Below are 72089 nucleotides of genomic sequence, written 5' to 3' on the forward strand. Positions count from 1 at the left end.
GGTTTCAAAAGGGAATACAAAGACGAACGCAACATTATACATCAAAGAATGTCCGGGACTAGGTTTGTCGTGTCTAGACCTAATATAAGCGACCATTTATGAAGTCGCGTGAAAACTGACGAACCAGTGGAGAATGACCTGATAAACGCTCTTTAAGAGATAAATTGGCAAGTGCCCACGGAGGAATTGAGGTAATGTAAGGAGGCGAAAACACCACTAATCCCAAAACTCGTAGCCACATCAGGTTCTAGACCCACCAGTACCCCTCAACTTTATCGGAAGACTTATTTGCAAAAGTGAATGAAAGGAAGGACTCTACAAAATCGGATTGATTGGGAGCTTACTCACAGATTCCAGTGGCTGAAGAATGTAAGCATTGACTGACTATAAACGCGCACAAATGTTTGTTCCGGTATAACAGACTTCCTGTTGGAGCGAAAACCTCGCCGTTATTCTTCCAAGAAGTTGTGGACACTATGTTGCAATATATACCTGGTACTAGAGCCTATCTTGATGATATACTAATCATGAGTACGGACCATGCTGACTTACAGACGAGAGTGGATAAGGCTTTCAGACGCATGGCAGAATATGGTTTCATACTGCGCGCTGACAAATGTGTTTCACACAGGATGATAGAATAACGAATACACAAATTGGACTCCGTTTCCATTGTTTGAGAAATGCTGCTACAAAAGGCCTAAGGAGAACGAATTTGGAAGCTAAAAACGTCGAATGAGGGAGAATAGACAACATTCAAGAAAAAAAGTGCTTGAAACCACTGCATGCACATTAGATGGATTTAATGATACATTTATTCATACTAGATAATATAAATACTTGAGTGTCTTGTGCCATATATCACACTGTTTGGAATAAGATTTCTTCCCACCTGTCTTCTGTCTACAGACTTGCGGCTTGGAGGTTTCAAGTGTTTGAGTGCTGAATTTGTACGCGGAATAGCAAGAATCTAAATTCTAGATGTAACTCTGCAAAATATCGTCTCCAGTTTGCATTCATTACAACTACACAGGAGTCGCATTTGAAAGACTAACTTAGTGTGTCAAGCAATCGCAAGATTTATAGAGGGATTTTCATTCCATCCAAATTCAAACCAGCAAAATGCCATCGCGAATATCCTACATTTACACCATGTCACTCGCTCTACTATTCCGCCACTTCTGAGAACATGCGAAACCGAAATAATGGAAATCTGTTCTACCCTTTCGATGATAGACTGGTTTCCTTTGAATCATCTTACTGAGTTGTGTGTCGAAACATTTCTCAATATTTGTTCAACGTCAATTCATAGTGGGGTTTCACATAATAACAAACGGCATACATTTTCATTAGTATGGAAATCACATTGAGAATAGAGCTGAAGTTAGCTGAGAAATTCATTGGTAGAAATATTGAATTGGAGATAGGTAACGATAGCAAATCACAGGACTGATTTCAACAACTAACTTGGTTGACCAAGTCACAAAAATTGCAACCGTTTAACAACACAACATTGTCTTACTACAAGTCGACTCACAAAACGCTTTATTTCCGGATTGTAATATACACTATTGTTTCCCGCAACTAGGATAATTTTCCTGCTTCGATACTGTTATGCTTGTTGTCACACCAGTGATTATTTATTTCACTATATTATCCGGGTTGTTCAAACAATACATTTTTCATAGATGTCGTTGTCAACATTCTTTTCGAAACTCTAATCAATCTGATAGTTTACGTTTGCATTATTTCCCCTTGTTAAATAGTTTAGACAAAATATATCTCATTCACTGAGCTGTCGAATGCATCACGACTGCTTTGGGTGTTGTCAAACTCTACTCTCTGTCCTCATGTTTCTCTCTCCATAGTCGTAGATTATTAGAAGTACTGTAAAATGGAATGGCTTCGAGTGGCATTATTTACCTTCCATAACGTTGTCTTACTGCACCTGCTGAGCGAATGCTCGTTTCAAGTTACGGCTTTCACTGTTATATTCGGTGTGAAAAAATCCATATTGCGCCAGTCCATTGAACACATATCTCCAAACAATTAACGTTGACGTCTTTATCTATGGCATGTGACATTGCTTTCTGCATCGAAATGTGTTCGTTTATCAAACACCATGATTTCAGCACCACCATTCTAGTACCACGTTCTTCATCTTCTCAAGCACGGTCAAAGTCAAAAGAAGTAGGATTTCTGGCCTACCAGGCTCTATCTGATTTCAATACATAAGCGAACAACGACAGTATGCAAAAGGCAGATGAGAATGCAGTTCATTGAACGGGGACAAAACAACACGAATAGCATGCTCAACAGCAATTAGGGGACAGGAAACATCAGTCAACATAGATTATTGTCGTTTGTGGTAAATAGGAAGGGTTGTGATCGGTGATGACGGTTGTGGCCTAATATGTGTGCATTGTATTGCAAACGGCACCTCTGACCAAAAGCGTTGTAAACTGAATTCGTGTGTATTTGCACTTCAAACACGGTCGGAATTCTAACAGGTGAGCCGAGGAAATTAAACTTGATCTTCCTGAAGAATATCAATCAGGCTTTAACGAAGGACGATTAGTCGATTCACATTTATTTGAGTGAGAATATTTCAGAATGGAACTCGAATAAAATCGACTATATGCTAAACAGTACCTCTGCGCAATGATGCAAGGATTTCGCTATTGTTTGTTTCAATCGTTGGGCTAAACCAACTTGTTTGTAGTCCATCATCGATTATGCCGATAATTGATCACACATGTTTACGAGGGCTGGCAATCCGGTCGAAATTCTGTACACACGAGTTGCAAACATTCATTTTTATATGCGAATTAGACTCTGAACAATTCGACGTATGCTTCACAATACTCAAACGAGTAATTCGAAATACACAGTCATTGTCACCTGCACAACAACCATCACACGTTTCGCTGTTCAACAAAACCGTTCAACGCCATTATCTACCCACATGTGACCTGATCAACTGACAGTAAAGCCTATCGATTCTTGAATAATCCTCACTGTGAACTAGTTTCACCTCGCCACATCAGGCCACGATCCTCATATCACAATAACAATTTTGATGAGGACACAGCAGAGCGAGTCCGCAACACACAGCAACCTTAATCTCGATTGACTTGAATAGAAATTTGTGAAGTGTGTTGACCTGATTCATGTGAATCACTCAAACAGAATTACTAATCCTAGGAATCGATTGCATGACATTTACCAATCCGTTTCTCTGAGCAGTTGCGACTGTGTGTCAACCAAAAACAACTGGCTAACTCACAGGTTTGTGAGTATAAATAGCTCAAAGTGGAGTCCTAAAACAAACCACACGAACACGAAATAGTCACTGAAAAATGAGCATCAAGGTTTCACTCCTACTTGCATTGGTCGTTTCGTGTGAGATTGTGTTCGCCCATAAACTCCATGGTAAGTGTAGTTGTTTGCTCTTAATGTCAATGTTTTCATCGTGATTGTGTTGTGATTGCGGTTGAACTGTCCGTATGTCCATCAAAATTCGAAAAACATGATGTGCAATCTTCCAAGAGTCCGTCGACTGATATCGATGGAAGTTCCGAACGAACTCTGTTTATGACAAACAGAACGCCATTCCATATGTCGAAGTATATGTTTGGTCCGTGAGAGCACATTTGTTCTTCCATCACTGGAGGTTGTGATTTGCTTTACAAAGGTTTCGGAACACATATCTGAAGGCGGGCAAAAACCATGATTTGTGAGCGCATCACTCACTAGTGACATCTCTCTTTGCCCGATGCACGTGCCTGTGCATCTAGTTCGTTTAATCAGAGACTTGATTCCGTGTTTATGGTGCCCATTGATTGTTTTGTGTTTTGCCATTTTCAAACAGGAGAATGCATGAGGCCGGTCGATGCTGGAGAAGGAGACAAGGAAGTACACGTGTTCTACTACAATAAGCAGGAGAAGAAATGTATGCCATTTATCTACAAAGGTGAAGGAGGCAATAGAAACAGGTTCTCGACAATGCAAAAATGTGAAGAGAGATGTGTGAAGAAGAGAGGAAAAGGGAAACCAAAACGCAAACCACATACGCCATCATCACGAGGTATGGCGCAAACCGATAAAGGAATATAGACATTTGAACCACATAATCCAATCCACAGACAAATAAACATTCGTTTCCAAATCTCTTATTATCTTGTTCTAATACGCTTCAATTGAACAGGAAAATAGGCTACAGACATCTGATGAAGAGAGTACGTGGTAAACGAGCGGACACACACGCTCCGGAAATACGATCTGGGATACAAACGAATAACTGGCAGAATAAACTACACTTGTTGATAGTGACTGAATAATGAATGATCTGTGCAAAACCTAGAACGATTGACGTAGGCGAAAGATGATATGGAGTGTTTGCTTCACTCGAAAGTTGCGTTTGTTTGTACTAGCTGTATTCTCCAACACGGCTTGATGTTTTGTTGGTTGATTTTGTGTATCCGGGTAGAACGGCTAACACAATGACGGCATTTCGTTGTAGGGTGACAGATCAACACCGACTGACACTGACACTGACACTACTCACTTAGAACCAGCATCCGTATATGAGTAGTTCTTAGATGTTGTTAGGAAATAAAAGGCATAATCGACTTCAGTAAGGTAACGTGTGACATGATTCATAAGCTTGTGAACATCTACAACGACTGTAATCTTATAAAACTGAAGCTGATTCTTTAGTTGAAGCCAATGACAACTGTCATTTTAATTGTCAGCAATCTGTCTACTATAGAGCATTGGGTAAGCCGTACCAACGATAGTGCGTGCAAAGTTGAATTTATTGTAGAATGAACATTGACAGAAAATAAGTTCGTCATGAATTTGTGGTAGTAGTCAGCAAATTCTCTTCAAATCCAACAAGCTATCAAGCTATTCTTCACACCTTCCGATTATTTCAGCGATATCAATGTAAATAACCGGGTTGCTTGCCACAATATTATACAGCCACAGTGATTCACACTCAGCAAACGAAGACGACAATATCACCATTACAGTTTACATTCGGTTGGTCTACAAGTATACAGTTCGTCTCTTCTATATGGTTTGGGGAAATCGAGCGTAGTACTCAGGTTGTCTGCGAGAAATATACGAATATATATATGCGTGGTATTTACGAAAAAATCTACTGACATATCGAAGCATATATATGAGTGAATAAGTATAATGTGCGAATATGAAATAGGTTTGCACATACAAAGCACCACAACCACACTAGTATTCAGGATTCTGCCCACATCTTCGTTAGTGTTGCTCATTACTACCGTGTCTTCAGTGCTCATAGATGATCTTGGTTAGTAATACATTTTGGCGTTCATTTTATTTATGTGGTGAATATTCTATAATGATCCACTCTTTTTAAGAAATTTCTCCAGCAGCTCATTCAGAGTCACTGGAAGTCCCGAACCCCGGTGAAGGGATTGTTACGCTTGTGTTTAGTAAACCTATCCCGTAAAAACACCCTTGAAAAGAAAAGCTTGTCAGAAAAATCATCTTAAACCGTTGAAATCCTGTGTGAAGTGTTGAAGAATGCATGCTGAACAGAAAACATTGGCTTCGATAGGAATTCTGTTGTATTCTGGTCATGAGGGATAAAATGCTGCGCACACGCAGAGAGTTGCATTGGTCCTGTCGAGAGGAACATGAAAAGCACTTATACGATTGGAATCTTAGAGATCCACTGACGTAAAATCGTTCTACACTCACACCGAGTATTTGCAGTTCGGTCGTTACAAAGTAAATTCACATGAATCAAACAAACACGATTGAATGCGTCATTGAAACAAGAAGATATTGTGAATAATTATTCCAGAATGACACATCAATTCATCTCCTCAACTCACAACAACGTTTAATGCGATTCTGTTGTAATAACTTTCAACAAATTTAGAAAACTCATGTATTTTTATGCGGATTTATTTTAATGTTCAGGAATGTCAAGTTCGTTATTTAAGCTTGTAACATTCCTCCTGACAAGGTTGTTCATTGGTTTACGCTAATTCTGTTTCTTTATCACACACGCCCTTTCACACTTCTGTTTTGTTTTGAAATTGTTTCTATTGCCTCTACGTCCTTTGTAGATGAAGCGTAGACATTGATTCTTGGACTTGTCATAGTAGAACCTCGTCAGATTGAAGGTGCCTTGTCCCACTCGCAGCGGCTGAAGACATTTCTCTACAGTATAATTTGAAACAACAAAAGCAATCAATGAAAATCATAGTAAAATAATGCGGCAACACACAAAATTTGACATGGATGAACAGTTGTGTTGAAACACCTAGAATGACGATTATTTTCTCTCGTATGGTATTTCTTCCTAAGATTACATATCAGTTGGCAGACTGACCGCTATCCAGACTATAAGTGAGGCATATTGAATGAGGTGCCCTGTGATTCACGTTTTCGTTTTCTGCATTCACCGAAATTTGTCCACATGAAATTTGGTTGAACCGCATAATTATACGTTGCAATTTGATGTGGATATACATGAAATACGCTGTGATTTATGTTTAAGGATGATCTGACAAATCGAGTAGCTTGAATACTACTTCTTTTTGGGTGGATGGTTTCACTATGTTGTTTGAAACGGTCGCATTACTCTTATACATCCTATATATGGGTTAACCTGCTTTTGTCACCTCGTTCAGTTGATGTGTCCCTGTGTTCAGCTGTTTAGCAATAATGCATTATAATCTGCCCTTCTGATTCAATGGGTAAATGTGTGGTTGATGACGAAATAATTAATTGTTTAACTATGAGAAATTCAACTGTCCACACTTGACTGACACGTGGCTGAAAAAGGGCTGGTAGAAAAAAAATCGGGAATTATGCGATGTTTGCACCTAATCGCAAGGTGAGGTGGAATGTCACAACCGCCAGTTAGTCATGCGTTTTCCAGAACAACTAAAGCAGTCATTGATTATTCAAAATGTTTAGTCATACACACAAAATTTGTTGCTTGGTGTAGAACAAGGTTAGGCTAGAGAAGGAATAATATATTTAATATGAGTAGAAGATATAAGATAACATTCAGCAGGGACCACGCATGCATGGCCGAGCCAAGCCGTTCGATCAACTCTAATCCATTCAACTCATTGTTCGCGACTTCTCCATCGTTAGGTATTTCTCCGTGTTAAATATTGAATATCTATTTTCTGAGTTGTCTCATGTTCAGCTTTAAGGATTGTGTGGTTATGGTCCAATGCCACTACACTACTCCCCCACCAGAATCAACGTGGTGTTGATTCGATACCAAATTGGATGGGATCGTCGCGCGCCGGAGGTTACCAAGACTAGTAAGAATTCCCCGGGTAATGATAAGCTGAAAGATAAATAAAAAAGAAGGCAGCAGCACCTGGTCGAGAAATACATGTAATAATTTTAAAATATCTGCCTTCATGCTTAACATACTTGAAATGAAAATTTGGGTGAGCTATAAAAAATGGGATTACAATAATAATATTAAAACGATGCGTTTTAATAGCCGTTGGTTAATAACTTAACTCATAGGTAGTATGTATTTTGTGTTTAGAAATATTAAAAGTAATGAATATTGTAGAAATGTTAATATTGGTATTAGTTTTGGTTTAAATTATGAAATCAAATAACGATCATGCCGGTAAGTTGTCCATATGAGTTGAATTCCAATTGCATCTGTATTAGTATGCTAACTGAAGGAACAAAAGTATTACCGTGGAGAAGAATTCCAACTGGTGTTCCTGTTAGTTTGATACGGTTTATTTAGTTACGGGGAGATTTTCTCAACCTCATTTTTACTTGACCGTGGTAGAATTTAGTAATACTACTAATACACATGAATGGTTATCAAAATAAAATTTAAATACATGAGTGATAATTATATGGATTTTGGACAGATAGCTAGGGAAAAATCGTTAAACATGAGTGTGTTCGTAAGAGACATGCTCTAGACTCAATGTTCTGATCTGTGGCAGACTACTTATTTATATTTATACTTGCCAGCTGATTGGGTATACAAGTTAGTTGCAAGTATGCAGTTTATCATAAGGCGGAACACGATTTAATTGAGATATAGTGGTTATAAGTTATTGAAATCAGTTAAGCCTATGTGTCATATTACTAAGTGATGTGGTGCTGCAAGATGGATTTGGCTAAATAAGTTTTTACAAGATGATTAATAGTGAGTGATGCTCATGTGATTATCAGGTAGTACATAAGTTGTAACCAAGGGCAGTACACTCCCAACTCACGTCTATGATAATGGCTTGAACCTTAGTCAGTGTTGGGGTAAATCCGACATTGATGTTTTCAGTTTGCAGGAGATTTGCTCGACTGCTTATACTGATTATTTGCATGCATGATTGTGTCGCTAAACCATCAATTAGACTGACAAGGTTTTGAGATATTTACTGAATGAACAACTTATAGAGAAACATACTGTAATCATCTGTAGCGAATGAAGACAAAAGAAAAACAACACTAGTGATAATTATAAGTCAATTAGCTGACCGATTTTGTTAATAATTCCATTAATTTCATCAATCATATTACGTGATTGTCAAGTTGTGACAATGCTTTATGACGAAATCCTGAAACCATTACGTTTAACTAGTTATAGTGTTGATTAAAGATTAGTCAGTGGAAAAGTAGGTATTGTTGCTTTAGATGATTTGAAATTATCAGAAATTTATAACGTTAAAGAATCCGAGACGCCTAATTTATTTATAAATTCCAATTCCGAAATATTCGTTTAGTGTTAATTCTAGTAGGCTACGGAGTTTTGATTTGAAACGTTTGTTTAGCCAACAGCTACCTAGGGATTTAGTTACTTTACTAGTGCAGTTGATAGTACCTAAATTTTTAACCTTATCATCTAAACTATGTTCGCATTTTAGGCTGCTAGTACGATAAACCAATCCATAAACCCAAATACGATTAGCAACAACGACTATGATGGGTTTATTAATAAATGTTAAAGGCGATCCAGATGATTTCTAAATTTAGAAGACATGGAGATATAGTGTAACGTATGTACGGGCCAGGTTAACAAGCAGGTTGTTGACGTACATGACAATTTAAAAATAATGAACATGACCAGAAAAATACTTTTAAAGTTGAGACTGCTTATGAAACTTCAGGCAGGAATATGATGCGTTATAAACATTCCATAAGAAGTTACTGCATTTAGCCTAGGGACACTTACAAATATATGGCAAAAGCAACTGGAAAACATATACATGTTAAGTAAAAAAAAATCATTAATAAAATAGTTGAACTCGCCTGGGTTATTTTTGAAAATTAGATTATTCAGTGGACGACATATATAACGCCATTCGTGAGGAGTAGTAATGATCCAAAAGTATCCAGAATAAAACATGCAGTATGGCAATTAATTCCAGTGTGCTTGATGCTGTTGAGGTTTTTGGGACTCGCTCTGATCAGAACAACTGAATGAATCTAGATAATTGTGTGCCATTGAATGAGCCATCTAAAATGACCTTATGATTGCAGAAAACTTATAGCTGAACCTCACCGTATGTTTTTGGAGAAGTGTCTTCCTTGTTGTTTGGCAATGGAACTCGAAAATATGAAATTAGGCAGGCAGTGGTCGAAAGAAAAGATATTACAGGATAGTGCATCGTTTAAAACAGGATGAGGTGTTAAGTGAAGGAACACTGAGAATTGGATCCAGATAACTATTTAGTCCTTGATTGCATTGTTAGTCAATGTATATTTGCGTTATTTACAGATCATATTTGCTAGAGCTTGGTGTTTAAACAAGACTATGTCGCTGAAGCATGTAAATGCTATTAAAGCTTGTTGATAAACCATCAAAGCTAATTAGTTAATATAGACGACCAGTTTTTTATTATCGATTGAGCTAGTATATCATGAGAACTAATCAATATAACATTACGATAATGCATGTGAGCATTAATCAGGGGACTATTAGAATACAGGGTTAGCATAAATAAAAACCGATTGAGAAGGTTAAGGTGGAATTAAGGATTAACAATAATAGGTTGCGTTTCTTTAGTTGGGCTCACCAATGTATTGGTAATTGATACGATACAGTGAGTTGGCGTAGTCGATGGTGTGACTTCCACGTAAGATCTTATAGATTAGGCAGTTATATCATGACAAATCTACAAATGTAGAATTATGGTCTACTATGATATAATGGCTGCTCTAATAATAGACCTAATCCTAAATTTGTAGATTTGTCATGATATAACTGCCTAATCTATAAGATCTTACGTGGAAGTCACACCATCGACTACGCCAACTCACTGTATCGTATTGATGATGTCACAGGTATTCAGTGTTTGACAACGCTTCTACCAGTAACACCTTCTAATATATTTCGTTCCCACCAAGAGAAATCAAAAGACAGAGTCGAGGAGATCGGAAGAGTATATTTGGCGATGACCAATATATCGGAATTCTCTGATCTAATCTGGCTAGCGATTGCGGTTGATGTTGAGCAGGGCGTTACCACACGTGATCTGGTACGGATGCCTGACCGAGCGCCTTCAGCTAGATGAGTCCACTAAAACATATGGTCAGCATCCAATGTCGAAAACTTACAGGGCTATTTATTTTGGGGACTTATTTACCGCTACAGATCACTCCCCCTCTAGTGGGGCAGTGACGACCCTAAGACGTGGCCAGCCAGAAGTTTAAACCCAACGAGTTTGTCGTTGGTAAACACTCTTCTGATAGCTTACTAAGTGTAGCAGCGTCTGGTCGTCTTTCCTTATTATATGGGACCGAGGTACAACATAGTAAAAAAAGAAGTTACAACGAAAATTTCGACTCCTCGTAAACTGCGTCGTTCTTTTCCAGCCGTCCTGGAAAAGAAAAAAGAATATGTAAGTGCATGTCGAAATACACTCGTATGTGCGTAAAAACACAATGTCGGCGAAAAAATGGAAAATAAACTCAAGCACACGTAATAGCGTTAAAAATTATTTTGTTTTTTTTTGTTTTTTTTTTAAATAAAAATATAAACATATAGGCATATTAAAATTTTTTTTAATATTATATATTGTCAAAAGAAAAATCGAGATAATATGAAATGTCGAGTAGTGTCCTACGTGCAGTAGTCGTTTAAATGTTCTGGAAATCTAACTCTTCTTCCAGAACTCGTCGTTTGCTTTCAGATACATTCGGAGTATCATCGCCAGTGTTGGTTGTCGGTTGAGGAATTATGAGTGGAGTCGTGTCGTTCGATTGTACCGAAGGAAAATCGATGTGAATAGGATTTCCTTCTAAATACGCTGCTTTTAAGTGATCGATGCTGATGCTATCGTTGGTTCCGTTCTTATCGACTATATAGTACTTAGATTCACGTTGAAGAACTTTGAAAGGTCCTTCGTATGCTGATTCGAATGGTCGTCGATGCGAGTCTCGACGAACGAAAACGTGTGTACTATATCGTAGGTCAGGTTGAACGAATACATCAGTTGATTGAGGTCGAGTGGAAGCAGGTTTAACTGAACGCATTGCGTTTGTAAGCCTGTTCGTGTAGGAGGTTAGATCCATGTTCATCGAAGAGCACGAAGGATCCACGAATTCTCCTGGAAGTCGAAGTGTCGTTCCATAAACGAGTTGAGCCGCAGTGTATCCAATGTCAGCTTTCACTGCATTGCGAATAGCTAGTAAGACGAGTGGAAGAGCGTCGGTCCACTGTGAAACGTTTGCAGCTGATAGTGAAGCTTTTAGTTGTCGGTGAAAACGTTCTACCAACCCGTTTGCTTGTGGATGGTAGGCGGTCGTTCGGAAGCGAGTGATTCCTAAAAGTGTTGTCAGACGACGGAAAAGATCAGATTCAAACTGACGTCCGCGATCTGTAGTGATGGTTGAAGGGCAGCCGAAGTTTGCTACCCATCGTTCGACGAAGGCGCGGGCCACTGTTTCAGCAGTGATGTCCTTGATAGGTACTGCTTCTGGCCATCGAGTGAACCGGTCTACGCAGGTTAAGAGGTAAGCGTATCCATTTGAATCTGGTAAAGGTCCTACCAAATCCAGATGAACATGGTAGAAACGAGCATCGGGAGTTTTAAACGAGCCTAAGGGACATTTATTGTGTCTGATAACCTTAGATTTTTGGCAGCTTACACAGGAGCGTGCCCACTCCCTCACGTCTTTATTCATGCCAGGCCAGCAAAATCGTTCTGCTATAAGCTTGATGGTTGCACGAACGCCTGGATGAGAAAGTTTGTGCAATGTATTGAAGACATTGCGTCGATAATGTTTCGGCACGATTGGGCGATCCCTACCTGTAGATGTGTCACAAAGTAAGGTTTCCTTACCTGTTCCCATGTGTTTGATGCGTAGTTTAAGTGTTGTGGACGATAACTCATGCTGAAGATCAGTGTCTTCTTTTTGAAGCTCGGCGAGTTTAAGAAGGTCGATTCCTTGGAAACTGTTCAAGGAAGTTATGCGAGATAAGGCGTCTGCAACTACATTGTTTGCTCCAGAGATGTGTTGAATATCTGAAGTAAACTGCGAAATGTAGTCCAGTTGTCGAGACTCACGGGGAGAGTACTTGTCTGAAGGAGAGCTTAACGAGAAAGTGAGCGGTTTATGGTCTGTGAAAAGAGTGAATTCACGGCCTTCGATATAGTGTTGGAAATGCCGTACAACACAATACATAGCTAGGAGTTCCCTACCGAATGTGCTGTACCTTGATTCGATGTCTAGCAACCGTCTAGAGAAAAATGCCAAGGGTTGCCAGGAGTTCTTAACCCATTGTTGTAAGACGCCACCGATTGCCGAGTCCGATGCGTCTACTGCGATACTAATGGGTGCTTCGGTGTCCTGATGTGCGAGCATTGTCGCTTTAGCGATCAGTTCCTTAACTGTGGAGAATGCTATTCGTGCGGTGTCGTCCAAATTGATGGATTTCGCATTTCCACGAAGTTGGTCGGTTAGCGGTTTCATAAGTAATGCGCATTTGGGTATGAAACGTCTATAGAAACTTACCAGGCCGTTAAACGTGCGTAATTGCTTGACGGTGGTCGGTTCTGGGTAATCCAGAATGGCCGCCACTTTGGTTCTAAGGGGTCGGATACTTTGAGCATCGATAATGTGTCCCAGAAAGTCTGATGAGTCGGTTCCAATTTGGCATTTCTGAACGTTTACAGTAATGCCATGTTTTTGTAATCGTTCGGAAACAAGATCCAGATGCTTGAGATGTGATTCTCTGTCCAGACTTGCGATTAGACAGTCGTCAACATACGCGTGTACGAAGTTGAGACCTCGAAAAACGTCGTCTATGAATCTTTGGAATGTTTGAGCAGCGTTCCTTAGACCGAAAGGCATTCGCAAAAAATTCATAGAGTCCGAACAGAGTTATGATAGCTGTTTTCGGTATGTCGTCAGTAGCCATAGGGATTTGGTTATACGCTTTAACCAAGTCGATTTTCGAAAAGATAGTTGTACCTTTCAAGGTGGCTGTCAAATCGTGAATGTGAGGCAACGGGTAACGATCGGGAATGGTTTTCGCGTTCAATCGCCGATAGTCACCAGTTGGACGCCAATCGTTGCTGTCCTTTTTAGGGACCATGTGCAACGGAGATGCATATGGGCTACTTGACGGTCGTATGATTCCTAAGTCCATCATGTGTTCGAATTCGTTTTTCGCTAACCTTAGCTTTTCAGGAGCTAGTCGTCGTGCTTTAGAGAATACAGGTGGTCCTGTAGTCGTGATGTGATGTGTAACTTTGCTGGTTACACACGGTAGTTTCGGTTGAGTTTGTTGTATCCCAGGGTACTTATCGAGTAGTGGTTGATAGAGTGGGTCTATCATATGCTTAACTGTGACTGGGGATACTCTGCAACCAGAGAAGGAAGTTACGCAAACGGATAAATTAGTGTTTCCGTCTACTAGCCTCCGTTTGCGCGTGTCGATGATCAGATTATGGTGTTGTAGAAGATCCATACCAATGATTGGCATAGATACATCTGCAACGACGAAAATCCAGTGGATGGGTTTGCGTAAACCCACGTTAAGGTAAACGTACCTTTTGCCATACGTAGCGATCGGTTTTCTATTTGCCGCCTGTAAGTTTAGGGTCGATTCGTGAAGTCGGTCGTTGGAATTCGCTGGGAGAACGCTAACTTCTGCGCCAGTGTCGACGAGGTAGCGAACTCTCGTTGTCACATCTGTGACGTATAACAGGCGGCTATGTTCGCCGGCTACGGTTGCCGTTAACGCGTGCCGGCTTGGAAGTTTCCCGAATTGTTTTTCGAATCAGTCGGTTTCGTGTTGGGAAAATTGCAGGGTTTTCTGCAATTTCTGGAAAACTTTCCATTCTGGTTATGATACCAGCACCAGTCGGGGTTATCTGTCTCTCGTGGTCTAGAGACAGATTGCTTACGAGAAATGCTTCTACGTGGTGTGCGCGATCTCTTACGGTCGGTACGAAAACTAAGATAACGCGTGAGTGTGTGACATAAGTCGTTTATATCATTCTGAGTCGTTTGAGGTTTTTCTTTGACTGAAAATACCTCGGTAGTAGAAGGTTTCGTAATTTCTAAAATGCGGTCGGCAGATGCAGCTAGCTCGTCTAAGGCGTTGTTCTGGAACGAGACCAGAACTGCTTGCACCTGTTGGGGAAGTTTTGACAAGAGTTGTTTGAATAGACCTTCGTCGAAAGTTCTTGGGCCTTTTACCTCTCTCATTCTTTGCAACATGTCTGTCGCAGAACCGTGTTGCAGGTCGATGTTATTGAAGAGTTGATCTAACCTTCGTCGATCGGTTAGGTCTCCTCGTTTGAGAATCGAGCGTTTTAAGATTTCGTAAGGTTCGGAAACATCACTAGTAAACATACTAGGTGTTACGTACCTGTTGAATTCGCGCGGTAGTACCTTGACTACTGCGAGGAATTGTGCACGTGTGTCGATCACGCCGTGCTCGGAGAAGTCGGCTTCTGTGTAGCAAAACCAGGCTTCGATGTTGTCGGGCCAGAAAGGCATCAGTTGAAACGAAGGTGGGGACAAAGTCTTAAGCTTGAGTACTTTAGGTGTCTGTTCAGTCATGATGAAATATGAAGTACGATAATGAACGAGGGGAAAAAATATATATATCCAAGAAAAAATCCCAAAAAGGAACACACTCACAGTTGCAATAAGGTGTACCAGATCACGTCGGTCTCACCAATGATGATGTCACAGGTATTCAGTGTTTGACAACGCTTCTACCAGTAACACCTTCTAATATATTTCGTTCCCACCAAGAGAAATCAAAAGACAGAGTCGAGGAGATCGGAAGAGTATATTTGGCGATGACCAATATATCGGAATTCTCTGATCTAATCTGGCTAGCGATTGCGGTTGATGTTGAGCAGGGCGTTACCACACGTGATCTGGTACGGATGCCTGACCGAGCGCCTTCAGCTAGATGAGTCCACTAAAACATATGGTCAGCATCCAATGTCGAAAACTTACAGGGCTATTTATTTTGGGGATTTATTTACCGCTACAGTATCAATTACCAATACATCGTGTAGAACAAGGTTAGGCTAGAGAAAGAACAATATATTTAATATGAATAGAAGATATAAGATAACATTCAGCAGGGACCACGCATGCATGGCCGAGCCAAGCCGTTCGATCAACTCTAATCAATTCAACTCATTGTTCGCGACTTCTCCATCGTTAGGTATTTCTCCGTGTTAAATACTGAATATCTATTTTCTGAGTTGTCTCATGTTCAGCTTTAAGGATTGTGTGGTTATGCTCCAATGCCTATATATATATATATATATATATATATATATATATATATATATATATACAGGAGAATTGAAGACATTTGACAGATTAAAACCTTTTATTGTTTAATAATAATTTACTGTGTTCTTCGATGCATTTGTTTTACTTAACTTTTTAACTTGTCTGTTTATATCATTATTTCGTACATTTTGGTTTCCCTTTGTCGTTGGTTTGGTATTTGGTAGTTTTGCTCCGGGAACCTTCAAACTTGAAGGTCTTATTTTTAATTGTTATAATTATTGTTGTTAGAACGTTATTTTGTCAACTATTTGTGAATTGCCACTAAACTTGGAATCTAAATTGGAGTTTGATTCTGTTGTTAATTTGGGTTTGTAATTTGCAAGTAGACCGATAGTCCGTACTTCAATAACTGGAACGAACAAAACTTGGACGTAACATAAAGTTCTTCAATATTGTGGGTTCTGTGTTCATACTTTGGATTAGTTTGGACAGTAGTTTGGGTCTTAATTCTGGTTCTACTGAACGAAGGCGTACTATGGAAACTCGAAGCAAAAGACAGAGAGAAAACGACGAATTGGACGGTAAGATTTTCTTAGCTGTTTGTGGTATGTATGACGTTAATGATGATAAATGGGATAATGTTAATAATAATAGTATGTCCTCCAGTCAGCTTAGTTACTCTAGATTAAAGTTAGATAGAGCATTACTGAGGAAAAGAAATTTAGAAAAGAGGCTTAAATTAGAAATACAGCTCAAGATGTTAGATGTTCAAGACGAGGTTGATATTGCTAAGTTAGAATGTAAGGTTATAGAGTACAACCGGCTTACCGTATATAAAGGTGATATGAATGCAAAGAGGAAAGGTATTTGGATCGTAATACTGATTATAATAATCGTTCCAAGGAGACATTCTATATTTCGAAAGGTGGATGGGTTGATGAGTTGAATGGTACAGACACGTATCGTAATGGATATTCTGTCGAGGATAAAAGCGCTCTAGAAATAGTTGGTAGTTCCTTTAAACTGGAAGGTGGCCTTTTCCAAGTTGGTCTGCCGTGGAAGTATGATAGGCCAAGTCTACCGAATAATTTGGAACTAGCTGAACGCAGACTAGAGTGTTCAAGGAAAAGGTTTACGAAAGATAATAGTCTTCTGGAGAAATATCAAGCTGTGATGAATAAACGTTTAAGTAAGAGCTACATCATTAAAGCTAGTAAGGAGGATTTGACCGTTATACTCTATGTTGGTATATTCCTCATCATCCCGTTATCAACCCTAAAAAGCCTGGAAAACTGAGAATTATTTTTGATTGTGCAGCTGTCTATCGAGGTTATTCTCTTTATTATCAGCTTTTGAGAGGACCAAATACTGTAAATAGTTTGATTGGTGTACTTCTACGGTTCGGGCTAGGTAACGTAGCATTAGCCGCTGACAACGAAGAGATGTTTCTTCAAGTAAAGATCCCGAGACGGAAGCCTAAGGAATGTTGGTTAACAGTTCATCCGTTTGAAGCCGTGTCCTCCCCTTTTTGGGCTAATTTCGCTCTTAAGAAGACGGTAGATACATTCGGTAAGGAATTTAATAAAGACGTCCAGGAAGTAGTAGATAAGAGTTTCTATGTCGACGACTATTTAGCCTCCATTGATAATGTGCAGGATGCAACTGAGATAGCAAAAACCCTTGGTTTACTCCTCAGAAAAGGTGGGTTCAGACTTACCAAGTGGATAAATAATTGTTTACAAGTTCTCGAATCAATTCATCCAGAAGAGAGCAGAAGCCGTAAGAGAGTTTGACTTTGAAAGACTTCCTACGGAACGCACATTGGGATTATTTTGGAATACTATCGTTGATTCGTTTGGATTTTAAGTTCACATACCTAAACGCCCCCTCACTAGGCGAGGTATATTGTCGAGTGTAGCCTCACTTTACGATCTCTTGGGATTGTTGGCACCCTTTATACTTCCCATGAAGCAGTTACTTCAACGTTTGGGTAAATTGAGACTAGGATGGGACGAAGAAATTTCAAATGAGGAGAGCAAACGCTGGTTAGAGAATTTAAGTGAACTTCAGAGGGTTTAGAACTTTAGTTTCCCACGTTGTGTATTGTCTCCGCAATCACACCTCTCGCTCCTGGAACTCCACATTTTCAGTGATGCCTCGGAAACTGGATATGGTGCAGTGGCATACGTCCGCTCTTATATCACTGACACTGAAATATATTCTCGTCTTATTACGGCTAGGGCAAGGGTAACCCCCTTGAAGGTTCAAACTATGCCGTGCTTGGAACTTACGGCAGCAGTGTTAGCAGCTCGCATGGGGTCCCAGATGCAGTCCGAGTTAGATATTAGGTTTGCAGAAGTTAGATTTTGGATGGATTCCATGATTGTCTTACATTATATTAAAAACGAGAAAAGCCAGTTTAAAACTTTGATAGCAAACCGGATTTCGACTATTCATAGTCTTACTAAGGTGGGCCAATGGAGATTCGTACCTTCTAAAGAAAACATAGCAGACTTTGCATCCAGAGGGGTCAAGTTCGACATCGATAATGTCAAGGTATGGAAGGAGGGTCCCTATCTTTTGAAGAAGCCAAAGGAGTGTTGGCCTGCTGCTGGTAAACAAGGTCCTGAATCCCATCTCTTGGAATTAAAGAAAGTAATGTCCACCCATGTAATGGTTGAAGAATCCACCGTTGATTTACTAATTAATTTTTATTCAGATTGGACTAGATTACTTGAGGATGTTGCATGGCTATCCCGATTTAAGCGATATTTATTGATAATGCGTCCTGGTAGAACTGATCTGTCTTTACAGGCGAGTATGCTCAGATTTGATGAGTTAAATTCAGCTTGCTTAGATTTAATTCGATATGTCCAACGCATAGTATTTCGGAAAGAGACTGAAATGTTGTCGTCTGATACCATTAGCAATGTGAAAATAACAAATTCACTGTTACGAATCTTAAATCTAATGATGATAAACGAATTATTATGTATCGGTGGCCGACTTCAAATTAGTTCCTGGCCCGAGTCGAGGAAGCATCCTATAATATTACCATCAAAGCATACAATTACATATTTGATTCTACAGTATTACCATATTTTGGAGGAACATGTTGGAGCTACACAGGTAATGGCGACGATCCGAGAAAGATTTTGGGTGCTGAGAGGTGGTGTGGCCATGAGGAGGGTGATAAAGGATCGTGTTTATTGTAAAAGGAGGAACGCCCGTCCCATTCAGCAACTAATGTCATCATTACCTCCGACTAGAATAGAAGGTGATGACTATCCATTCTTATCAGTTGAGATAGATTATTTTGGTCCCATTATGGTTAAACATGGTAGAAGTACTGATAAGCGATGTGGTTGTGTATTCACTTGTTTAAGGTTGAGAGCTGTGCATCTGGAGGCGGCATATAGTTTTAGCACAGACTCGTTCATCATGGCACTAATGAGGTTTGTTAGTAGGAGAGGCTATCCGAAAGAAATATACAATGATGATGGATCAAATCTGGTGATGGCTAAATGTGAACTAAGAAAATGTCTTAGGGGTTGGGTGGAGGAGCGTATGCACTCTTATCTACTAAGAAAAGGGATTGACTGGCATTTCAATCCTCCGACTGCTAGTCATTGGGAGGGAATATGGGAGCTCGTGATTTGCTCTGTACGTAGGGTGTTGGTTGCTCTTGTAAAGGAACAATCTTTAACAGATGAATGCCTTGAAACTTCATAACAGAGGCTGAGCGTATAATTAACAATCGATCTTTGGTTCCCGTTACAGACGACTCGAATTATCTCGATGCAATAACACCAGAAAAACTATTACTATTGAGAGAAAACGTCGTAGAATTGACTAACACTCTATCTAATGACAGGTATTCTAAGAGATGGAAGCAAGTGAATTACTTGGCACAAGTATGTTGGAGATGTTGGTCTAAGGAATATGTTTCGCTGTTGCAGCGTAGATACAAGTGGACCCGACCAGAGAGGAACATACGGGAGGGTGACCTAGTTATGATATGTTCTGACTTCTCCGAGAAAAACAAGTGGCCCTTTTGTCTAATACAGAGAGAGATACCAAGTAAGGATAGATTAGTGAAACAGGTAGAAATGAGGACAAGAAGGGGGATCCTAGTGAGAGATATTCGAAAACTGTGTCTTCTTGAAGCTGTAGATGGTAGGTAGTTATTCGGATCCCTAGGCGTACTGGTGTAAGTCCTATGGACCACGAGGTTGTTGGTGCGGTGAATGCCTGTTATTGACTGCTTGTGATGCATATACTTGGATTCCTACCACCTATTTACTTGTCTGTGAAAACAACCAAGGTTCTTTTGTTCGGGAGTTTTACAGGAGAATTGAAGACATTTGACAGATTAAAACCTTTTTATTGTTTAATAATAATTTACTGTGTTCTTCGATGCATTTGTTTTACTTAACTTTTTAACTTGTCTGTTTATATCATTATTTCGTACATTTTGGTTTCCCTTTGTCGTTGGTTTGGTATTTGGTAGTTTTGCTCCGGGAACCTTCAAACTTGAAGGTCTTATTTTTTAATTGTTATAATTATTGTTGTTAGAACGTTATTTTGTCAACTATTTGTGAATTGCCACTAAACTTGGAATCTAAATTGGAGTTTGATTCTGTTGTTAATTTGGGTTTGTAATTTGCAAGTAGACCGATAGTCCGTACTTCAATAACTGGAACGAACAAAACTTGGACGCAACAATATATATGAGTGAATAAGTATAATGTGCGAATATGAAATAGGTTTGCACATACAAAGCACCACAACCACACTAGTATTCAGGATTCTGCCCACATCTTCGTTAGTGTTGCTCATTACTACCGTGTCTTCAGTGCTCATAGATGATCTTGGTTAGTAATACATTTTGGCGTTCATTTTATTTATGTGGTGAATATTCTATAATGATCCACTCTTTTTAAGAAATTTCTCCAGCAGCTCATTCAGAGTCACTGGAAGTCCCGAACCCCGGTGAAGGGATTGTTACGCTTGTGTTTAGTAAACCTATCCCGTAAAAACACCCTTGAAAAGAAAAGCTTGTCAGAAAAATCATCTTAAACCGTTGAAATCCTGTGTGAAGTGTTGAAGAATGCATGCTGAACAGAAAACATTGGCTTCGATAGGAATTCTGTTGTATTCTGGTCATGAGGGATAAAATGCTGCGCACACGCAGAGAGTTGCATTGGTCCTGTCGAGAGGAACATGAAAAGCACTTATACGATTGGAATCTTAGAGATCCACTGACGTAAAATCGTTCTACACTCACACCGAGTATTTGCAGTTCGGTCGTTACAAAGTAAATTCACATGAATCAAACAAACACGATTGAATGCGTCATTGAAACAAGAAGATATTGTGAATAATTATTCCAGAATGACACATCAATTCATCTCCTCAACTCACAACAACGTTCAATGCGATTCTGTTGTAATAACTTTCAACAAATTTAGAAAACTCATGTATTTTTATGCGGATTTATTTTAATGTTCAGGAATGTCAAGTTCGTTATTTAAGCTTGTAACATTCCTCCTGACAAGGTTGTTCATTGGTTTACGCTAATTCTGTTTCTTTATCACACACGCCCTTTCACACTTCTGTTTTGTTTTGAAATTGTTTCTATTGCCTCTACGTCCTTTGTAGATGAAGCGTAGACATTGATTCTTGGACTTGTCATAGTAGAACCTCGTCAGATTGAAGGTGCCTTGTCCCACTCGCAGCGGCTGAAGACATTTCTCTACAGTATAATTTGAAACAACAAAAGCAATCAATGAAAATCATAGTAAAATAATGCGGCAACACACAAAATTTGACATGGATGAACAGTTGTGTTGAAACACCTAGAATGACGATTATTTTCTCTCGTATGGTATTTCTTCCTAAGATTACATATCAGTTGGCAGACTGACCGCTATCCAGACTATAAGTGAGGCATATTGAACGATGTGCCCTGTGATTCACGAGTAGCTTGAATATTACTTCTTTTTGGGGGATGGTTTCATTATGCTGTTTGAAACGGTCGTATTACTCTTATACATCCTATATATGGGTTAGCCTGTTTTTGTCATCTCAGTCAGTTTTTCACAACACTCTTTCCCTAAAATACTTCAAATGCGTCAAATTCACGGATTTTCACAAATATATTCAACACAACACATTACGAAATACAATGGGTAATTGAAAAACGATGGAAGGAATATGTAAGACATTCACTTACTACTGATTTTTATACACAGTACATCGTCATAAACAACAAATAGAACAAGTACAAACAAAAGCTTGACTTCCATTCTTCAGATTACTTTGTGATCTTGTATCGAATGTGTTTTCATTTCGTCCTGAGCCATTTATACTCACAGAAATTTACACTCACCAACCGTTGTTAGTTCAGAGTTCATCGATTTATTTAAGGTCAACAAACTTCTAATTCCCTTACAATCGTTCGATATAACTAGGACCTACACTTGAACTCACCTGAGCAACCTATGTATACACGTGACAAATGATTTCAGGCAGCGCGGATTAGGATCACACTGTGTGCACAACTCTTTCTCATATGTCCTGAAAAGTAGTCATTGTGATGCATGACTTACAATGCATATAGGTTAACGGAATGAAATGCTCATACGAACCTACTGAAAAATAAATAAGCATAAGCGTCAGTTGATAGGTTCCGTTGTTCAGCTGTTTAGCAATAATACATTATAATCTTCCCTTCTCATTCAATGGGTAAATGTGTGGTTGATGACGAAATGATTAATTATTTAGCTATGAGAAATTCAACTGTTCACACTTGACTGACACATGGCTGAAAAAGTGCTGATAGGGAAATTCGGGAAGTATGCGATGCTTAACCTAAGATCATTGCTTGGACCTGATCACAAGGTGAGATGGAATGACAAAACCGCCAGTTAGTCATGCGTTTTCCAGAAAAACTGAAGCAGTTTAGTCACTGACTGGATACCACCAGCAACAACTTACTGTGGGAGAGAATAAATCATCTGCCGACTAAAGAGGAAATAAGGAAGCGTCTCTGGAATTGGATAGGCCGTACATTGATTCGTGCTTTGGAGGTCGACATCAAGGGATGAATAATAATAATGTATTTTCAGATAACAATATATTACATGGGACATGCCAGTTCATATGCACGTTCAAGCTGCTACAAATGCCACAGGTTTTACTTTCGTAAGCCACTCAACCATATTGATATTTTAAAGCGCATGTGAGTAATATCAACAGAAAACAAGTTTCCGTACGTCAGTATATCAATGTTAGTGCGACTATGATGTACAGTGTGAGATTTGTCGCGCTCTGTTTGATTGCGTTGGGACGAGCAGTTGATGTTCGAAAATGAATGAGATTAAAGTTCGTAGCAGTCAATGGATGGCGTTTACCTGAACTTTTCAGTTTGTTCTCTTCGATAGTGGTCCCAGACGAAGTCCGTAGGCATAAATAATGACTCAGGTCAAAGCCGTACGTTCAACGATTGTTTCCGGTTGTCTACCATGAGGGTGCTGAAAAAAGAAGAGAAAAACGGATTGGCGTGAACTAAAACAATCAGTATTCATTTGTGATGAAACAATTAAGGTATGATTACAACGATTCATTCTCCCTGATCAGATCGATTTCCAAGCAAGTATATTTCATCAAGTTGAAGAAACCAAGCTAGAGTATAGTGTTGGATGAGTAAAGGAACGTGTAAATGGAAGGGATTTGAAAGAGCTGGAGGCTTTGAATTATGTTCGTTTTTGAAATTCAATGAGGGAAATACAGTGTTCGAATACCAACCTGGTTTTATCGTCAAAATTATTATTACCGGTTTTCACTTTTTTAACTTTTGCAGAATCATCGGTTGAATCATATTTGTCGTAATTTTCCAGTCTTTCTTCCCTCAAGAAACACAGTTATTTAGTAGTTGTCAAAATGAATATGAAGCAACTAACAAATGGTGTAACGGAAAGAGAACGGTGAAAATCCCTCTGCAGCTTCTTTTTTGAACAGTATTGTCATTTATTTGTTCCTTCTACCCTTCTGTGTATTTTAACATTTGTTCCGATTTCGCTTAACCATGTCTTTTGTTCTTCAGTCTTCCCCGTTTCAGCCTTTGTTATGTGATTTCGATTAAAGACTTATTTCTTGTTACCTAATTTTCAATTGCATGTTGCCGGACCATTGACAGTAATGTCGTGTTTGACTAAGCTCAAGGTCACGGCGTGGTTCAGTTTGTGACTGTTAGCCTTCTGACTGTCTGCTTGGGAGAATTGCTGCAATCCCTGCAGAGAGATATTTGATCCCATCTTATTGGGAATATTTGTATTGATTCTCAGGTATCGAACCCTTTAGTATTAACTGCCTCTTTCGTTGTTTAGCGCGCTACTTTGTGTTAGAGAAACTTCTGATTGTATAGCACAGGCTGTACCGTTTGAGGTATTTTGTATTTTTGATGTAATTTGTTCTGTTTTCTTAATTAGAAACGTTTATATTGAGCACAGAGTTTGTGTTTTGATATAATATAATACGAGTATCTCAAAGACGCGTTGTGAGCTATACAGAGGAACTTGGTCTGGTCTAATCGAATAAATTTTGGGTTTGTCAGTCCGTTGTTCCATCCGAATATTGGTTGTTCGGTCGCTACAAATGGTGCATGCTGTGTTCTATCGGAGAATCTTGCTTTTCCCTTTGTGTATATTGAGACCTACTGCTCAATTATTAATATGTTATAAATATTTAAGGACGAAATGTCCTTACAAAGCACCAATTATAATTTCCATTCTTTAGTCTCACTCACAAGTGACCGACAAAATACTCATGAAGGTAACCATAGGTTAGTAAAATTCTGAATTTTATTAGACAAAGAATTAGTTATAATAACTAGTGATGTTCGAAATTTCCTGCATCACAAAAAATGCGGTAACTGATTGTTTTACTATTGTGATCTTAATCAAGAAACAAATGCATACTTCAAGTACTACGAATATAATGGGTAGAAGAAAACGGTGAATAGAGCAAAATAAATGTGAGAAAATAGATGTGATGACAAAAAGTGATTGTTTGACTATCCATTTCTATTCATCTAGCATACGAACACCACGTGTAGCTTCCTGATTGTACAAATGCTTGAAACCACTGCATGCACATTAGATGGATTTAATGATACATTTATTCATACTAGATAATATAAATACTTGAGTGTCTTGTGCCATATATCACACTGTTTGGAATAAGATTTCTTCCCACCTGTCTTCTGTCTACAGACTTGCGGCTTGGAGGGTTCAAGTGTTTGAGTGCTGAATTTGTACGCGGAATAGCAAGAATCTAAATTCTAGATGTAACTCTGCAAAATATCGTCTCCAGTTTGCATTCATTACAACTACACAGGAGTCGCATTTGAAAGACTAACTTAGTGTGTCAAGCAATCGCAAGATTTATAGAGGGATTTTCATTCCATCCAAATTCAAACCAGCAAAATGCCATCGCGAATATCCTACATTTACACCATGTCACTCGCTCTACTATTCCGCCACTTCTGAGAACATGCGAAACCGAAATAATGGAAATCTGTTCTACCCTTTCGATGATAGACTGGTTTCCTTTGAATCATTTTACTGAGTTGTGTGTCGAAACATTTCTCAATATTTGTTCAACGTCAATTCATAGTGGGGTTTCACATAATAACAAACGGCATACATTTTCATTAGTATGGAAATCACATTGAGAATAGAGCTGAAGTTAGCTGAGAAATTCATTGGTAGAAATATTGAATTGGAGATAGGTAACGATAGCAAATCACAGGACTGATTTCAACAACTAACTTGGTTGACCAAGTCACAAAAATTGCAACCGTTTAACAACACAACATTGTCTTACTACAAGTCGACTCACAAAACGCTTTATTTCCGGATTGTAATATACACTATTGTTTCCCGCAACTAGGATAATTTTCCTGCTTCGATACTGTTATGCTTGTTGTCACACCAGTGATTATTTATTTCACTATATTATCCGGGTTGTTCAAACAATACATTTTTCATAGATGTCGTTGTCAACATTCTTTTCGAAACTCTAATCAATCTGATAGTTTACGTTTGCATTATTTCCCCTTGTTAAATAGTTTAGACAAAATATATCTCATTCACTGAGCTGTCGAATGCATCACGACTGCTTTGGGTGTTGTCAAACTCTACTCTCTGTCCTCATGTTTCTCTCTCCATAGTCGTAGATTATTAGAAGTACTGTAAAATGGAATGGCTTCGAGTGGCATTATTTACCTTCCATAACGTTGTCTTACTGCACCTGCTGAGCGAATGCTCGTTTCAAGTCACGGCTTTCACTGTTATATTCGGTGTGAAAAAAATCCATATTGCGCCAGTCCATTGAACACATATCTCCAAACAATTAACGTTGACGTCTTTATCTATGGCATGTGACATTGCTTTCTGCATCGAAATGTGTTCGTTTATCAAACACCATGATTTCAGCACCACCATTCTAGTACCACGTTCTTCATCTTCTCAAGCACGGTCAAAGTCAAAAGAAGTAGGATTTCTGGCCTACCAGGCTCTATCTGATTTCAATACATAAGCGAACAACGACAGTATGCAAAAGGCAGATGAGAATGCAGTTCATTGAACGGGGACAAAACAACACGAATAGCATGCTCAACAGCAATTAGGGGACAGGAAACATCAGTCAACATAGATTATTGTCGTTTGTGGTAAATAGGAAGGGTTGTGATCGGTGATGACGGTTGTGGCCTAATATGTGTGCATTGTATTGCAAACGGCACCTCTGACCAAAAGCGTTGTAAACTGAATTCGTGTGTATTTGCACTTCAAACACGGTCGGAATTTTAACAGGTGAGTCGAGGAAATTAAACTTGATCTTCCTGAAGAATATCAATCAGGCTTTAACGAAGGACGATTAGTCGATTCACATTTATTTGAGTGAGAATATTTCAGAATGGAACTCGAATAAAATCGACTATATGCTAAACAGTACCTCTGCGCAATGATGCAAGGATTTCGCTATTGTTTGTTTCAATCGTTGGGCTAAACCAACTTGTTTGTAGTCCATCATCGATTATGCCGATAATTGATCACACATGTTTACGAGGGCTGGCAATCCGGTCGAAATTCTGTACACACGAGTTGCAAACATTCATTTTTATATGCGAATTAGACTCTGAATAATTCGACGTATGCTTCACAATACTCAAACGAGTAATTCGAAATACACAGTCATTGTCACCTGCACAACAACCATCACACGTTTCGCTGTTCAACAAAACCGTTCAACGCCATTATCTACCCACATGTGACCTGATCAACTGACAGTAAAGCCTATCGATTCTTGAATAATCCTCACTGTGAACTAGTTTCACCTCGCCACATCAGGCCACGATCCTCATATCACAATAACAATTTTGATGAGGACACAGCAGAGCGAGTCCGCAACACACAGCAACCTTAATCTCGATTGACTTGAATAGAAATTTGTGAAGTGTGTTGACCTGATTCATGTGAATCACTCAAACAGAATTACTAATCCTAGGAATCGATTGCATGACATTTACCAATCCGTTTCTCTGAGCAGTTGCGACTGTGTGTCAACCAAAAACAACTGGCTAACTCACAGGTTTGTGAGTATAAATAGCTCAAAGTGGAGTCCTAAAACAAACCACACGAACACGAAATAGTCACTGAAAAATGAGCATCAAGGTTTCACTCCTACTTGCTTTGGTCGTCTTCCCCATGTTCTGCCAATAGACATTTCATTCCTGACTCGCGTCATATACTGCTTATTTCAGTATAAATAGCACTCACAACGATTGTAATCTTATAAAACTGAAGCTGATTCTTTAGTTGAAGCTAAAGACAACTGCCATTTTTATCGTTGGCAATCTGTTCACCCTGTAGCATGTCTACAAGGATCACAAATATTAGTCAAATTATTCACTTATTAAAAATGGAAAAAGGCTAATAGTGGAATCCGTGACACACGTCCCGTCGTAATTGAGACTCGTCAGCTGTATGTACTTGCATCGCAATGCTGATGTTTATTCCAGGTCTGGAAACCAGTACCGTTCGAATCAAATAACATCACGTTATCCACTTGGCTACTAAGTTCTATTAGTCACTTTTTTGCGACATATTTGCTTATAATGCTTGTGTATTAAGGCATTATCGAGGCAGCATGCAGAGTATGCACATATGTCAACAGGAGACTGATCAATTTCAGTCCTAAACATCAATGGGAAGATTCAAGTAGACAATACCAAATGAATTTATTCACGGATTACTTGGAATTATTCATACTTCTAAGACTTCACAATAACATGTAGATTAATTATTTGCAAGTAACAAAAATTTAGAACATTCAATAATGAATATTGGATGATAGTTCAAAACGAAACAGTAAATTAAATAAATAAATAGATAAATCTATCAGTGAATCTTTGGAAATAATTAAATGAGCACTGCTGAGAAGTCCCATACTAGGACAAAACGACCGTTTCGTGTGTTTTCAGGTTTTCCGTGGTGATCTTACTTCAACCATTAAAAAGTCACTACAGTCTCCACAAACTCCCTCTCTAATAATCTTTAGAAATAGTTGACGCTCGAAGGAATATTTTTAGCTTCGTCTAATCTATTTGTCATTTAATCGCATGTTGTATGAAGTCAAATAGAATTCAACAAATAACAAAATCTATGTTTCTATCTAAATATAACTAGTAGTCTCTGTTTATTCTTCAAAAGATAAACAGGAAGTGTTCAAAGTCTATATACATATATGATCAGAGCTAAACATTATTGATTAGAATTGTAAGTAATAATAGATATATCATAAAACATGACCTTGGAACATAAGTGCACTGTTAAACACTCAGTTCGTTATCTTATCCATTTATATATAAATATCATGTCCATATATTAAGATAGAAACTTAATAATAGTGTTAGTATAAAATGTATATTCTAGTTATTATACCATTGTTTCTTAAATTGTATCATGTTAGAACTTGGAATGTATACGGATATATGGAATCACAGATACCAGAGCAAATACATATTGCTTTAGGAGGTAAGTACATCATTGTTTTTTTGGATTGTAACCTGTCTATCAATCAGCTTCTTATTAATAGTTTTCTAAGCCTACATTAGGAGTCTCTATGAAGTAATAGCTTGAGTACTCGAGAGATTTAAGTTACAATGCTATTTTAAGGTAAAAATTCAACCAAAAGTATATTCATTCCCGAGGGCCATTGTCATTGGGACATTGTAAGGCATGCCGCCATTGCTAATATTAACGAGTTTGACTGTCGTGTAAGCGGAATAGGTCAACTTTGGCCTGTTCGGGCTGTGCATAATTGATTCACGCGATCATTGATCGGAATAACTATACACGTAGTGTGTGTGTATATGAATGGTGCGAATGGTCCACCAGGGTGCTTGGTACCTGTGTGGTTGCGCGACAGGATTGAGCTGTACTATTCAGATTGTAGCGTTAAAGCCTGTACGGCGTCTGGTTCCCCCGATTAACGGGGTTGAGCTGTACTTTTTGGGTTTTTACGTGAAAGTCCGGATGGTGTCTGGTTCTCCTGAAAACCAATTTAAAATTACCCTGGCCCACAAGAGTATATTATATAACTGGCACTTTATTTTACAAGTAACGACATATTAAGTCCATATATTTGTATGTTGAGACTGCCTGATGCAGTGGCTGCTGATACATTGGCTGTCTTGACCAGTATTTGTTGATGTGTATGGGATGGAAAAGCTGAACCATATGCGAAGCCGAAAATGTCTATTTACATTCGAGCTGTCCTTCGTATTCCATGCTCTTTTCGAAATGTGAAGCTTTTAGCAATCCATTCTACCATGAGAAGAAAGTTAAAGGGTGAATGTAAACAGCCTTGTCTGACACCGATCTTCACTTGAAATACATCTGTAGGATGTCCTCCATTCATTTTCAGAATAGTCCGTTATGTGATTATACTGAGTTACAACTTCATCGAAATTTTAATTCTATGTAAAACAAACACATGCAACTGAATAGTAATTTTCTAGCTGGTTACTAAAATCTTTCATCAAATACATTAGACTAGCTAAAATGTTTTAATAAATGTTTTGCAGAAAACAGTACGACTAATGACTTATACCAGCTTAATCATTGTACAGCAATGAAAATATATGTTTTACAAAATATAGGAAAGCACCATGGTGAAATCAACTATTAACATCGATACTCTCAACAACAACAACAACGAAAAGCTGTCTACATAATTGTGACAAAAAGAGACATTCATAGATCTTTCTTTGTCACGGTAACATTAAAACCCCCTTTTTTATTATTTTTTCTGTTTCCACTTACTACGTCATTCATTATTCGAACTCTTTCCGAAGTTTAGAATTACATCATTCATAACCGACTGATTCCAATTCATATCTTTCTTTATTACCGTTGATCTATTTTCAGTTGCTTAATTACGCAATCATCTAATAATTGTTAACTCCATCAGTTCTAATCTCTATTTCAATGTTCCGGTACTTTCTCTCCCAAATTTTATTTCTTCTAACCAAAAATTATATGACCTCATTAACTCTATCGGAATCTTCGCTACATCATGATACATATATTCATCATTATTCACCATCTTATGTATAGGTACGTCAATACCAGTAATAACTCTGGTTTCCAAATATTATAGATTGTAAACAGCTCATGAAGACTTAACGAAATAAAATGAATTCATATTATTCTGCACCAATTTTTGTTCTCACTCTATTAAAGATATACTTTCAGTAAATTAACAAAGGGTTCAGATTCTAGTACTCTACAGTTGTATTGATTCCCGAACGTTAAGTTAGCATTGGACATTTAGATATAACCGATATTTTTGTTAACATATAAATGGAGTTTTGCATTGTAGTGATCAAAAATACAAATGGAGGCAAACGAACGTATTTGAATACAATATTACAGAATATCTCACTAAGATCTGACAACCATACAGTGAATGCTTAATTTGCGAAATATCAATCACTTGTCTCAATCTTGACTGTTTCATTTGCAAATATCAGTCTATCGTCTCAGATTTCGTTGATCCTGCATTTTCATACCAATTGCTTTCTGTTCCCGTTCTTTCCTTCTCGATTTTCTAATGAAATACATTCTATCCCTGACTATCATTATATACTACTTATGTGCATAAGTAGCGCACACCACAGTATAAATAGACAATAGAAAGTGTTCAGAGTGTGTATATTACACACATATTATTTTGAGTAAATGATGAATAGATTTTGTTCGGTAGAAAAATAATGATATAATTATTACTATTATTAACAGTATGTTGTTGTGGAGATTATTATGTTTTTAACTGAGATTATGGACCGATTGATGTTAGACCACAATTGAAAACCTGGAAGCACTAGACGGCCGTTTCGTCCTATTGTCGGAGTCCTCAGCAGTGAGCAACCACAATCCTGCTCGCGGGATTCCAACCCAGCACATTTGATCTCGCGCGCGAGCGCTTAACCTTTAGATCACTGAGCCGGCATTCAACGGTGTTAATGTCCAACCTCGACCAATCCACGAAATTGCGCGTCCATCTCCATTGTTATTAATATTATACTAAATGATCAATTTAATTAAAGTTATTGTCAATTTTTGACGTTGATAGAGTACTTTTCTTTCAATACAAATGTGCATCTAAGTTGAAATTTTAGTACATACAAACGGAGGTTTTAAATAGTAAACCAGTTTATTCATAATAGAAATCATTCGGAAATGTCGTATAACACTTCTGTATAGCTAGGCACTGAGACAGTGTTAACTGTTTCTATGAACATGATTCAATTGTTCATTTTGATGAATCATTTTTGTGAACATGTTTAACACCATATAAACAATAGTATTTTTGTATCATAGAGCAACCATCCACCATAAGTATTACTTGGGTTACACAAGAAAATACAGAGAGTTCAACTGTACTCTATGGTACTATGCTGTTAAACATGAAAAGTACTGGCTACGTTAAAGAGTTTATTGATGGAGGACGTGAACAACGCAAAATGTATATACATCGAGTGATCTTATCCGATTTAATTGGTAATACAACTTATTGTAAGTTTAAAAAATCCTTCTATAAATAAAAAGGATTTTTTTCTTTACTGACATCCACAGTTTGTTAATATGATAACCTTTCTGAATATATATCTCTTTGTTATGAATGAATCATATCTGACAGCATTTATTCATAGCTCTCCTGAAAAATGCTGAGTCGTCGATTTCTCATGGCTACAACACTGAGTTTAGACAAATCATAAATTAATCGAACTTAATCTCCTAACATAAGTAATTCTGTCCTAAGTCCTAGTAGGATTATCGCAATGTCAATCCTGGGTAGAGGAAGAAAGTTAGACCTGGAGTAAGCGACCCCAAACAGTAATAAAAACCTTTCTAAATAAATGTTTATTAGGATGAAAGCAATGAAATTTCAAACTGAATGCCACTTTTTATCTGGTACGATTGTGATTTAGAGGTTTCAGATAATAGTTAGCATGAAACTTTGGTTTTTGATTTATTGCTTATCGCCTTGAAACACTTAAAACTAAAGTCAAGAGCATACTCTATAGTTTCTCTGACAGTGTACGACCAACAGACTAGACACATTTAGGAATGGCCGCCGTTCGCTAGTTAATATCCCAAGTCTATGAGAATTCATTAGGTGATAGACAACGAATTAGTAACATCCCTGAAAGAGTCGATAATATTCTGAGTCGAAAGTTTCCTCTCAGCAGAGAGAAGATTAGTTGTACTAGATGAATTTTATCGTAATTAGTAAAGTTTCTGCATAAGCTACCTCTTTACTAGCACACAAGCATAAGCAATGAAGTAATCGATATCATTTTATTTCAAATGACTTAGTAATTAACTGAGGACTAAAATGATTTTTCAGTTTAAGTAGCAGTGTCAGATGTCAAACTCAGATAGTCTTTGGGCTTATCATATATTTTTCGCTTTGCAGATTATAAATGTGGTAGTTCAGATGGTTGGTCAGATGTTTTGAAATTTCGTGCTCTCCCATCTCATCCTTATTGGTCACCTAAAATAGCAGTTTATGGAGATATGGGGACAACTGATGCACTTTCACTACCCGAATTAATTCATCAAGTCAAAGATTTAAATAGTTATGATGTGGTATTACATGTTGGTGATTTTGCCTATAATATGGATTCAGTAAGTAACTAACATTCAACCTATTAATAACATAAACACTAGCTAAAGACCGATGTCGTATTTTAGTGGAGTAATACTGGTAAACAAATATCTCTGGATGGAATATAGCACATATAACACTATTTGAGGGTTTTTGGCAATCATATGCCAACGGTGTTCATGAGACTTCAGAAAAATGTCGTTTTCCAGTTTGTAACAGCCTTTGGAACTATCCAAGAGTATAACCAACGGTCACTTCTATATTTGTTAGTAAATGTCCATTAAGTGTTCTATATTATTGTCCAGAAAAGGTTTATGTACATGAATAATGCTGGTTATATAATTTGTATACTTTGTTAATTATATTTTAATGGTAGTTTCTAGGCTAAATTATTTAAAACGCGTATAAACCTTGGAAAATAACTTTAGTAATGATCGGTAATACGTGAAATCATATTTAGAAGTAATATAGCTGAATAGAAATCTTTTGTATGTTAGTTTATCTACCAACTATACAAATAGCTTCTTTATTCTGGGAAAGAAATTAGAACAATGTGCTTCACTTTCTGACAAAATCATTCGTAAGTTTAACCTAAAACGTCCGCTAGTAAATGTTCATGAACTTACCTATTTACAAAAATGTTCAGTGGCCCCTGGATATCTGACTCCAATTAGATCAGACGAATGATCGTTATCGAATGATTGCTGTCGAAATATATATATGTCGCCAATCCTCGTATATAATGAACGACTTGAATCGCGTTAGTAAATAACAGAATTAAATAAGTTAAATACGACAATGAAATTTTGAATACATATATTTTGTAAACTCATTGATCTGGACAATCGGGGAGACGATGTGAAGGAAGTAAAGAGGAGTGAGAGAAGCAAAATAACGCGCAGTGGAGAATGCGTGTGAGCCAACTCGATTTAATCAAGCGTTAATCGATATTTCTAGTCACAAAAAAATAGGTTACAGACATGTAATGAGTAAGATGAGAAATGCACACACATAGGCTCATATAAAATCAGTCAAGGTTGATAAGTGATTAATGAACAAGGTCAAAGTGTGTAAGCTAGGATAATCAATGTGGACTTAACATTGCAACCGACAGTATAACAAATACTGATAAATGTCAGAAGGGGTTTTGTGGAGATTGTAGTATTCTCACTAGTTGAGATGTGTCGCTCGATTTCGTGGACTAGTTGAAGTTAGACACTAACACCGTTAGGAAACGTCTCAGTGGTCAGGAGGTCAAGCGCTCACGCGCGAGACTGATAGGTCTTGAGTTCGAATCCCGCGAGGCGGGGTTGTGGATGCGCACTATTGAGGAGTACCACAATAGGACGAAACGGCCGTCTAGTGTTTCCAAGTTTCCCATGGTGGTCTAGCCTCAATTGACACATGATCTCAACTATTGAAATTACTGATAACATATTTCTACTATCCATTCTTTGAATTTTAATATTTCAATATGAGAAAATAAAATCAATTTGATAGACTGGTAGATATGTACTTCATTCATTTGATTCATGAGTCGAAAATGTAGATGTAGGGATAACAAACTTAGAAGTCATTTTATTATTGGATAGATATGAAAACCATCAAGATGTGTCATTGGAAACATGATCAGCAATAGCACAAACAGCTGCCCTTAATTCTTTACAGTTTCTCCACTGATGATACTCAACTAAACAAGATGTTCTTTGTCAGTATAGTAAATTCTTGATAAAAATGCTTAACATCAATTTCTGCACTACATTGTTAGTAATTGTAACCTTTGTGTTTCGCAATTGAATATTTTAACTCTTATAAAAGTAACGTTGAAAAGTCTTTCAATGATTTGATACATGTTTTTCATGTTGAAACTAAAATTTCAGGATAATGCAAGAGTTGGTGATCAATTTATGCGTAATATACAACCAATTGCATCAAAAGTTCCTTATATGACATGTGTTGGTAACCATGAAGCTGCTTAGTAAGTGAACAAACTTTGTTTAATTTATTTTCAATCAGGTTCTTAGTTTTCTACAAGGAAAATTAAACAGTAGTGTTGTGATGAAGGAGAACACAGGTGAGGACAACCAGAGTTACTTGATAAAATAGAAAGACCATACTCCAATACTTCATATGCAAAATGTTTATTAAGTGTCACAGACTTCATTGTTCCTGCATTTTCATACGAATTGCTTTCTGTTCCAGTTCTTCCCTCCTCGATCTTCTCAACCTTCTGCTTCTAGACATTCTATTCCTGACTAGCGTTATATACTGCTCATGTGGACATAAGTAGCACATACCACAGTATGACAATTTTTGATCTCAATAATTGTAATTCATTTTGAAATCCATCGCATTGTACACTAACATATTAACTTGGTGAAAACATGAATTAAGTGAATGAACAGTGCTGAGCTAAACAATTTTCAACTGGCTGACATATAATTTCTCAATCAGATGTGAAAATAAAATCCACACTGCAATGTCAAAAACGTTCTCGATTCAGTAGGATTAAGCATGAATATGTACGATTTTTACATCTCGTACTGGAAATATAAATTTTGGTTTTGTTATCGACTGCTGAAAAACTGATTTAACTAAGTCACCTACATCTGACAGTAGTTTACATTGGGCTCTTTTAACTTTATAGTTGAATTCATGAGTAAATTGAAGCTAGACCACCATGGAAAACCTGCAAGCACTGGAAGGTCGTTTCGTCCTAGTATGGGACTCCTCAGCGGTGCGCACCAACGATCTTGCTCGCCGAATTCGAACCCAGGACCTTCGGTCTCGCGCTCGAACGCTTAACCTCCAGACCACTGAGCCGGTATCCAATGGTGTTAATGTCCAACTGTTAAAAAATAGATAAACTACTTTTATAGTATCAATGGGTTGTGTATAAAGTCATATGCATCGGTGCCTTGTTATATAATTTTACCAACCTGAATACTGACAGTAATGTATTCTGTTTAAAAAATTCCTTACTTACTTGCGCATGTTACCCCTCGTGGATGAATATAGGCCACCCACCTGCACTCCCCATCCAACCCTGTCTTGGGAAATCCCTTCCAGTTCTTTCCAGTTGCTATTCATCCTTCTCATATTTGCTCCCAATTATCGACGCAATGTGTTCTTTGGTCATCCTCTCATCCGTTTCCCTTCAGAATTCCAAGTCAGAGATTGCCTCGTGATGCAGTTTAAGGATTTCCGCAATGTATATCCTATCCACTTCGAAAGTCATTTCCTAATTCCATCTTCAGCTCAAATTTGGTTTGTTCTCTTTCACAGAAGGCTATTCTTGATGGTATCCGATGAACACTAGTTGAGTATTTTGCGTAGACAACTGTTTAGCAATACTTGTATGTTTTGATAATGGTTGTGATACTGCTCCACGTTTCAGCTCCGTACAGTAGATCTGCCTTGATGTTCGTATTGAAGATTCTGACTTTGATGTTGGTTGACAGACAGTTGTTTTAAGTCCCATATGTTCCTTAATTGTAGGGATGCGGCTGTTGTCTCCTAGTCCTGTTAATACAATACTAGGTAAATAAAAGAAACGTTTTTGTACTAAGTACACGATTACTAGTTGATAGAAAGTCAATTGACAATAATTCCTTAAAATAAAGAAATAGATTATCATGATTTAACAGCTAGTTAGTACTTTCTTCTTTAATAAACGCTTTTTTTTTAGTAATTTCTCAAATTACAAAGCAAGATTCACAATGCCTGGAGGTGATGGTGAATCACAATTTTATAGGTAAATCAATATTGCTATCTAATTATACTAAGAAAATTTATCAATGTAAATGGACAACTTGCCAATTTATATCACTTTTTTTCAATGTTTCATTAATGTCCGATTAAAACAGAAATTAAGCCTTTGAAACCAATTAGTTATACATTTGTTTTGATGTTCCAAATATGTTGATGCTAAAGAAGTAGAGCACTTTATTATTATTATTATTTGAACACATAAATATTGGTACAAAGGGGCACCGAATACATATGCGCCACAAAAATAATGCGATTTGTGTGACAGCTGGGATATCGCCCGGACACCCAGACCGAAACAGGTGGTTTTCCTAGGGGGACCGCACTCAGAGCCTTTGACCTAAAGGTCTGATCCATAAGGCAGAGGAGCAACGTAAGAAGATGCAGTCCCATGGCAGCTTTCAGGATACTGGAGCCCATGCAAGCCATTGCTTTGGAATCAAGGTACTCCAACCCGATTAAATCGCTGGACGTTCACTTTTTGTACTCTCAGTTTCGTAAAGAACACTCCTGGTGCGAGAAGGCATTGAGTAGGACTTACCTGATAGTGGCTATATACGCGTGACCAAGTGAGAGCACTTGGAAAGGGAGAGCAGACTCTCCACACCATCGACCGTACCAGGGCATTCGGGTGCAGTGAGAAGTCGTAAGCCTTTCATAAACGCGCCTACATAGGTTATGCGGTTAATGGACACTATGATATGCTAAAACAAGCAAAAACAGATAACTTGTTGAAATATTCATATAGCAGGAACAGGTAACCCAGATATTCAAGCAAGCCACCTGAACTATTATTCAGATGATATTATCATTTTAACAAACTCATACAATATTAAGCAAAATATAAATAAGCTTACTATGTGATCATTCATATATCTCTTAAATGAAATAGACAGAAGCTTTTTAATAAAACCAATAGTTGATCCATGTGTAAAGATTTATGTTTTACTAATTTATTGGCTAAACAATTTTTCAGCTCATACCAAGCTTATGATCCAAATATCAAGATGTAAGCATCCAATAGAATTGTCCTGATATTTTGCTCTTGATAGAGTTTTATTCAGATTTTACTAGACATCGCATTACACTTTGGATGATCCGTATGTGTAAGGGTCAGCTACTTTTTGCAGCGATGATAAGACGGTAAAAGTGATTGAAAATATATCAGCAAAAAAAAGAAACGCGCATAAAAGTCGACTAAGTTATGATGCTTTCATTAGGTTTCTACACTACAAGAAAAACTTATAAAGATAATTGAATTCTTATAAGTTCAAGAGATTGAATGACTTCCGAAATGAACTAACAACACATTTTTAATTTATTTTCATTTGCCTTCATGATGGATACTGTTATGAGAAACGTATTGTCATACTTTATACACTTTTAGTTTTAACGTTGGACCTGCGCATATTGTGGCATTTTCTAGTGAATTATATTACTTTTTATTTTATGGATGGAAAACATTAGTGATGCAATATGATTGGTTGATTAAAGATTTACAAGTAAGATTAATCTCCTATAATATGTCATTAAGCTATGTGTCTTATTTTGTCTACGGTGATGCTTTTAGAAAGCTTACAACAAATGCGACTCACAAACTTGTTTGAAAAAGTCAAGATAATTAATCATTCATAAGAAATTCAGTTTAGTATTGATAAATCATTGAACAACCAACCCAACTGACTATTCCCGAATAGGACGAAATGCACATCCAGGATTCCACTGCTAGCTTCCATTCATCCTTGCTTATAATGCTTGTGACTTAAGACAGTATTGAGGTGATCCGCTCAAGATACATACATGCGAATAAGAGACTGACCAATTGCAGTTCTAAACATCAATGGAAAGATTCAAACAAACAATACAAAATGAATTTAATTGTAGTTTGTCTATAAAATATGTATTGAATAATACTTAGTAAATGGCTTTGGGCTAAATCATTAAAAGCATTCTAGTCTATTTAGAAGCATAATGTGAATCCTGAATTGCAATAATGTTAGAGTGAAATATAAATTAAAACAGGTTTCGTCACACAAAATCTATGACACTTTACCTCATTAAACTAGAATAGTCAGTAACTATAACTAAAACGAAAATATTAATTTTATCAAAAGTTTAACTTTTTGAAACTGACATTAATGTATTCCAAAATATCATCATATATGAAATAAATTATTTGGTGAGACTATAATTTATGGACGACAATCGAGTGACGCTAAACTGACTCTGAGAGTGTTTACCTACTTACTAAGGTTAAATGATGGTTATAAAGCAGTTTGAAGAATAAATATTATGATTAACAATCGATGGTTAGGGTTAGGAATTAAATTTACGATTTCTCATCACCAACTGACATAAGCTAAAATACCAAGACGCTATTTGGCCAAATGGATGAGTGAATTTCGCGCCAAAATCTTAAAACCCTTATCCTAATCCTGATTGGCTCGTCCATAAATTAGAGTCTCGCCATAAACTTTAGGATATCACAGTTTTGAGAAATGGCACACTTAAAATTGGATTATGATTATTTGAATAGGTATTAATTTTACACCAAGAAACATATGTTCTGAATTTTATGCTTAGTAAGTTAGCGGTCAGTTTATGGAATTTTGCTTGAACATATATATATATATATTGATATATATATGTCACTGAATACTGAGGGGATTAGTTACTATGGTAGTCAGTTACATAACTTTAGTCATGCACACTAATAAATAACCTGATTTGTGATCGTGTTTATGTTTAGGTTTTAATTTGATTCTCTCCATCGAATTCGCAATAAGGTTATAGAATTATGTCTATAAAAAGAATCCACGTAATGTAGATGGATAGAATTTTTATGTATACGTTGACAGCTGTATAGTATTGACTAATGACAACACATGAGAAGATCAAGTCTACAAAGATAAACATCTGCCTTACCAATAAATGAGATAAAATTATTTCTTACAGATGAGTAAATTCTATGCTACTTTAAACACTTGAACAATTCACTGTCTGTAACTGACATAGTATTTTGGTGTACCACCATGTATGTAAATCGGTAGTTTATCCGTTTGATTCACAATACTATTAGAAAAGTAAAATGATTATTAAAATTATGATAAAAAAGTTTGTCGTTGAAAGAAATTCACAATGGAGTATCGAACCTTTTAAAATATAACTCTGGTATTTTAACTTAAATTAGTTAATTAAATAAAAAAAATCTCTCAGGTGTGTCTGAATCTTTTATTTATATGGATTTTGAAAAGTGAATAAATTATACTACTCACACTGTTGTCAACATTGACACTGTGGATTGATTGAATTTAGACATTAACACCGTTGGATGCCGGCTCAGTGGTCCAGAAGTTAAGCTTTCGAGTTCGAATCTCGTTAGGCGGGATCGTGAATGCGTACTGCTGAAGAGTCCCATACTAGGATGAAACGGTCGTTCAATGTTTCCAGATTTTTCACTATGGTCTAGCTTTAATTGACTCATGAATTCAACTATTAAATAGGTTTTTAGTTTAGAAAGTTTATTTTTATGAATAACTCAACTGATAGTAAATAGTAATATGTAAATTAGATATCTATATAATGACAAATAAATCTGTGAAACAGTAGGTCATTAAAGTTATAAATATTTCAATATAATCGTTATAAGATTCATTTCAAATTACTACAATTACAAATAGTTCAAGAGGACTTGATTATCTGCAAGTAAGTTAGTAAATTTGTACGTTTATATGAACAATTCTCATAATCCTTCTGCATTGACAATAATCATGTATTTACCGGTGACTAATTTTGAGACTTGATTCTAAAAGTTGTAATGGATAGCTATGATTGTTACGATTCAGATACAGTAGCTATGAGTTAGTTTACTACTGCAATAAATAGAAGACGATTGCACAACATCGTGAATTGATTTTAGTTGATTATGTAAAATGTTAGATGCAAGTTTGGTGAGCTAGATGAGTTCGATCCATGGTAGATCATATATACACATTTCGAACTAGTCTGATATTAGAATGACATAGCGGTCTATCACTTCCTAGTTTTCAAAGTTTGCCTAAATAAAAGTAGCGTTTGATGTAAACTACAAAAATTTGAACATTCCAAAATCATGGGCTTAGTTTCATCGGAACCCTGAAAGCCAATCAAAAAAACAAATAAGATGTCAATTCTCTTAGATTCATTGTAAGATTGTTAGATTTACAGGACGTAGTTACCATTCCTCTAACGTGTTGATTTAAACATTCATTATATGTTTTGTGTTCCATTTGTGAGAGTTTTGAAGTGAAATGTTTTGTGTATCATATACATGTTTGAGTTTCATAAGTTTATAATTTCACTCTTCATACTTACTTGACAGACAGTTTTGTCGCGCTTATTTCTTTCAAGGAAGCGAATAAACCAGAAAATCGAAAAAATCATCCATGGATTATTGTAATAGGTCACAGACCAATGTATTGTTCAAATAATTTTGATCCAATGCATTGTGATTTTGAAAACAATATTGTACGCACCGGATTCGACATATCACCTGACCATCATAAAACTGTATATCTTATGGGATTGGAAAGCTTATTTTATCAGTATGGTGTGGATTTAATCATTGCTGGTCATGAACACTCATATGAGAGATTTTGGCCAGTTTACAACAGAACCGTAAGTCTCTATATATAGGTCATGCGGTTGTAATTGATTGTCAAGAAATACTCGATCTATGTTTCATGTCAGTAACCATTCTTCAGCATAAATTACAAATAACCAACTACTCATTAACAATGTATTTTATCACTATCGGAAAGGGGTTTTGTGGAGATTGTATTAATCTAGTAATTTAATTCATAAGTCAATAAAAGCTAGAAACCATGGAAAACCAAGTAGTCTGCATCTACCAACATGGCTCAGACCAGAAGTTAGTGACTCCAAACACTGATGCCACGTTTTGGTTTGGCCGCCCCTAATTTTCCTCCAACTATATTGAACACTAGTCAAATATTATTCATAAACATGATGTAATCTACAATTATATTTACTTATTTTCATTAAACTCTTTGATGTGTGTATATAAACTAGTCAATATATTCAATAATCAACTCAATATTATTGAATAAATATCTTAGTTACGTGTAGTTATTTCCTATGGTTACATCTTTAGCATATTACATCCAATGACAATGTTTTTAACACATAGTATACTTAATACTTCTTGTATAACTTGGATAAACTGTTCCATTTGTTTGTCTGGTGGACATGGAGGGTTCATCTAGGGGAGTTGGAAAACCCCGATTCCAAACCAATGGTGCACATGGGCTCCAGGATCGTGAGGCAATAAATGACGTATGGACCAATTGTTGGTCACCTGCTACCATGGGACTGCATCTCTTGACGTCGCTCCACTCCCTTAGGTCGAAGGCTGAGGGTGTGGCCCCTAAGAAGACCACCTGCTTCAGTGTGGGTACCCGTACAGTATCTCAGCCCTCACAAAAATCGGATACTTTATGAGCCGCATATCTGTTTGGTGCACCTTTGTACCAATATTTATTAGTCCAAATAAATAAAATCGATTAAATCAATAACATTGAATAATTTTTCAGTATTATCACTAATCAAATGTTCATATTTCAGGTTTGTAATTCTACAACAAGTCAAAATTCATACAATAATTCAAACGCTCCAATACATATTGTTAGTGGAGCTGCTGGATCAAATGAAGGTAAAGATACATTTATATATGGTGGGAAACCTTGGTCAGCATTTCGAACAACTGATTTCGGATTTACTAGAATGACGATACATAACGTTACTCATTTAGAAATTGAACAAATTTCAGTGGAAAATGTAAATGTTATTCTCTTATTTATTTAAATACTGAAATTATTAGTATTTCCTATGTGTATTTACAAATAACAAAGTAGGATGCCTATCGGTCGATGTATCAAGTTGGAATTATGAAACAAGCATTTCGTCATCAACTTGAAATAACCCTGGTAATATGAAGTGAACTGTAGATAAATCCTTCAATAAACCATGTTGAAAGTTTATTAACTGACTGTATCAAACTTTGACTCATATGGATAACATACTAGGAAATTTATTATTATGTTTATTTTATGCAGGGGATGATGCACCAAAAGAAAAATACTTTTTAACTGAATTACCAGTGATGTTTTCGATCACAGTAAACAGTTCGATGGGCAAAATAAGTTTTGTTTATTTCCTACCGTAAAAATGATCTTTTATCAACTAATCAAATATAGAATGTATTATTCAAAGAAAATCTATATGTGTACAAATATTCAACAGCATACTTTATAAACATTAACTGCACTGAGATGGTGGAGAAGATTTGTAGCTCAGGTGGATGATTTCGGTGGAGTTTTGTTCTCTGACCACGACCAAACCATCCAGCTCAGAGAACAAAACCCCACCAAAATTAACTGCACTATTTGATTTCATACATAAGCTCAATCTATGCTTCAATGATAAACGGAAAATCTCCAAAAACACACAACAAACGTTTTATTCCCTGCGATTTTCAGGTAGTGGAAAGTTTATCTAATGAGAGTAAAAATTTGATATTCTATAATTATGAACTCCAGTTGTAATATTATCACTGAAGTTTGGAAAACCAACAGTTTGAATAATACCAATGGTTGAAATTATGAGTCAATTGAAGCTAAAACACCATGCTAAACATGGAAGCACTGGACGGCCGTTTCGTCCTATTATGGGACTCTTCAGCGGTGCCCTTTGAATAATAACTAATCGCTCAAAAATAACTCGTTATTATTTTATAAATAAAATAATATATTTGTATTATCTCAATGAGTAGAAAAATTAGATTTTCTGATGTTTCGTGACTTGGTGTAAGCCACTTCTTCAGAGAATAAATAATCAAATCGAAATTAATCCAAGTTTAAATAATAAAAAGGAAACAATGCAAGAATATTATATGCGATCAATCAAAAAACAGATCGAAATAATTCAAGATTGACATGAAGTAGCTGCCATTGAGTTACGAAGCGTCAGAAAATCTAGTTTTTCTACTCATTGAGTTGTTACAAAAATATTAGTTTACCTCATAACAAACCATCCAATTACACGCAATTAGTTCCCGTTATGAACTTAAATAAGGCCAGAACAAATATTGATGTAGAATAATATGAATTCATTATATTTTGTAGTTCCTCATCAGCTGCTTACAACCAAATATGTATTAGGATTTTACATTGAAGTAAGAAATAGTATGGAACAATAGACATAAGTGAACGTAAAGGATTGGAATTAAAAAGGTTATCAATGATAACTATATATATATATATATATATATGCAAGGACAGGTCAGAGGTTATTTGGTGTTAGAATCAAAGAAACATTAAGGATGGTGATGTAATAGTTGAGTGGAGTTCAAAGACAGATAAGATAAATTGTGTGATAATTTTAGAAGTAATGAAGGATTTACATACGATTCATGGAATTCAAAACTGATAAGATGGGTTACATAATAATTGAATAGATTTTGAAGAGTTCACATAATTTAAGAGGATCAAGTGAGTGGAAATGTATGAGTGAAGAGGTGGTTTAAGTATTCAGTAATGGAAGAAGAATATAACTCAAAGTAAACATTAACAAAATAAAACTAATGACCAAAAAAATATGGACTACCAGGGAAGTAATAAGTTTATTAATGTCTCTTTTTGAATACATAGATCCAGTTTGAGTTTTTTTTATCACGATCGCTTCGGCTAAACGGGGAGAAGCCGTATTTCTTTGTCTGCAACTAATTTCAAAAGCATGAGGAATGTCAATGATATACGCTGTGTGAAGTAAATGCCGAGCTATTACACTGTTGACAGCCCTAGTCCCTCACATCCTCAATTTCTTTGGAACATGCTCATAAATGAGAACATGTACTCTTCTCTCGGTTCTTCCAATGTATGTGCTCCATATATATATGTAAAATTCTAATACATATTTGGCTGTAAGTAGCTGATGAGAAACTACGAAATACAATGAATTCATATTATTCTGCATCAATATTTGTTCTGGCTTTATTTAAATCTATCCTATGCTCAATTTATTCGAAATTATCATGCCAAACCTTGGTAATGATACCGACAGACTAATTGTTATCCTTTTTAGTAATATTTATGTAAAAATGATTAGTTCTTATTTATCACAACTAAACATCAATCGATTACTGATAATGAACAGTTCGAATTCTATCAAGAAGTGCTTGAACTTAGAATAAACCTTCAATTAATTAGTTAATTATTTATGTGTAAATGAAAGTTTCAAAATTGTTCCTATCAAACCATGATCAAAACTAGGCTAGCCTGTCTCGACAAAATCAGCTCGATTTATATGATCATTTTATGTGACACATGAGATGCTTGAGTCAATCATTTATCCCTTTTTGTTATAAGAGCTTCCTAACATTCTGGTAAGTTGTAATTATTCAATTATGCGAACAATATAAACCTTTACAAAAGGAACAGTTTCTGTTCTACACTTTTACTAGTGAAAACTATTCTGAATGTTGTTTACTGCAATATTCTGTTTCGTACTTCACGACTTTATGATGTAAGATATATCATACTCTATTTTCTAGTCAGGATGTTATAATCTATCGATTTATTCATATAAATGATAATCAACTCGAAATAATATATAAATTGCATAATCGATAGGGTAATTGTTAAGTTCGCTACTTGATTAACGTAGAATACGGGTTACGACTATGACACTAGAACGCTTAACTTCCCCGTCGCAAATCAGAAGACAGAAGAAAAGCTGGAGAAGTGTTTATTTGGTAAGAATCAAAGTGTACAGAAAATCACAGGTATTTACAGATATTAGCATTTGTTAAATCAACATTATATATTGGCCAATCCGCTAAAGAACATCTTATGCTACTGACTAATAGTAGTATGCCACATTGATACTCTAGAAAGCTCCATCGTGTTTTGATTGGCTGGAAATCTTCGGCTCCTTTAAGGCCTCTGGAGACTCCGTTGTAGTTCTCGGAAGCCGACTCAACAGTAAACACCAAATCTATAGATCAACAACGATTTAATAGAACTAACCTTCATAAAACAAAACAGTTGCATTTAACTCTTAAGATTAAATATCATTTGCTTTTGATCAGAACTTTTATAGTTTTTACAATGAATGATTCAGCTTAACTGTATTTCATAATTAACGTTTATTGTGTTTATTTTTAACATTTTTAAAGGAAAGAAAAGGTCAAGTGATTGATTCCTTTACAATCATCAAGGATAAACATGGAGCAGGTTTATATACTTGTCATAATAAAGATTCATTTGATTACAACAGTATTATAGATGTTTAATTGTTGTTGTTATATAATTCTCAACAATCAATTTATTATTTTCCTCTTTCAAACCCTGTGATTATTAATTTTGAGCAAAATATACATTGTTTTTCAGAAGAGGTTTTGTGGAGATTTTAGAAATTTCATTAGTTGAAATCATGAGTCAATCGAAGCTAGACCGCCATGGAAAACCTGGAAGCACTGGACAGCCGTTTCGTCCTAGTATGGGACTCCTCAGCAATGCACGTTCTCCTATTTGACTATGTTAGTCTTCAATGAAATATGATTACAGATGATTGTTAGTTGTGAAGTACTGACCATTTATATATACCTGCTTCTCATTGGCTGAATACAATCAATAATGTTTTGAAATTGATATACAATTAAGGTTTAACATGATTTTAGAATTGAGGTTTGTTAGAATTTGCTTTAGACACAAATTTCACTAGAGTAACATGATGCAAGTGAAGATTATGTACAAACATAGTACTGAAATATCAGTTAGGATCTAAGCAAAAGATGCTTATGCTAATGGTAACTGTGTTCATAAATAAATTATTTAACACAAATGATTGAAATAAGAGTTTAATACAGTCAGATTAAAAAGTGAAAATAAAATTTTGGGAATATCAGGAAAATAGTTTAGTTTTGTAGTATAATGAAAAACAGATCAAAAGATATTACTTACGCCTGTTACCCCTCATGCAGGAGCATAGGCCGCTCACCAACATTCTCCATCCGACTCTGTCTTGAGCACTCCTTTCCAGTTGTTTCCAGATATTATTCATCTTTTTCATGTCTGCTCCCAATTCTCAATGCTGTGTGTTCTTTGGCCTCTTCTCATCCGCTTTCCTTCAGGATTCCAAGTTGGCGTTTCTCTCGTGATGCCGTTCAATTATTTCATCAATGTGTGTCCTATACACTCCCAACATCTTTTCCTAATTTCTTCCTCATCTGGAAGTTGGTTTGTTCTCTTCCACTGTAGGCTGTTTCTGATGTTATTCAGCCAGCGGACATTGAGTATGTTACGTAGACAACTGTTTATCAATACTTGTACGCTTTGATGATGGTTATTGTAGTTCATCACGTTTCAGCTCCGTACAGTAAGACCGTCTAGCCGTTCGTATTGAAGATTCAGACTTTGACATTAGTTGTCAGTTGTTTTGAGTCCCATATGTCCATCAATGGTAGGAATGCTGTCCTTACTTGCTGATCCTTGTATTTACGTTTGCATTAGATCCTGCACGTTCATCGATGATGCTACCCAGATATGTGAAAATTTCCACCTTTCTAGTGATTCTTCAACAAATGTAACTGGGTTGGTGTTCTCCGTGTTGTTTTTAGGGTCTTGCTTTTTCCCATGTGTATGTTGAGGCCTACTGATGCAGAGACTTCTGGTGCACTAGTTGTCTTCATCTGCATTTGTTAATATGTATGGGATAGAAGGGCCAAGTCATCTGCAAAGTCCAAACCGTTTAGTTTCATCCAACCTTACTATTTTATTCCGTGTTTCCCGTCAGATGTGATCTTCATAATCCGGTTGACCACCAGAAGAAAGAGGAAGGAGAGAGTAAGATACCTTGCCTGACTCCGGTCCTCACTTGGAATGCATCTGTCAGCTGTCCCCCATGCACCACATTACACTGTAGCCCATCGTATGAATTCGGATGATATTGTCGATTGTCTCAGGTACTCCGTAGTATCGAAGAAGTTTCCATAATGTCCTCCAATCCACACTGTTAAATGCTTTCTCATAATCAAGGTAGTTGATATATGGTGACGAATTCTATTCAAGCGATTGTTCAACGATGATCTATAGTGTCGCAATTTGGTGTGTGCACGACCTGTTGATCTGAAAGTTGTGCGTCTACTGAATCTTTCATCCAGTTCAGCAACACTCTGTTGAAAATCTTTCCTGGTACTGATAGTAGTGTGATTCCTTTAACTCAGATCTTCTTTCTATCAAACATATATATGATCCAACTTAATAGCAGCTTCCTTTTCTAAAATGTGAATATGAATAGCCATAATTTTTTCCTTGAATACATGTTACATATGGTGTAGCCTATATTCATTCATGATAACTTACATTGAGATATAATTTGATTTTGCTACTACTACTACTACTACTACTACTACTACTACTACTACTACTACTACTACTACTACTACTACTACTACTACTACTACTACTACTACTACTACAGACTTTTTTAGGTACTAAGAATCATTACATATATGACTGTAAAATGATCTAAAATTGAATGCCATTTTATTAGCTCTCTACTTGTAAACAATTTAAAGTGTTATCATGGACAAGTCTACATTTTATACGTGTCTACTTCAATTTATATTACTTCCTGTTGGCTAAGCACTTTAGATTAGAACAAACCATGCAGTGTAATTGTTTGTTTACATTCATTTCTCCGTCTCGAATATATATGTACAATTCAGAACAATTTTCAGTTATAAAGTTTTTTGTTATACGGAAACTGGTTAACAACCGTTCGGAATTTTGTATCTCTAATTGTCATGTATGTCACGTCCTTCTAAGTGCAGATCGAATCCTATCGACCAAGTTGCAATATGGCCACTAGGACCTGACATTTGAATGATCGCCACCCAGTAATCAGTCAATTGTAAATACATCTCAGTCCTACAGGTTAGTTGTGGCCCTGATAGCTCAGTGGTAACGTTTTGGATGTGAAGCCGAGTGGCAGGGAATCGAATCCATCAGGAAGCATCAGTTTCCTCAAGATTACAACTACACCTTACTGGCGAGTACCAAGTAGTACGAAACCTAGGTCCAGTGTTTCCTGTTGACTACCTTTAACCACCATCTTAAATTAAAATATTATTTATGCGATATATGAAATATGTAATAGTGTTTTTAAATCAATAATATTTTTTGACAGTAGTTTGATGGTATGTTTATTACTTTGGGTTTTGCTGGTTCTATAGCTTCTTATCAAGAAAAGGCAATCAACGTTTTTATTCATCATCTACTTACCTGAATACCGTAATTTGTTTTATTGTCTACATAGTACATACATATTAAAAACCTGATAATTTTCAAAATCATTCAACTTGGAACTTTTAGCAAGGATAAAAACATTGAAATATTGTCAACAATTGCGGGAAGATGCGTTATGTAAGTGAAAGACTCATCTATTCCGTTCGACTCTCTACTGATCAGCTGTTCCTTTTCTTGGTTTCCATCAATGAAGTTGTTAAGGTTTGTTAATAGAATTGACACTACGTATGACAGCAGTCTTTAACAACGATTTACTTTTTTTATAGTCAACTAACTCTCTACCAGCTAAGTATTCTACAGAATGTAATCTTTCGTGAAATTCCGTTTTTCTTAGTATCCAGGCTAAAGTAGCTTGAAAATTATCTAGTAAAACGAATTGTAAGTAAAATTTTCACAATAAAATCGTGAATGTTTTTTGAAATTTTTCGAGATTGACTTAAAGCAAATCAATTTCTTCTAAGTTTAGCAATTTCGCTGTTTTAGATTGAGATCATGAACCTATTAATGTTAGACCACCATTGAAAACCTGGAAGCACCGAATGGCCGTTTCGTCCTAGTGTGGGACTCCCCAGCAGTGCACATTCACGGTCCCGCTCGTGGTCACGAAATCAGGACCTTTGGACTCACGCGCGAGTGCTTAACCTCTAGACCGCTGAGCCGGCATCTCACGGTGTTAATGTCTAAACTCAACCATTCCATGAAATTGCGCGACCATCTTCCATTGTACTGAGGTAGATATCTGTCTCTACACGACACGGTTTAGTCCCATTGGTCACGGCTTTTCACTAGAAATCTGCTGAGGAGTCCCATAATAGGACGAGACGGCCATTCGGTGCTTCCAGGTTTTCAATGGTGGTCTAACATCAATAGGTTCATGATCTCAATCAAAAAGCTTAATGATCTCCACAATCCCATACTGACAATTTCTCTGTTGTAGAACGAAAATTATCAGGCTTTTTCTATGAAGTAATTATATCAAGTCTATAAAATCGATCTTGAATTCACCTATTGAGCTTCTATATCATGACGTTAGATATGAACAACCTATTTATTTCCTAAGTTTTCATAATAAAATGCGTTAACTTTTTATTCATTATGCTAGTTGACAATAATGTTTAATGGAAAAATATGTTTCCCTAGGTTTTGGGCTATTTATTTTATAAATCAGTAGTATAGATCGTTTACAAACAATAATGGACATGATTGCGTTAGAGATATATATCCGTAAAATAAGAAATATTGGTTCAGTGAAGAATTCTCCTTTCAGTAAATCTACTTATCGAGCAGTATAATCGCAAATATATACTAGTTTTCCAAAATGATAATAATGGCAATAATAGTGGTAATAAAATTTTGTTAATTATGGTAACAGTGAAGTAAAATAAATAAAGATACGAAAATGCGATTTTAATGAAGGGAACTATTAGTTTAATTGATATCCGATCATGAAGATAGATATAGAATTATAACTGAAAAAGGAAGGCTCAATGTGAAATGATCAAGTACTGGACTTGAGATGCACTGTTATTAGGAGGATTATAGAAACGGTGACAAATCATTTGATGATCAAAGATTCATTGAGAAGATTTAAGTAAAGCTGATGAATGAAGAGAACAAAAATTACGAAAGATCAAGACAATTTTAGAAGAAGAATTTACGCAGGTTTCCTATGTATACATAGTTCTGAATCTTCCAAATGTATGACAAATACTTCTTAGATGTTCTTCAAGTTATGGGATTTTAGTGGATATACATTATTCAGGTTTTTAAGTCAGGTTCTAATAATCATAGTTTAACTTACTAAACGACCCTTTAATTGTATGTGTCCTTCCACAATGCAATGATAAATAGTAGCAGTTTAAAACCATAAAAAAGTTAATAACACTTTATTATCAACAGTTTGCACTACAAAAATGTTTGATATCGAGAGCAGTTTCCGAATTTAGGGATAAATTTTGGGATATAGAGTGGATTTTGTTAGAATGATCCATGTTCATAATCATAATAAATAGTTATATTCGACGAAAATAAGTGAAACAATCGTAAATCACTGGGACTTCTGGGAAAATGAGTCCTTAATAAAGTGCTAATTCCCTATAACTTACATTATATGGATATGTTTTTATTTTAATGATATGAGCAGCTGAAATTAGTTATATTCAACGTTTTGCCTACCAGAGGTTTTCCGTAGTCCTCCGAGAAATGACCAGAGTCAAATCGAATATAGTTCACAAAACAACTGTATACTAAACTGTTGTACTGTAACAAGCGGAAATCGATTTATTTTTATAGTCTAACGTTTAGTTAATCACTTTGAAATCTATTCAGATGCAGGTAACTGATGTTAATGTATTTGTTATTCTAGTCAGAATTCAGTAGGCTTATAAAATTTTTGATTATGGCTGAGGTTATATTAGCCGTGTAGATCATGATAGTAACAAATGTAAAGCAACTGGCAGTTTAGCTTTTTAGATACGTGCAAAATGATTATGTTACTACGTTAATCACACGTGATAGCAAACAATTAAGTTGGAAGATCATAATTGAAAAGTTTAATTCTCATTATCATGCTGCTTGTCCGTTTACTGAGAGCTTCGAATGCCAGTCACTGTTAATTTGATTGGTTTGAAGTCGATTACACGTCCTCCATAAACCTATTGGCATATATGTAGTCTAGTTTCTCAACACCTCATGAACGGTATATGTCACTGCATCATCATCATGAAGTAGGTTTATTTTTGGTTAGTAGTTTGCAAGTTTGAAGAAATCAAACAAACGTGACGTCAGACATCTTACACTACTCCCAATTCTTGGGATTTGGAAGGATATACCTCATTCAGGTTCATAAGTTGTAAACAATCAATGTTCATCTTGTGCAAATTTCGTTTTCTATTTTATGGTGTGATGTGGTCTGTTTAATTTGTATATAAACCCAGTATGAATTCACTTGGTGTTGGTTTACTTGTATCTTCCCATTGTTATTTAGGACTGTAATTGATCAGTCTCATGTTGACATATGAGCATCCTGTGCGGATTGCCTCGACATAGCCTTAAATCACAAACTTTCTAAGCAAAGATGGATAGTGACTAGCAGTGGAATCCAGTTTGACGCGCGTTTCGTCCTATTTTGGGCTCGTCAGCTGGATGTACATGCATCCCAGAGTTGATGTCTACTCTGGGACTCGAACCCAATACCGTTCGTGAATCATCAGCACAGGTTGCACATATGCTAATAGGAGACTGATCAACTGCAGTTCCAGACAATAATGTGAAGGAACAAGTAGAACAACACCTAGTGAATGTAAACTTTACCCCATTGCACAAGCAAGTGGCTATCAGAACTCAGTAGCTAAGTGGATAACGTGATCGCGTTTGAAGCAAACAGTACTGGTTTCGAGTTTTGGAGTGATCGTCAACTCTGGGATGCAGGCACATCTATCGGACGAGACCTAAATAGGAGAAAACGCGCGTCCTGGATTCCAATGCTAGCCACTATCCATCTTTGCTTAAACCCGGTATGTTTGAAATAGATGATTCATATCACAGAGGCTGTTATTGGTGTTCTGGGCTCAACAGGGCTAGGCTGGAAGAAGAGCCTATAAAGACTCCAGGCTGCTCGTACATGTCATTGATCCTGTCGATAAATCACTGTTCTCTAATAGGCTGTGTAGTGTGTGCTACTTATATCCACATAAGTGGTATATAACGTTAGTCAGGAATTAAGAAAGGATAACGGCAACAGATGGAAATTGGTATGGAAATGCAAGAAAAGTGAAGTCTGAGACGACTGATTGATATTTAGCAAATTAATTAATTACTATATGATTCTCAGATTTTATTTAGATATGCTGTAACGTTGTATTCAATCACATCGGATTGGTACAAATTGTGTTGTTGTTCAATAAAACGGTATCATTATGTTGTAATTTGATAGGGCACAAGACCACGAATTTTATCGATTTTCATTGCCGAAATCTGATGATAGTTGCCTTCACTTTATAACATAGGCTGTAACAAGATGTTTACTTATTCTTACTTGTATATATTCAAAGAAAACAGAAACTGTGACTGATCGAGTAATAGTGAATAGAATAAATGGAATAACCATCATTCACGAATTGCACATATATGGATTAATAAAAAATTACATTGATTCTCTAACATGAAAAAGAAAAAGAATTTTCTGCCATGCAAATAAAGTTTGTTGTTATGCCATCTGATTATTTTCACAAGCTCCAAAAACAGAAGCAAAAAAAGCTTATTTTTCATAGTTTTCTATAATGATCTATTTCATTACATTGAATGCTTGATGGGAATAAATTGAAACAAAAATATTCTATTAATATTAAGGAACATTTGTACATGTTTTCTATTCATACATAAAACTGATGAAACTTACATAAAAACGAAACTTAATTACTTTATTTTATTATATATATCTTTTAATAGTTGAAATCATGAGTCAATTGAAGCTAGACCACCATAGAAAACCTGGAAGCATTGGACGGCCGTTTCGTCCCAGTATGGGACTCTTCAGCAATGTGCATCCACGATCCCACACACCTCCGCGAGATTCGAACTCAGGAACTATCAGTCTCGCGCGCGAGCGATTAACAACTAGCTCACTGAGCCGGCGTCGCTTGAAATCTTGTAATATTATAACTAAATAATGATTAACCACAAAAAATGAACATCAAACGGTTGAACATTTGATTAACCAAAACAAAATTTACACAGCTAAATACAGTTGGACGATGGTGCATTTTCGTGGATTGGTTGAAGTTAAACAATAACACCGTTGGACGCCGGCTCAGTGGCCTGATGGTTAAGCGCTCGCACGCAAGACTGATGGGTCATGAGTTCGAATCTTGCAGGAAGCGGAATCGTGGATACACATTTCTGAGGAGTCCCATACTAAGACGAAACGGCCGTCCAGTACTTCCAGGTTTTCTATGGTGGTCTAGCTTCAATTGACTCATGTTTTAAACCATTGAAATATCTAAAATCTCCACAAAACCCGTTTTAATAATAAATACATCTTTGTTAGAGAATCACATTGTGGTTAAAATGCTTAAATTATAAAGGGACTAAATAAAACAGCATTTGTTATATTTTTTTACCCTATTAATGTATAACGTAATGATACCGCCAATTAGAGAATAGTAATTTATCAACGAGACCAATTACGCATAAACCAGTACGAGCAGTCTAGAATCCTTATCTGTTCTTCTTTCAACCTAGCCTTGTCTGTTGGGTCTAGAACATCAATAACAGCTTCCGTAATATGAATCATGTATTTCAAACATACCGGGTTTATATACTAACCAAACAGACCATATCACACGATAAAATAGAAAACGACATTTGTACGAGATCTAGCCAAAAGTGGCTGTGAATGTGGGAGGCAGTAATTAGTAAACTGGACATAACTCAAAAACGTTAAATCGTACAATAATAATAATCTATAGATCGAAATAAAGCTTTTAGTAAGAGCAATATGAATATACATAGTCTCGTTACTTAACAATTATACAATAAAAACATGTTTGTCTTATTTGACTATAAATAGATCCCAACAGTTAACATTCATTATTCTCGTCGGGATATATTACACATAAGGACCGACTTCTATCTTATAAACAGAATATTTCAGATATAAAAATAAATTTGCGAACAGCTCATGTCGACTTAACTAATAGTTTACTTTTTATCAACATAAATAACATTTAATACATCAATGACGAAACATCGGATGTTAAGGGGAATGTAATGGAAGCAGGAGAAATAGATGTATATACTTAATTAATAGATTAATTGTAAACCTGTAAGTATCACATTTCATGGCCTGGAGAATAAACTAAGAATTAAACAAGCTTTAGTCTAAAGTGGTTAAATTAAAAAAAAGAAAATTAATCGCAACTAATAATATGAGACATGGGTGGTAAAACAAGAGAGCGATTGACGTGATCGCAGTCAACGTTTATATGAACTCACTATCACACACTTGTCATAAACAGCTATTTTAAAAAAAAGTGAACAATTAACATTGGATTTAACTTTTTTTAGACATTCACGCACACACAGGAGATAAATAACAATCAGCTTCATCCTGATATTAGTATAAACGCTTTGTAAACAAAAAGATAACATGTTTTCCTACTCTGTGAATCATTAGAACAGATAGCTGCTTACTTGATATCCATATCTGGCCATCATGCAATACATTTCGAACAATCTGATCAGATATAACCTACCTGTGTTCAAATAATAATAATAATAATAAAGTGCTCTACTTCTTTAGCATCGACATATTTGGAACATCAAAACAAACGTATAACTAATTGATTTCAAAGGTTTAATTTCTGTTTTAATCGGACATTAATGAAACATTGAAAAAAAGTGATATAAATTGGCAAGTTGTCCAATTATGTTGATACATTTTCTTAGTATAATTAGATAGCAATATTGATTTACCTATAAAATTGCGATTCACCATCACCTCCAGGCATTGTGAATCTTGCTTTGTAATTTGAGAAATTGCTAAAAAAAAAGCGTTTATTAAAGAAGAAAGTATTAATTAGCTGTTAAATCATGATAATCTATTTCTTTATTTTAAGGAATTATTGTCAATTGACTTTCTATCAACTAGTAATCGTGTACTTAGTACAAAAACGTTTCTTTTATTTACCTAGTATTGTATTAACAGGACTAGGAGACAACAGCCGCATCCCTACAATTAAGGAACATATGGGACTTAAAACAACTGTCTGTCAACCAACATCAAAGTCAGAATCTTCAATACGAACATCAAGGCAGATCTACTGTACGGAGCTGAAACGTGGAGCAGTATCACAACCATTATCAAAACATACAAGTATTGCTAAACAGTTGTCTACGCAAAATACTCAACTAGTGTTCATCGGATACCATCAAGAATAGCCTTCTGTGAAAGAGAACAAACCAAATTTGAGCTGAAGATGGAATTAGGAAATGACTTTCGAAGTGGATAGGATATACATTGCGGAAATCCTTAAACTGCATCACGAGGCAATCTCTGACTTGGAATTCTGAAGGGAAACGGATGAGAGGATGACCAAAGAACACATTGCGTCGATAATTGGGAGCAAATATGAGAAGGATGAATAGCAACTGGAAAGAACTGGAGGGGATTTCCCAAGACAGGGTTGGATGGGGAGTGCAGGTGGGTGGCCTATATTCATCCACGAGGGTTAACATGCGCAAGTAAGTAAGGAATTTTTTAAACAGAATACATTACTGTCAGTATTCAGGTTGGTAAAATTATATAACAAGGCACCGATGCATATGACTTTATACACAACCCATTGATACTATAAAAGTAGTTTATCTATTTTTTAACAGTTGGACATTAACACCATTGGATACCGGCTCAGTGGTCTGGAGGTTAAGCGTTCGAGCGCGAGACCGAAGGTCCTGGGTTCGAATTCGGCGAGCAAGATCGTTAGTGCGCACCGCTGAGGAGTCCCATACTAGGACGAAACGACCTTCCAGTGCTTGCAGGTTTTCCATGGTGGTCTAGCTTCAATTTACTCATGAATTCAACTATAAAGTTAAAAGAGCCCAATGTAAACTACTGTCAGATGTAGGTGACTTAGTTAAATCAGTTTTTCAGCAGTCGATAACAAAACCAAAATTTATATTTCCAGTACGAGATGTAAAAATCGTACATATTCATGCTTAATCCTACTGAATCGAGAACGTTTTTGACATTGCAATGTGGATTTTATTTTCACATCTGATTGAGAAATTATATGTCAGCCAGTTGAAAATTGTTTAGCTCAGCACTGTTCATTCACTTAATTCATGTTTTCACCAAGTTAATATGTTAGTGTACAATGCGATGGATTTCAAAATGAATTACAATTATTGAGATCAAAAATTGTCATACTGTGGTATGTGCTACTTATGTCCACATGAGCAGTATATAACGCTAGTCAGGAATAGAATGTCTAGAAGCAGAAGGTTGAGAAGATCGAGGAGGGAAGAACTGGAACAGAAAGCAATTCGTATGAAAATGCAGGAACAATGAAGTCTGTGACACTTAATAAACATTTTGCATATGAAGTATTGGAGTATGGTCTTTCTATTTTATCAAGTAACTCTGGTTGTCCTCACCTGTGTTCTCCTTCATCACAACACTACTGTTTAATTTTCTTTGTAGAAAACTAAGAACCTGATTGAAAATAAATTAAACAAAGTTTGTTCACTTACTAAGCAGCTTCATGGTTACCAACACATGTCATATAAGGAACTTTTGATGCAATTGGTTGTATATTACGCATAAATTGATCACCAACTCTTGCATTATCCTGAAATTTTAGTTTCAACATGAAAAACATGTATCAAATCATTGAAAGACTTTTCAACGTTACTTTTATAAGAGTTAAAATATTCAATTGCGAAACACAAAGGTTACAATTACTAACAATGTAGTGCAGAAATTGATGTTAAGCATTTTTATCAAGAATTTACTATACTGACAAAGAACATCTTGTTTAGTTGAGTATCATCAGTGGAGAAACTGTAAAGAATTAAGGGCAGCTGTTTGTGCTATTGCTGATCATGTTTCCAATGACACATCTTGATGGTTTTCATATCTATCCAATAATAAAATGACTTCTAAGTTTGTTATCCCTACATCTACATTTTCGACTCATGAATCAAATGAATGAAGTACATATCTACCAGTCTATCAAATTGATTTTATTTTCTCATATTGAAATATTAAAATTCAAAGAATGGATAGTAGAAATATGTTATCAGTAATTTCAATAGTTGAGATCATGTGTCAATTGAGGCTAGACCACCATGGGAAACTTGGAAACACTAGACGGCCGTTTCGTCCTATTGTGGTACTCCTCAATAGTGCGCATCCACAACCCCGCCTCGCGGGATTCGAACTCAAGACCTATCAGTCTCGCGCGTGAGCGCTTGACCTCCTGACCACTGAGACGTTTCCTAACGGTGTTAGTGTCTAACTTCAACTAGTCCACGAAATCGAGCGACACATCTCAACTAGTGAGAATACTACAATCTCCACAAAACCCCTTCTGACATTTATCAGTATTTGTTATACTGTCGGTTGCTATGTTAAGTCCACATTGATTATCCTAGCTTACACACTTTGACCTTGTTCATTAATCACTTATCAACCTTGACTGATTTTATATGAGCCTATGTGTGTGCATCTCTCATCTTACTCATTACATGTCTGTAACCTATTTTTTTGTGACTAGAAATATCGATTAACGCTTGATTAAATCGAGTTGGCTCACACGCATTCTCCACTGCGCGTTATTTTGCTTCTCTCACTCCTCTTTACTTCCTTCACATCGTCTCCCCGATTGTCCAGATCAATGAGTTTACAAAATATATGTATTCAAAATTTCATTGTCGCATTTAACTTATTTAATTCTGTTATTTACTAACGCGATTCAAGTCGTTCATTATATACGAGGATTGGCGACATATATATATTTCGACAGCAATCATTCGATAACGATCATTCGTCTGATCTAATTGGAGTCAGATATCCAGGGGCCACTGAACATTTTTGTAAATAGGTAAGTTCATGAACATTTACTAGCGGACGTTTTAAGTTAAACTTACGAATGATTTTGTCAGAAAGTGAAGCACATTGTTCTGATTTCTTTCCCAGAATAAAGAAGCTATTTGTATAGTTGGTAGATAAACTAACATACAAAAGGTTTCTATTCAGCTATATTACTTCTAAATATGATTTCACTTATTAACGATCATTACTAAAGTTATTTTCCAAGGTTTATACGCGTTTTAAATAATTTAGCCTAGAAACTACCATTAAAATATAATTAACAAAGTATACAAATTATATAACGAGCATTATTCATGTACATAAACCTTTTCTGGACAATAATATAGAACACTTAATGGACATTTACTAACAAATATAGAAGTGACCGTTGGTTATACTCTTGGATAGTTCCAAAGGCTGTTACAAACTGGAAAACGACATTTTTCTGAAGTCTCATGAACACCGTTGGCATATGATTGCAAAAAACCTTCAAATAGTGTTATATGTGCTATATTCCATCCAGAGATATTTGTTTACCAGTATTACTCCACTAAAATACGACATCGGTCTTTAGCTAGTGTTTATGTTATTAATAGGTTGAATGTTAGTTACTTACTGAATCCATATTATAGGCAAAATCACCAACATGTAATACCACATCATAACTATTTAAATCTTTGACTTGATGAATTAATTCGGGTAGTGAAAGTGCATCAGTTGTCCCCATATCTCCATAAACTGCTATTTTAGGTGACCAATAAGGATGAGATGGGAGAGCACGAAATTTCAAAACATCTGACCAACCATCTGAACTACCACATTTATAATCTGCAAAGCGAAAAATATATGATAAGCCCAAAGACTATCTGAGTTTGACATCTGACACTGCTACTTAAACTGAAAAATCATTTTAGTCCTCAGTTAATTACTAAGTCATTTGAAATAAAATGATATCGATTACTTCATTGCTTATGCTTGTGTGCTAGTAAAGAGGTAGCTTATGCAGAAACTTTACTAATTACGATAAAATTCATCTAGTACAACTAATCTTCTCTCTGCTGAGAGGAAACTTTCGACTCAGAATATTATCGACTCTTTCAGGGATGTTACTAATTCGTTGTCTATCACCTAATGAATTCTCATAGACTTGGGATATTAACTAGCGAACGGCGGCCATTCCTAAATGTGTCTAGTCTGTTGGTCGTACACTGTCAGCCAGACTATAGAGTATGCTCTTGACTTTAGTTTTAACTGTTTCAAGGCGATAAGCAATAAATCAAAAACCAAAGTTTCATGCTAACTATTATCTGAAACCTCTAAATCACAATCGTACCAGATAAAAAGTGGCATTCAGTTTGAAATTTCATTGCTTTCATCCTAATAAACATTTATTTAGAAAGGTTTTTATTACTGTTTGGGGTCGCTTACTCCAGGTCTAACTTTCTTCCTCTACCCAGGATTGACATTGCGATAATCCTACTAGGACTTAGGACAGAATTACTTATGTTAGGAGATTAAGTTCGATTAATTTATGATTTGTCTAAACTCAGTGTTGTAGCCATGAGAAATCGACGACTCAGCATTTTTCAGGAGAGCTATGAATAAATGCTGTCAGATATAATTCATTCATAACAAAGAGATATATATTCAGAAAGGTTATCATATTAACAAACTGTGGATGTCAGTAAAGAAAAAAATCCTTTTTATTCATAGAAGGATTTTTTAAACTTACAATAAGTTGTATTACCAATTAAATCGGATAAGATCACTCGATGTATATACATTTTGCGTTGTTCACGTCCTCCATCAATAAACTCTTTAACGTAGCCAGTACTTTTCATGTTTAACAGCATAGTACCATAGAGTACAGTTGAACTCTCTGTATTTTCTTGTGTAACCCAAGTAATACTTATGGTGGATGGTTGCTCTATGATACAAAAATACTATTATTTATATGGTGTTAAACATGTTCACAAAAATGATTCATCAAAATGAACAATTGAATCATGTTCATAGAAACAGTTAACACTGTCTCAGTGCCTAGCTATACAGAAGTGTTATACGACATTTCCGAATGATTTCTATTATGAATAAACTGGTTTACTATTTAAAACCTCCGTTTGTATGTACTAAAATTTCAACTTAGATGCACATTTGTATTGAAAGAAAAGTACTCTATCAACGTCAAAAATTGACAATAACTTTAATTAAATTGATCATTTAGTATAATATTAATAACAATGGAGATGGACGCGCAATTTCGTGGATTGGTCGAGGTTGGACATTAACACCGTTGAATGCCGGCTCAGTGATCTAAAGGTTAAGCGCTCGCGCGCGAGATCAAATGTGCTGGGTTGGAATCCCGCGAGCAGGATTGTGGTTGCTCACTGCTGAGGACTCCGACAATAGGACGAAACGGCCGTCTAGTGCTTCCAGGTTTTCAATTGTGGTCTAACATCAATCGGTCCATAATCTCAGTTAAAAACATAATAATCTCCACAACAACATACTGTTAATAATAGTAATAATTATATCATTATTTTTCTACCGAACAAAATCTATTCATCATTTACTCAAAATAATATGTGTGTAATATACACACTCTGAACACTTTCTATTGTCTATTTATACTGTGGTGTGCGCTACTTATGCACATAAGTAGTATATAATGATAGTCAGGGATAGAATGTATTTCATTAGAAAATCGAGAAGGAAAGAACGGGAACAGAAAGCAATTGGTATGAAAATGCAGGATCAACGAAATCTGAGACGATAGACTGATATTTGCAAATGAAACAGTCAAGATTGAGACAAGTGATTGATATTTCGCAAATTAAGCATTCACTGTATGGTTGTCAGATCTTAGTGAGATATTCTGTAATATTGTATTCAAATACGTTCGTTTGCCTCCATTTGTATTTTTGATCACTACAATGCAAAACTCCATTTATATGTTAACAAAAATATCGGTTATATCTAAATGTCCAATGCTAACTTAACGTTCGGGAATCAATACAACTGTAGAGTACTAGAATCTGAACCCTTTGTTAATTTACTGAAAGTATATCTTTAATAGAGTGAGAACAAAAATTGGTGCAGAATAATATGAATTCATTTTATTTCGTTAAGTCTTCATGAGCTGTTTACAATCTATAATATTTGGAAACCAGAGTTATTACTGGTATTGACGTACCTATACATAAGATGGTGAATAATGATGAATATATGTATCATGATGTAGCGAAGATTCCGATAGAGTTAATGAGGTCATATAATTTTTGGTTAGAAGAAATAAAATTTGGGAGAGAAAGTACCGGAACATTGAAATAGAGATTAGAACTGATGGAGTTATCAATTATTAGATGATTGCGTAATTAAGCAACTGAAAATAGATCAACGGTAATAAAGAAAGATATGAATTGGAATCAGTCGGTTATGAATGATGTAATTCTAAACTTCGGAAAGAGTTCGAATAATGAATGACGTAGTAAGTGGAAACAGAAAAAATAATAAAAAAGGGGGTTTTAATGTTACCGTGACAAAGAAAGATCTATGAATGTCTCTTTTCGTCACAATTATTTAAACAGCTTTTCGTTGCTCTTGTTGTTGTTGTTGTTGTTGTTGTTGTTGTTGTTGTTGAGAGTATCGATGTTAATAGTTGATTTCACCATGCTGCCTTCCTATACTTTCCAAAATATATTTTTTTATTGCTGTAAAATGATTAAGCTGGTATAAGTCATTGGTCGTACTTTTTCTGCAAAACATTTGTCAGGACATTTTAGCTAAGCTAATGTATTTGATGAAAGATTTTAGTAACCAGCTAGAAAATTACTATTCAGTTGCGTGTGTTTGTTTTACATATAATTAAAATTTCGATGAAGGTGTGTAACAAACCTGACGATAGGTGTATATTCTATTGTAACTAAGTATAATCAAATAACGGACTATACTGAGAAGTCGTGAATGGAGGACATCCTACAGATGTATTTCAAGTGAAGACCGGTGTCAGACAAGGCTGTTTACATTCAACCTTTCTCTTTCTTCTCATGGTCGGACGGAATGTTAAAAGCTTCACTTTTGAAAGAAGCATGGAATACGAAGGACAATTTGGATATCAATAGACGGTTTGTGCTTAGCAGATGGCCCAGCTTTTCTATCCCATACACATCAACAAATACTGGTCAAGACAGCCAATGTATCAGCAGCCACGGCATCAGGCTGTCTCAACATACACATGATACAAATTAAGAAACACTGCTATAATAACTAGAATATACACTTTATAATAACACTATTATTAAGTTTCTGTCTTATTATATGTACATGATATTTATATATAAATGAATGTGTAACAGCACATTTATATTCCAAGGTCATGTTTTATGATATATCTATTATTACTTACAATTCTTATCGATAATGTTTAGCTCTGATCATATATGTATATAGACTTTGAACACTTCCTGTTTGTCTTTTGAAAAATAAACAGAGAATACTAGTTATATTTAGATAGAAACATAGATTTTGTTATTTGTTGAATTCTATTTGACTTCATACAACATGCGATTAAATGACAAATAGATTAGACGAAGCTAAAAATATTCCTTCGAGCGTCAACTATTTCTAAAGATTATTAGAGAGGGCGTTTGTGGAGACAGTAGTGCCTTTTTAATGGTTGAAGCAAGATCACCATGGGAAACCTGAAAACACACGGAACGGTCGTTTTGTCCTAGTATGGGACTCCCCAACAGTGCGCATTTAATTATTTCCAAAGATTCACTGATAGATTTATCTATTTATTCATTTATCAATGTGAAATGAAACGTGTAATTTTATTATCTCATGTTGTTCTTTTAATTTACTGTTTCCCTTTCAAGTGTTATTGAAAATTCATTATTGAATGTTCTAAATTTTTGTTACTTGCAAATAATTAATCTACATGTTATTGTGATGTTATTTGATTCGAACGGTACTGGTTTCCAGACCTGGAATAAACATCAGCATTGCGATGCAAGTACATACAGCTGACGAGTCCCAATTACGACGGGACGTGTGTCACGGATTCCACTATTAGCCTTTTTCCATCTTTAATAAGTGAATAATTTGACTAATATTTGTGATCCTTGTAGACATGCTACAGGGTGAACAGATTGCCAACGATAAAAATGGCAGTTGTCTTTAGCTTCAACTAAAGAATCAGCGTCAGTTTTATAAGATTACAATCGTTGTGAGTTCTACTTCTACTGAAATAAGCAGTATATGACGCGAGTCAGGAATGAAATGTCTGGTGGCAGGACAAGGGGAAGATCAAGAAAGGAAGAGCGGAAATAGAGAGCAATTAGTATGGAAATATAAGAACAATGAAGTTCCATACAATTACTGAACATTTTGCAAATTAAATACTACAGTATGATTTTTCTATTTTACCAAGTAACCCTGTATATTTGTGCAAAAATAATTCGGTTGTCAACGCTGGTGTTCATGTTCACTACAGTGTCGGTGTCAGTCGATGTTGATCTGTCACCCTACAACGAAATGCCGTCATTGTGTTAGCCGGTCTATCCGGATACACAAAATCAACCAACAAAACATCAAGCCGTGTTGGAGAATACAGCTAGTACAAACAAACGCAACTTTCGAGTGAAGCAAACACTCCATATCATCTTTCGCCTACGTCAATCGTTCTAGGTTTTGCACAGATCATTCATTATTCAGTCACTATCAACAAGTGTAATTTAACTTGCCAGTTATTCGTTTGTATCCTAGATCGTATTTTCGGAGCGTGTGTGTGCGCTTGTTCACCACGTACTCTCTTCGTCAGATGTCTGTAACCTATCTTCCTGTTCAATTGAAGCGTATTAGAACAAGATAACAAGAGATTTGGAAACGAATGTTTATTTGTCTGTGGATTGGATTATGTGGTTCAAATGTCTATATTCCTTTATCGGTTTGCGCCATACCTCGTGATGATGGCGTATGTGGTTTGCGTTTTGGTTTCCCTTTTCCTCTCTTCTTCACACATCTCTCTTCACATTCTTGCAGTGTCGAGAACCTGTTTCTATTGCCTCCTTCACCTTTGTAGATAAATGGCATACATTTCTTCTCCTGCTTATTGTAGTAGAACACGTGTACTTCCTTGTCTCCTTCTCCAGCATCGACTGGCCTCATGCATTCTCCTGTTTGAAAATGGCAAAACACAAAACAATCAATGAGCACTATAAACACGGAATCAAGTCTCTGATTAAACGAACTAGATGACACAGGCACGTGCATCGGGCAAAGAAAGATGTCACTAGTGAGTGATACGCTCACAAATCATGGTTTCTGCCTGCTTTCAGATATGCGTCCCGAAACCTTTGTAAGGCAAATCACAACCTCCAGTGATGGAAGAACAAATGTGCTCTCACGGACCAAACATATGCTTCGACATATGGAATGGCGTTCTGTTTGTCATAAACAGAGTTCGTTCGGAACTTCCATCGATATCAGTCGACGGACTCTTGGAAGATTGCACACCATGTTTTTCGAATTTCGATGGACATACGAACAGCTCAACCGCAATCACAACACAATTACGGTGAAAACGTTGACATTAAGAGCAAACAACTACACTTACGATGGAGTTTATGGGCGAACACAATCTCACACGAGACGACCAATGCAAGTAGGAGTGAAACCTTGATGCTCATTTTTCAGTGACTATTTCGTGCTCGTGTGGTTTGTTTTAGGACTCCACTTTGAGCTATTTATACTCACAAACCTGTGAGTTAGCCAGTTGTTTTTGGTTGACACACAGTCGCAACTGCTCAAAGAAACGGATCGGTAAATGTCACGCAATCGATTCCTAGGATTAGTAATTCTGTTTGAGTGATTCACATGAATCAGGTCAACACACCTCACAAATTTCCATTCAAGTCAATCGAGATTAAGGTTGTTGTGTGTTGCGAACTCGCTTTGCTGTGTCCTCATCAAAATTGTTATTGTGATATGAGGATCGTGGCCTGGTGTGACGAGGTGAAACTAGTTCACAGTGAGGATTATTCAAGAATCGATAGGCTTTACTGTCAGTTGATCAGGTCACATGTGGGAAGATAATGACGTTGAACAGTTTTGTTGAACAGCGAAACGTGTGATGGTTGTTGTGCAGGTGACGATGACTGTGTATTTCGAGGTACTCGTTTGAGTATTGTGAAGCATAGGTCGAAGTGTTTAGAGTCTAATTCTCATGTAAAAATGAATGCTTGCACCTCGTGTGCACAGAACTTCGACCAGATTGCCGGCCCTCGTAAACATGTGTGATCAATTATCGCTATAATCGATGATGGACTGCAAACAAGTTGGTTCAGCCCAACGAAGTTCGTGATAGATTCCACCAAACATTTGTACTATTATCTGACCGATAAACGTAAGTATTTGTGAGCGTTTGACTGTGATTAGCAGGTAGGATAACTAGTGCTCAGTTTGGGTGCTGAATGTTACGTTCAAGTCTGCACAACCAAACTCATAAACCAAATAGCTTCACGATTTCATTAGATACGGAAATAATTGTCCAATATGATCAGATATATTTATTAAAGCTCACATGGAGTAAAAGTCACTTGAACGCCAGTCATTTCACAATCCAACAATCGGTAGATTTCAAAAATAGGTGGTACGAAGTAGTTGTGAAAATGCTTGGATATTTGAGGAAGACTAGTTGAGGAACACGGTTGACTAGGGTGATTTGTGATAGTGTCAAGAAGAACATGGTCAGTTGATGTTATAAACGAAGAGGAAAGCTGCAAATGTATTTCAGTCGAAACACTGTACATCAACGCGACAGCTTTCGAACAACTCTCACCCGTTGAATATAATTGCAGTACTATGATGAAAATTATTATTATTTTGTTCGACATGTTAATGAAAGACCACGTACGTTAGTCACAAGAGTGTATCGATTATTCACGAAACAGAATGCTAGCCTGGATTTGTCAATCATTTTAAACCAACTTGGAAATGTAGTCTCATTGAGGGTGTCCATGAGACGGAACAAATGGTTTCGCAGCATTGTAGTTGAGGAGTGAAGAAACTAAAGACACGAAGCAGAAACAATGCGGTTCAAGGTCAAGACTGCTTACCCAGTTTAGTTTACGTCACATGTATGCTTCGGTACTCAATTTCAAATCTGATATGGAATAACGGTTGGATCACTTTGTGAGTATCGTTCCTCCAAACGCTGAATGTACGTGTTTTAACGGAAAATAGTTTCCGATATGCCTGACTGAGATCACAACACTCACGAATGGTTAGTCCATTTATTTGAGAAGACGGAGAACGTAATACTAGAAAGGTGGTACTGAAATCATGGTGTTTGATAAACGAACACGTGTCGATGCACAAAGCAATATTGCATGTCATAGAAAAAGTCGCCAACGTAAACTGTTTGGAAATCTGTGTTCAATAAACTGGCGCAATATGGATTTCTTCACACCGAATATAACAGTGAAGACCGTAACTTGAAACGAGCATTCGCTCAGTAGGTGCAGTACGACAACGTTATGGAAGGTAAATAATGCCACTCGAAGCCATTCCATTTTACAGTACTTCTAATAATCTACGACTATGGAGAGAGAAACATGAGGACAGAGAGTAGAGTTTGACAACACCCAAAGCAGTCGTGATGCATTCGACAGCTCAGTGAATGAGATATATTTTGTCTAAACTATTTAACAAGGGGAAATAATGCAAACGTAAACTATCAGATTGATTAGAGTTTCGAAAAGAATGTTGACAACGACATCTATGAAAAATGTATTGTTTGAACAACCCGGATAATATAGTGAAATAAATAATCACTGGTGTGACAACAAGCATAACAGTATCGAAGCAGGAAAATTATCCTAGTTGCGGGAAACAATAGTGTATATTACAATCCGGAAATAAAGCGTTTTGTGAGTCGACTTGTAGTAAGACAATGTTGTGTTGATACATGATTGCAATTGAATTGGGTGGTTGGTTGAGGTTCTCCGAATCATTTGCATAGGTTGACTGAATTTTATGTAGTCTGGTGAATTAGCGGTAGGAAAGTATAGTATTCTAATTGTCGTATGAATTAGGAATTCCAGGATTAACGCAATTGAATTAAGAAGACACAGGCACAACGAATGTACTGTATTTAGAATTCGAAATCAAACATTCAACCAGTACAAAGGTATCATTGGTTCATTCAAACACCACAGAAAGACAATCACACATTTGTGACTTGGTCAACCAAGGTAGTTGTTGAAATTAGTCCTGTGATTTGCTATCGTTACCTACCTCCAATTCAATATTTCTACGAATGAATCTCTATTCTCAATGTGATTTCTACACTAGTGAAAATGTATGCCGTTTGTTATTATGTGAAACCCCACTATGAATTGACGTTAAACAAATATTGAGAAATGTTTTGACACACGAATCAGTAAAACTATTCAACTGAAACCAGTATGATATTTGCGATGGAATTTTACTGCTTTGAATTTGGATGGAATGAAAATCCCTCTATAAATCTTGCGATTGCTTGACACACTAAGTTAGTCTTTCAAATGCGACTCCTGTGTAGTTGTAATGAATGCAAACTGGAGACGATATTTTGCAGAGTTACATCTAGAATTTAGATTCTTGCTATTCCGCGTACAAATTCAGCACTCAAACACTTGAACCCTCCAAGCCGCAAGTCTGTAGACAGAAGACTGGTGGGAAGAAATCTTATTCCAAACAGTGTCATATATGGCACAAGACACTCAGGTATTTATATTATCTAGTAAGAATAAATGTATGATTAAATTCATCTAATCTGCATGCAGTGATTTCAAGCATTTGACCAATCGAGAAGCTACACGTGGTGTTCGTATGCTAGATGAATAGAAATGGATAGTCAAACAATCACTTTTTGTCATCACATCTATTTTCTCACATTTATTTTGCTCTATTCACCGTTTTCTTCTACCCATTATATTCGTGGTACTTGAAGTATGCATTTGTTTCTTGATTAAGATCACAATAGTAAAACAATCAGTTACCGCATTTTTTGTGATGCAGGAAATTTCGAACATCACTAGTTATTATAACTAATTCTTTGTCTAATAAAATTCAGAATTTTACTAACCTATGGTTACCTTCATGAGTATTTTGTCGGTCACTTGTGAGTGAGACTAAAGAATGGAAATTATAATTGGTGCTTTGTCAAGACATTTCGTCCTTAATTATTTATAACATAATACAATGATACGCTCACCCAAAAGAATACGCCACAATTGCTGCTACTGCATAAATTTGTCATCATCATTCAGAGAACATATAAACAATTTCGACATTTCCATGGTCGCCGGGAAGTTTGAGAAATCACGAAGTATTGATTTTAGGGAATGTGAAATGAGACGTTTCAATATGCTGAACAGCAATGCTGATCTCCTCAGTCATTTTGTGCTCCGTTTCAAGAATCGTGTGGTTACGAGTCAGTGTTGTTCGGCCGCCACTTCAATCTCACAAGCATCCAAGTCCTAGTTGAGAATGGAATACAGTGTTTCTAACTATTCTCAACTGTCGAACCGGAAATCGTGAACAAACAACAACGCGGAGATCTATTTATTCAACATTATCAGCAAATGATCACATTAGCGTGTGTAATTGTGTTAGATACTTCCTCTATGTATTCCTGTTGTCAGTGAACTTAAACCGTGAGCTGTAAATGGATGACACTACACGAAGTTGAACGAGAACACTGTTTTATTTATTTCGGGTATATATGCACAATCTTGTAAGTAAAATCCAACTTTTTCTTACTCTTTTATTTGCTGAACATGCTGGTCGATTTTCGTCAATTTGTTTCTCGTTTACACTTCACTTTCAAATGTATTCCGATTTAACATTAAGAAACTACATACTTACTGGAGAATCATCTACTCCTACTTGTCATCATCTAGGTTGAATACAAGGCCCACATAATTATGTCTTAGTGTAGAATGCAGTAAAATCAATTGTCTTTTTGTTTTCAGATTAACTCGCAATAGCCTTACACATGTATGTTTAAGAACCAGACGTGTTTTGCATTGATATATACTTTTTGATAAAACTTGGAGTTCAGTGCTCTGAGAATGCATTCATTTCAATACACACGGCATTTGACTTCAAAATATGCTCATTTAATTTTTTCAACGGATCAAATTCGATCATAAATGTGTTGTGAGATGTCCTTATTTTATCAAAGTGAATACAAAACACTGAGTATGTTTCTTTCAATCGGTGCAAATGTTCATAGCAATTAAGTTGTTGACCTAGCTGTTGCAATTTCACTGCAAACTAGTACTTAGTATTTCCTATTTTGATTGTTTCGGAGGAATTATTCGAACAACTGTTATTACGGATTGGTGCGTGTTGGTTGGATAGCATGGAAACTCAGTGACTGTTACTATGCCGATGTAGTAGCTGAAACAGAGAGGAATGCTTTTGTTGATGAGGCCTGTACCTTGTACTTCAACATGCTTGGCGTAAGACATGAAAACGAACCGCAACTGATTAACTCGTCTTTTATTTACAGTAGAGTAACACCCAATTTACAATTTGAATGTTTTCAAATATCCAGGGTACTCAAGATTGAACACAACCTATCTCATTGAAATTAGCATCTATGAATATTGCCCTTTATGCATATTGCTCAACGCTGACAACTACATTTCAAAAAGGTTTTAATTTTACTATTACGGAAGCTGAAATTGTCCTCCGAAAATGCGATTTGTGGTTTTTGAGATCATAAGTGTATTGTTTGTTTTACGAGTGTTATACGTGCACACCATCCGAACGCATTTCATTTAACGATGTTCCATCCAGCGTCCAACCGATTGACACCCAGCATCTAGAATTCGACATTTGACATGTCGCAGTACAAACAGTGAATTATTCGCTTATATTTGTTAGTTGCTGCATATTCATTTTGATAACTACCATATAACTGTTTCTTGGGTTTTCTCTTGATCACAAATATTGATGGCGTTGCACTCACTGAGTCTGAGAAACGTCTTGGACCACGATCCAACAAACGTTAATACAACTAGAGACTGCTCACGTGGAAAGTAAGCCACTGTCCGGTCATGAGAATCTAAGAATATCCTAAATTATTGCGAGTTCCTTCACGTTCGTATTCTACTGGTATGAAACGCGTTTCGTTGTTACCAACATTCAAATATTATGTTTCTTCCGAATCACCTACAGTCGTACTAATAAATGTTGCAACCGAAAACTCTTTCTTCATATTTTTCGGTCAGCTACCGGTTGTTATCATCTCATAACCATATATCATCTGGTCAGTATCTTGTAATTTATACCACCAGTTTTCTTCATAGCAGCGTGATATAACTAATGAATGTTTAACCCACAATACAAAAGCTTTAGCTATCTGATCTGCTTGTAACATGGAACCACTAGTCACAGTGTGCTACCTAGAGCTTAGATCAAAACAGTATTCATACATACTACAAATGTAAGTGAGCCTCACATCACAAGAGGGGCAAACGTGGTGTTATTGACCAGCAAACAAGATGGGAACATAACCTCAATCCACCCATGTCTGCAAGGCAGGAAAGTTTGTTCAATTACGGCTACTCATGGTCAATTACATCATCACGATCCAAAGATATTGATGCCGATTTCTTGTAGCAAACAACATTCAGACTGATGTCTGTGAGCCGAAATTGGTTTATCCTACTACCAGGAAATCCTGGTGCAAGAAAGACTGGATAATTACGCTAAATATGAGTCAACTCATGATTCTGCAAAAGTTATAAAAGTAAAAACGGGTAATAATAATTCTGACAATAAAACCCAGTTAGCATTCGAACACTACATTTTGCTTCAAATCCATTCCGTTTACATGAACCTTCACTCATCCAACGCTATACTGTAGCTTGGTTTCTTCAACTTGATAAAATATAGTTGCTTGAAAATCGATCTGATAAAAGAGAGTGAGTCTTAGTAATCATACCTTAATTGTTTCATCACAAATGACTAAACTTCACTAGTCACGATCACTGTCCGTTCTAATTCATGCCAATCCGTTTTTCTCTTCTTTTCTCAGCACCCTCATGGTAGACAACCGAAAACAATTGTTGAACATACGGCTTTGACCTGCGTCATTATTTATGCCTACGAACTTCGTCTGGGACCACTATTGAAGAGAACAAACTGAAACGTTCAGGTCAACGTCATCCACTGACTGCCACGAACTTCAATCTCATTCATTTTCGAACATCAACTGCTCGTCCCAACTCAATCAAACAGAGCGCGACAAATCTCACACTGTACATCATAGTCACACTAACATTGATATACTAACGTACGAAACTTGTCCT

The 72089-nt window shown here is 36.4% G+C and overlaps 2 protein-coding genes across 2 annotated transcripts; one reads left to right on the forward strand and one right to left on the reverse strand.

Moving 5' to 3' along the window:
* Positions 1–28286: 28286 nt before the first annotated feature.
* ACP7_2 (Acid phosphatase type 7) lies at positions 28287–46541 on the forward strand. The gene is made up of 9 exons (XM_035733109.2): positions 28287–28856; positions 31707–31901; positions 32806–33017; positions 34878–34975; positions 36686–36751; positions 38153–38267; positions 41155–41421; positions 42388–42600; positions 45998–46541. Exons 1-9 carry the CDS (start codon positions 28742–28744, stop codon positions 46112–46114), a joined length of 1398 nt encoding a protein of 465 aa, XP_035589565.1. The 5' UTR covers positions 28287–28741; the 3' UTR covers positions 46115–46541.
* Positions 46542–57370: 10829 nt separating this feature from the next.
* On the reverse strand, positions 57371–62070 carry ACP7_1 (Acid phosphatase type 7). The gene is made up of 3 exons (XM_051208120.1): positions 60455–62070; positions 59339–59550; positions 57371–57478 (listed from the first exon to the last, which is right to left on the reverse strand). The coding sequence occupies exons 1-3, from the start codon at positions 60573–60575 to the stop codon at positions 57380–57382; spliced, it is 432 nt and encodes a 143-aa protein (XP_051068303.1). The 5' UTR covers positions 60576–62070; the 3' UTR covers positions 57371–57379.
* Between the last annotated feature and the right edge of the window lie 10019 nt (positions 62071–72089).

The sequence above is a fragment of the Schistosoma haematobium genome, chromosome 2 (assembly GCF_000699445.3).
Source record: "Schistosoma haematobium chromosome 2, whole genome shotgun sequence".
Classification (NCBI taxonomy): domain Eukaryota; kingdom Metazoa; phylum Platyhelminthes; class Trematoda; order Strigeidida; family Schistosomatidae; genus Schistosoma; species Schistosoma haematobium.

Coding starts and splice junctions, on each gene's coding strand:
- ACP7_2 (XM_035733109.2), top strand. CDS start 28,742: ATGTATATTCTAGTTATTATACCATTGTTTCTTAAATTGTATCATGTT. Junction 28,857..31,706: donor AATACATATTGCTTTAGGAG/GTAAGTACATCA, acceptor TTTGTATCATAG/AGCAACCATCCACCATAAGT. Junction 41,422..42,387: donor GGCCAGTTTACAACAGAACC/GTAAGTCTCTAT, acceptor TTCATATTTCAG/GTTTGTAATTCTACAACAAG.
- ACP7_1 (XM_051208120.1), bottom strand. CDS start 60,575: ATGCTGTTAAACATGAAAAGTACTGGCTACGTTAAAGAGTTTATTGAT. Junction 59,551..60,454: donor AATTGGTAATACAACTTATT/GTAAGTTTAAAA, acceptor TTCGCTTTGCAG/ATTATAAATGTGGTAGTTCA. Junction 57,479..59,338: donor TTGCCTATAATATGGATTCA/GTAAGTAACTAA, acceptor CTAAAATTTCAG/GATAATGCAAGAGTTGGTGA.